The sequence below is a fragment of the Oryza sativa genome, chromosome 1, assembly GCF_034140825.1.
Source record: "Oryza sativa Japonica Group chromosome 1, ASM3414082v1".
Classification (NCBI taxonomy): Eukaryota; Viridiplantae; Streptophyta; class Magnoliopsida; order Poales; family Poaceae; genus Oryza; species Oryza sativa.
This window is the reverse complement of record NC_089035.1, coordinates 14,409,822-14,481,910: the sequence shown is the minus strand read 5'-3', so window position 1 is coordinate 14,481,910 and position 72,089 is coordinate 14,409,822. Positions and strand designations below refer to the sequence as shown.

The 72,089-nt window shown below is 39.0% G+C and overlaps 2 protein-coding genes across 5 annotated transcripts; one reads left to right on the top strand and one right to left on the bottom strand.

The window, feature by feature from the left end:
* Positions 1-4,826: 4,826 nt before the first annotated feature.
* On the bottom strand, positions 4,827-21,763 carry LOC4326289 (uncharacterized). The gene is made up of 2 exons (XM_015766933.3): positions 6,251-21,763; positions 4,827-6,139 (listed from the first exon to the last, which is right to left on the bottom strand). Exons 1-2 carry the CDS (start codon positions 21,611-21,613, stop codon positions 5,030-5,032), a joined length of 16,473 nt encoding a protein of 5,490 aa, XP_015622419.1. The 5' UTR covers positions 21,614-21,763; the 3' UTR covers positions 4,827-5,029.
* A 16,089-nt stretch (positions 21,764-37,852) lies between these two features.
* Positions 37,853-44,452, top strand: LOC4326288 (thiamine pyrophosphokinase 2-like). Of its 4 annotated transcripts, none has more exons than NM_001401644.1 (7): positions 37,853-37,999; positions 38,909-39,096; positions 39,184-39,280; positions 40,872-40,944; positions 41,798-41,899; positions 42,048-42,297; positions 43,634-44,452. In NM_001401644.1, the coding sequence occupies exons 2-7, from the start codon at positions 38,937-38,939 to the stop codon at positions 43,753-43,755; spliced, it is 804 nt and encodes a 267-aa protein (NP_001388573.1). In that variant the 5' UTR covers positions 37,853-37,999; positions 38,909-38,936; the 3' UTR covers positions 43,756-44,452. The 4 variants fall into 4 exon arrangements, with proteins under 4 accessions (NP_001388573.1, XP_015621865.1, XP_025881169.1 ...); XM_015766379.3 differs by having other exon boundaries at positions 37,880-37,999; positions 39,179-39,280; positions 43,634-44,169; XM_026025384.2 differs by having other exon boundaries at positions 37,998-38,119; positions 43,634-44,169.
* The last annotated feature ends 27,637 nt before the right edge of the window (positions 44,453-72,089 follow it).

Here is a 72,089-nt window from a genome sequence, read left to right as displayed (position 1 = left end):
TTGTGTTGCATGCATCGCTTAATTTTCTATCTTAATTACTACCACCAATAAACTAAACAGTTATATGCATATATTCATCAATTGCATTTCTTGACTCGACCTTTCCTTTCACCTACCCTTTCACCTCACTATTTATATGCCTCTCCACAATGGCATGTCTTAGCCATCGTATAGGATAAAAACATATTCTTTGTGAAACCAGTGGATGCAATGGATGTGATCCCTTCAAATTACTAATGGTTTTCTTGATGTATTATGCTGTCAATGCCATGCTACAGTCATTCCTTCATGGTTTGGTTTGTGGTGTGTTCCTTTCCTCGGCCTACAATTTAAATTATTTTTTTTATTTTACTCATAAATATTCACGTTACTATTTTCTTTCTTTCACATGTGTTCTTTGTTTATTGGTTTTTGCTCACCGTGATCTGAAGTTCTTCAGTTTTTCTATTGCTTATATGGACATTGATCCTGTTGATATTGCTTCATGGCAATGAGCAACTAAGCTCCCTATACGACCACTATTTTTTCTATGATATTCATTCATACGGCAATGATTCTTTAAGTTTATTATCGGGTACTAATTAAAGTTTACTTGCTATTTCATAGCAAGCCTATATCTATGTTAGCATCGGAATGATGCATGTCAGCCTAAGTTCATTAGCATGGATGAATGAACAATCTTCCTTCCAATGACCTGACTCAGTTGAAGCAAGCATCAGAAAATGCGTAACTCCATCTTGCTATTAATTATTGAATTTTTTGTAAGTTTTTTAATAGTTGCAAGGTGTATTTAAATCACAACAATCAAGTGTACTTGACGCTTGAAGTAATGTATAAATTTAGAATAGTGCAAATGTAGGTATACAACTGGCTAGATATATGTTACGCCTAAAGTTTTCTTTTATCATATAAAAGTGTCGCAGCAACGCGCGGGGTATTCACTAGTTGTTCATGTGGTCGTGGGTTTGAATCCCCTAATGAGAATATATTACAAGGTGCAGGCCGCGCAGGCTACCCTGCTGCTGGTCTTTATCGGGCCCAATTGTTATCTTAATCGGGTTCATGTTGGCGCTCTTCACAGATGAAGTTTATGCCCGATTGAGATATGATTGTCACAGATAGGTGTCATCCGTGACGGACTTGAGTTTTATGACCATATCTCAATCGGGCGTTTTTTCGGTCCGATTAAGATGACTTCCTTGTGACGGCCCGCTAATTCTAGGCATATTAGAGGCCGTTACAGATGAGAGGATCTGTACTAGTGACACCCCTTACTGCTGGTTCATAAATATCACGGAAGGCAAGTTCGTGAACGATTCAACCACTCAAAATTTACGTAATTTACTGGTAGACATAGTAAAAACATGTCACGGCTGAAATACACTTAAAAAACTGATAATTTGGCTCAATTAGAGAGAGAAATTCTTCAGAAAGATAAGAATGCCCTTAGGGTCAAAAGTTTTTGACCTAAGACTAGAGTGAAGATGAAATATGATGTATACCAGTGATGTACTTGGGGTGATGGTAAACTAGAGTTGAATATTTTTTAAAAAATTTTACTCTAACGCCATTTTTGAAGCACATGGTCCTAGGGATATTCTCATATTTCCTAATAATTTATCAATCCAATTGAGCCAAAAGTATTACCAGTCTTTACAATGACTTTTAGCTGCGATACGTTTTTTCAATGTCTATCAGCAAATTACACAAATTTTAGGTGTCATGTAGCAAAATTTGCCGACATGTATTGACCACTTAAGTATTGAATAAATTCGGGCAAAAGGTAAAATATCATATAAAGCTAAAATATATGGAATGAGCTGTAATTGGCAATAGATATACACCAATAGAAAAGGTGGGCAATAGTGTCGACGGGCTGTACTTTCTTGAAGGTATGAGTTTTTTGATAGTATTCTTTAGCCAATAATCTCCCAAAAAGAAGCATTCTCCGTTTCCAAGAGAAATAGTTGTACTTACTCGGAAGAATGTGATGTCTATTGCATTGCATGAGGTTTTCATCTCAGCCCAAGGTTTTGTATCGTCTTCCCATTTGAACCACAGCCACCTCAATCTTAAACATCTTGCAATCTTCATGAAGGTTTCTAGATTTGAAATCTTGCACTCGACCATTATGGGCCCTTCAATCTTGATCCAAGAGATGGAACGGAGCAAAGGCAATTTTTTACAGAGCCGCTCGCATCCTCCCTGCAAAATTCACAGATTACCCACTTACTTCTGACCATCTTCTCTCGTCTAGTCCAGGCCTTCCTCAGATTGATTCCCCAAATCTCGTCCCTCCTCATTGTGTGGCAACTCGAATCATATCAGCAAACTTGACAACGCTTGATGATGCCCTCCCTGTGCATGGTCCTCCCTCAAACTGAACATTAAATTGATCCTTCTCTTGATGTGGACTAGGGTTCCCGATCTTCCGAAAGGTTCTGATAAACAGTCAATTTGGGCGGAGTCGCGACACAAATTGATTCGGCTTCTGAACGAACACGCTCTGAGCCCCGCAATCGCAGCACCACGTCTCCTCTGGTTATCAACCATGTCGAAACGCGGTTGACCTCGCCGAGAAGGCTAATCCCTATTTGGTAATCGAAGAACACAAACAAGAACAAAGAAAAATACAACCAAATTGTAGATGAATGATTAAGCTCACAAGTTGGGGTCTTACAAACCGATCTAGCGGCAAAACTATTCTTAGCAGAATAATCTAAGCAAAACCCCACTTTAGACAATGACGGCTACTGAATAAATATGATTAGGGACATCCTAGTGTTGCCCTAGGGCGCACACCCCTTGGGCTAAACCCACGACACAATTACAGGGCCCAAAACCCAAATTAGATTCGGACTGGATGAGGCATATGGTTTGTTGTGCAGACTCCATAAGCTTTCCAACAAGTACTCATGGGCCCCGAAATTCCTTCTAGATCAGTGGCTAGGTCTGTTTGAAGTTAATGGTGTCAGGAGGCCCGAATCCAAATCCAAAACGTGTAGAACTTTATCTCTTGTCTTCTATGGACCAAAAGTGATGTGGTGAGGTAGTAGTAGACTTGGAAAAGGTCTTGTTTTGGTCCCCAATCAACTTCTTTGATCATCCATGCATTCGTTATGCTCGGTTTCTTTTCTTTCGCCCAAGCAAGTACCTCTGCAAACGAAAACACATTAAACTCGTTGTGTAGCAACGATTGTTCAAATATATAACAAGTATCCCGGTCAAAAAAAATATATAACAAGTAAATCTAATATAACACATATGCACCTTTGGTTGATTAATACATAAGGTAGTCATGGTTATATCCAAGCTAGTTGTGTCCTCATCATCTCCCTAGTCCGCCTCTCGCAGTTGTGGATTTGGTGGCGCTCGTTGCGGCAGCGGAGGAGACTCTGGTGATGCACTTCCGTCCACAAGCATGAGGAAGCACACTATCAAAGCTACCGAAGTGTGGGTATTCATTCAATCCATGATACAAGAAGTATCCAAGATTATTCAGTACAAATTACCTTGATGTACATAGTGTTTCTGGTTCCAATCTCACAAGCATGGCATGGTTTCAGACTTTAAAAGCTGAAACTGCGATCTAGGATTCTTGGAGTGCTATGTACATTTATGTAATATATACACAAGCATCCATTTCGCTATTTTTCTTTTGTTTTTTCCCTCGATTTGACATGACCAACTTCATCTTGGTATGGCAACCTCCTCACCATGTTCTTGTCCGATCAGAACAGTCTTTAAACACTCATTGTGATTATGGTATGCAGTAATCTTGATTTGTTGTGCACAGCACATCAGCGCGTGAAGTTTGTTGAGGTGATTTGAGTCACCATCCTCATGAGTAGGCGATTTGGGGATTATCTTTACTCCTTTAAAAGTTCCTTGTGGTGCTGCCACCACCACCACCCACTGATATTGGGGCCCCACATAACTAGTAATTTGAGAAAGCCCTCAACGAGAGAAGAGGAGAAGAGGTTATCTGCGAATTTTGCATGAAGGATGTGGGTGGCTCTGTGAAAAAATGTCTTGCTTCCATCCCATCTCTTTGATCAAGATTGAAATGCCTATAATGATCAAGTGTAGGAGTGTATCACAGTGTGCGTATAGGATACATTGCCATAAAAAAGACATAAAATTTACACGTGGGTATTTTCCATGATTTGCTTTTGTTGCAATTTGATGCTCACTATTGATCGGTTGGATTTCACATTGTTGAACTTCCTGAAATTGAAATTCTTGAAAGAAGTTCAAATAAACAATACAAAATAATAGCTGTAATGCATTTTTTTGGCCCAAGTATGTATCATGCTGTTAGCTAAATTCAAACAACCAACTTCAGAATTACGAATACTTTCTAAATTTGAAAAATTGGAAATAAGAAATAAATAAGTACCATGTTCATAAGACATGGATATCTTATTTCTTGTTTCGAACACTGTAACTAAAGAAGAATCAAACTATGGTAGAGCTGAGGGTCGCTAATTAAGTCTAAAGGCTATACAATTATGTAGCAAGATTTTTAGAAAATATTGTACTCATAAAAAGACGTAATTTCTTGGAAAACCATGGGAAGACCCACTTGACCACTTGAACTACGACAAATTCCATAAAACAGTAGGTAGTTTTCTCTCAAGATATAGGCAGCTATCCATCAACTATATAAATTTGATAAAAGAGAAGTAATGGTTTCACAAGATACTTAAACAGATAACAAGGTATAAACTGAATCCTTCAACTCTGCAAATTATCAAAAATTAGCTAATTGAGAAATCAGAGTAATTATTTGACAGTGTGAAACATCTCACATAACTCAATAGTGATAGATGACAACTTTAAGAAAAGCTTATATTACAACAAAAGCACTACAATTTTACATTGGCAGCACAATATAAACTGCAGAACTCCACACATCCTCCGAAGAAAATAAATAAAAGTAGGGTTGAGTAAATAGGAAAATATGCTAAGATGGAAAGAAGTAATAACAAAGAAAGAAAATAGTTTTCCCTCATGACCACCTAATAAGCTAATTATGCTCCGCGGAATGGACAAAGCTCTTATACATGGAGGTTGCCAATGGAACAAGCCCCAAGAGTGCTATCTGAACCATCTTTGAGGTGCTCATCTTTAGATTGATTTGTCCATTACGCAGAGTGTTTAGGCCAATGTGAAGTGCCATCTTAGAATGCCTTCTGAGTAAGTATTGTGACTGCAAGTTAATGCCCAAAGCAATTGCACTATGCAATTTAATCAGAGATAAACCGAAGAACAACATTAACCGATTAATTGGATAATATTTTATTTTCAGGCGTGACTCCATGTTAACGCCATATGCAGTGTTTCCTTTAGCTTGCATTGTACCTATGCTTACCAGTAGTGCTAGACTTTCTCCAACAGAAATGTAGTCCTCAATCTTCACACCAGTAAGCATAGTGTCACCCAAGAACATTACTGAAAGTCCACCAACAGTCTTGTGCTTAGTATCCTTGGTTGTAGTCTCACCCCAAATACAATATGCAAGTTTCTTCCAAGCATTTTGTATGTTATATCCCAGACAATGTGATGCATCGTCCACATGCTTTGATCTGAATGAAGAGTTAAAATGGATTCTAGATTTCTTCATGTCCTTAGAGAATTCAACTAAAGTAGCTTCAAAGCATTTTGTAGGCTTATGAAGCACAAGAGTTTTTTCAAGACTAGCACCATCAAAATTGTACTCGTGATCCCATGTATGAGCACCTAAAACATGCTTTCTAGTAATAATTGATGTTGGCTCCAGTAAATTATATTGATGTGTAGGAGGATCATCAAAGTCAAATGATGGTTCAATTACCATATTAAGTATTGGAGACATCCTATTCTTTTGAAGAGGATTTAGATCATTGTCGCAAGGCATACTACCTTGGGTCACTCCGTTAAATTGCATCCCTTGGATAAGCTTGACATGGTAGGCACACTCATCCTTGTTCTTATCCTTCATCAACTCATCGAATTGTGCTTTCATCAAAGGCCACAAAGTAGGTAGCTGACCATATTCATATTCATCATCACATACCTCAGAGTAGTCATCAACTTCAATAGAAGAATCCTCTTTAAGGCCTTTATGATGAATTGATGCCTTTGGTTGATACTTTGGCTGTAATAAAGATGATGATATGAATGAGTATCAAAAAAATGGAAAAAAACGGGTGTGTTGTTTGTGAGGAAAATGTTAGAGTTTCACAAAGCAGTTAACTTGAATTAATACCTTTGTAGAGTAGCACAAGATCAACAAATATTTCCTCCAATTTTGGATAGTGGGAAGCACCTTCTTGCCTTGACAGTTCCTTTTGCAGTACAGGTAGTTTTCAACAAAAGAAAATGCATTGATTAGGCACATATCGCCTGTTGCTTGTTGGATGGATTGTTGTACAATATGAGATCTTTGTGCTATAAATGTTTCATAAGTCATGGGATCGCCGTTAGAGTTGTCAGGAGGTATAGAATTAGCATGAGTAAAAGTAACAACAGTGTTGACCCATATTGATGTTCCCAAGATAGTAGTAATAGTCTTTAGAAGAGGGATATCGTCAAAATGATTACTCCAACTATCCAAGCGGTCCACATATAAAATAATGTCTGGGGGGCATTTTTTGGTATAACTGTTGACTGTAGAAAGAATCTTCTTATTCCATCCTTGGTCCATCACATTGGTCCTGAGTCCAGGGGTATCTATAATGTTTACCTTTATGCCATCCACTACACTTGAAACAAGTCTCACATTAGTAGTAGCACCATCAAAAGCATTAATTTTGTTTTTTTCTTCTCCCATGATGGAATTTATAACTGTACTTTTACCAACCCCAATCTTTCCTAGGACAAGTATATTGCATGAGAAGCTCAAATCCTTTTGATTGTCATGATATTGTTGAGAGGACTTATGATGATGATGATCAAGATTAAAATCCATAGTGTTTGCTCCCATTCTAGACAAAAGGTTTAGAAACTTCTCTGTAATCAACTCAAGTTTCTGATGCAATTTCTTATCTTTCTTCGTCACAGTCATATCAGTAAAATTATATTCCATCTTAGTATCATTGTAACTGGAGATGCATGTACGAGATGAAGAGTTAGATTCAGAACTCCTAAAATACTTGGGGCACATATTTCCTCCATGAGATCCACTAGCTACATGCTGTAGATCTGTCACCAATATAGAAGAGTCTATGCCCTCCTCATCACCGGTTATTGCTTCCTTAATAATATATATCAAAGTATTTGAGCTATCCATGACATGTGTTGGACTATTATGGGAGCTTCCATTTGTATCTTCTTCCATTGTATTAGCACAATTGTCACATATTTCACAATTGTGGGTGACCATTTCTATATCATTTCTAACTATATTCCCTTCTATATTGGCGTCTAGCTCTATTTTCTTATCTCCTTCCATTGCTTGTTCACTTGACAACACCACATCTTCATTAATTGGCTTTTGGGAGATTTCGGAAACGATCTTCTTGCCGAGAGAAAGCTTCACATCTTTTTGTAGTTTATTTGGCATCACGACCGATATATTTTCAGTGTTGGTTTTATTCTCATCATCCAACTTAGCAGCTGTGGACTCCCTTATATGAAAAGTATCATCTCGTAGGTTTACTGCCTCAACTTCAACATCACTTGAAGTTGATGACTCTTCGTGCACATTAGTTTCTAGTATCATACAATCACTTTCCAAATAGTTTCTTGTCAATTTCATTCCATCATTCTCTCCACATTGAAAAGATTCAATCGACCTTAACTCAGGATCACTCACCACAACTGAATTCGCAACTTCAAGCTCATTTCTCTCAGCCTCCATTGTCACTAAATTCTTATCTTTCACTAACAATTGTATATCTCCTCCAATTTTGTTTGTGTGCTCAAAAGTATTCCTACCTTTCTTATTTTTCAGTATGATATTTTTGTCATTTTCCACATGCTCTTCTACTTCGTCATTCAGCTTTTCAAATTCTGTAAAAACCTTTTCTGGCACACTGGACTTTTCAGGCACAAAGTTAGTTTTCTCTTCCACATGTTGAACAATTTGAATAGTCTCCTCAAATTCAATTTTGTTGCCACCTTCTTTCACTAGGCATACAACCTCATTTTCACATGAATCAACAACATGTCCAACTTCCATCTCTTCCTCATCTTCTAACATAGTGTTTTTCTCAGTTTCCAATGTTTCCAAAGTTACATTTTTCACCGACGACTCCACATCTGCAAGAATCAACTTATCGTCTTCTTCAATGATGGTTTCATTGTCATGTTCCGACTTACTAGCTCTGAGCTCCCCTACATGGAACGTTTCATCTTCTAAGTCAACTGTCTCAACCTCAACATCCATTTGTGTTGATGGCTCATTATACTCTTTAGCTTCTATTATCATCCAATCACTTTTCGAAAAATCTCTCGCCAATTTCACTCCTTCACTTTGTTCACAGTCAAGAGTTTCAATAGAGATTAGCTCAGCATCACTCACCGAAAATGACTCTATAACTTCAAGCACACTTCTCTCTTCCTCAAATGTCACTAAATTCTCATCTATCACTAGTAAATTTACCTCCCCACCAATTGAGTCAGTGTACTCACAAGTATTATTCTCTTTCTGATCTTTCAGTGTGTTACTTTTGCCATTTTCCTCCTGTTCTTCTACTTCATCATTTAGCTTTTCAAACCCAGTATGAATCTTCTCTGGCTTGTTGGACTTTTCCGACATAAAGTTTGTGTTATGCTCTGTCGTCTCCACTTGCAAACTTATAGTGTTTCCCTCTTTCATCCCGCAATCCGCCTTATCATTTTTGTCATCGTCTACACTTTCTATGCTTGCAACACTTCCCTCAAGGTTCTTTCCCCGAGATGCATCTCTTTGCAGCTTGTCCTCATGCATGGTCAAACAATCACTATTCAAATCTTCAATTCCAAATTCTGCTTCATCCATATGTTCGAATTGAAAATTTTGAATGGCCTTTTGGTCTACATCGCTCCTTACATCTGAGTCGGCCTCCTCAAATTCAATTTTGTTGACTTCTTTCACTATGAATCCAGTCTCATTCTCATGCGATTGAACATGTTCAACTTCCATATGTTCCTTATCTTCTGACAAAATGTCTTTCTCAGCTTCTAATGTTTCCAAACTAACATTTTTCACCGGTGACTCCACCTCCGCAAGAACCATCATATCATCTTCTTCCATCTTGGTTTTATTCTCGCCTACCAACTTAGCATCTCTGGGCTCTCCTACATAGACCGTATCATCTTGTAAGTCAACTACCTCAACATCAACATCTGTTGGAATGGATGGCTCAATGTGTACATTAGCTTCTACTATCAAGTGATCACTTTCCGAATAATTTTCTGTTGATTTCGCTCCATCACTATCCTCACATTGAAGAGTTTCAATTGACCTTAACTCAGCATCACTTATCAAAACTGACTTAATAATTTCAAGCGTTCTTCCCTCTGCCTCTAATGTCACTAAATTCTCATCTATCACCAACAATTCAACCTCTGCACGGATTAAGTCAGTGTGCTCAGAAGTATTCTTCTCTCTCTCATCTTCTAACATAATGTTTTCCTCAGTTTTCAATGTTTCCAAACTTACATTTTTCATTGGTGACTCCACATCCGCAAGAACCATCTCATCATCAATTTTCACCGGTGACTCCACCTCCGCAAAAACCATCTTATCTTCTTCTTCGGTGTTGTTTTCATTATGATCTTCCGATTTAGTAGCTTTGGGCTCCCCAATATAGAATGTCTCATCTTGTAGGTCAACTACCTCACCCTCAACATCCTTTGGGGCTAACGGCTCATTGCACACATTAGTTTCAACTATGATGCAACCACTTTCCAAATAATCTCCCGTCGATTTCACTCCATTACTCTCTTCACATTGAAGAGTTTCAATTGACCTTAAGTCAGCATCACTCACCAAAACCGATTGCATAACTTCATGCACACTTTCCTCAGTGTGACCAACGGTAAATCTATCTTCCTTTTCTTTTGGTATGTTACTTTTATCATTTTTCTCCTCTTCTACTTCATCATTCAACTTCTTAAATTCTATATAAACTTTTTCTAGCTTGTTGAACTTTTTAGACGTAAAGTTAGTTTCCTTATCCACATATTCGCAATGGAGAATTTGAATGTCCTTTTGGTCAGCATTGCTTCTTATGTCTGACTCAACATTCTTAAATTCAATTCCGTTGGCATCTTCTTTCTCTATGAGTCCTGCCTCATTTCCACTCGGTTCAACATGTCCAACTTTATTGTCTTCCTTATCTTCTGACATAATGATTTCTCCTGTTTCAATTGTTTTTAAACTTACATTTTCCATCGGTATCCCCTCCTCTGTAAAAACCGTATTTTCATCAACGATGGTTTCATTCTCATCTTCCAACTTAGTAGCTATGGGCTCTCTTTTATAGAATTTATCATGTTGTAGGTCGACAGTCTCAACTTCAACATTCGTGGGAGTTGATGCCTCATTTTTCAAAGTTGCTTCCACTTGCAAGCAATCACTTTCCAAATAATCTCTCGTCATTTTAACCCCATCACTCTCTTCGCATTTAAGAGTTTCAATTGACCCTAACTCATCATCACTTACCGAAACTGAATCCATAACTTCAAGCGCACTTCCCTCTGTCAATAATGTCACTAAATTATTATCTTTTTCCAGCCATTCCACCTCTCCTCTGATTGAGTTCGTGTGCTCAAACGTATTATTATCTTTACCATGTTCTAGTGTATTACTTCTATTGTTTCCCTCCTGTTCTTTTGCTTCATCATTTAGCTTCTCAAATCCTGTATAAACTTTTTCTGGCACACTGGACTTTTTAGAAATAAGGTTAGTTTTCTCTTCCATCGTCTCTACTTGCAAACTTGTAGTGTTTCCTTCTTTCATCCCACAATCCGCCATATCCTTTTTCTCATTGTCTGCAGCTTCTAGGCTTGCACCACATTCTTCAATGTTCGTTCCTAGGGATGCATCTCTTTGCACCATGTCTACATGAACGAACAAACTGTCACTTTTCGGATCATTAGTGCCAAATTCTGACTCGTCCGTATGTTCATATTGAAGAATTTGAATGTCTTTTTTGTCAGCATTGCTCTTTATATTTGAGTCGGCCTCCAATAATTTTATTTTGTTGGTATCTTCCTTCACGAGGAACCCTACCTCAATTCCACTAGATTCATTAAGATGCCCAACTTCCATCTCTTCCTCATCTTTTGTCGTAATATTCTCCCTAGTTTCCAGTGTTTCTGAACTTAAATTGTTCACTGGTGGCTCCACCTCCACAACAACAATTTTATCGTTTTCTTCCGTATTGGTTTTATTCCCTTCCTCCAATTTCGATGTTTTGGGCTCTCCTATATAGAACGTTTCATCTTGTATATCAGCAGTCTCAACCTCAACATCTATTGGAGTTGACGACTCATTGTTCACATTAGCATTTTCTATCATGCAATCACTTTCCGAATAATCTTCCATCAATTCCACTCCATCACTCTCTTCACATTGAAGAGGTTCTATTAACCTTAACTTAACACCACTTACCAAAATTGAATCCATAACTTCAAGCGCACTTCCCTCTGTTACCAATGTCACTAAATTCTCACCTTTCACACGCAATTCCACCTCTTCTCCGGCTGAGTCTTTGAGCTCAAAAGTATTATGGTGTTTCTCATCTTTTAGTGTGTTACTTTTGTCATTTTCCTCCTGCTCTTCTCCTTCATCATTAAGGTTTTCAAATCCTGTATAATCCTTTTCTGGCACAGTACACTTTTTAGGCATAAAGTTAGTTTTCACCTCCATCATGTCTACTTGTAAACTCACAACGTTTCCTTCTTTCATCCCGTGATCTGCCATATCAATTTTTTCATCGTTTGCACTGTCTAGGCTTGCACCACTTTCCTCAACATTATTTCTCCCGGATGAATCTCTTTGCAGCTTGCCTAAATGCACGGACAAACAATCACTTTTTGACTCATCAGTGCCAAATTCTGTTTCATCAATATGTTCCAATTGAAGAATTTGAATGCTCATTTTGTCAGCATTGCTCTTTTTATCCGAGTTGATCTCCTCTAACTCAATATTTTGGGCATCTTCTTTCACAAGGAATCCTAGATCATTTTCATTGGATTCATCAAAATGTTCAACTTCCATCTCTTTCACATATTCTGACATAGTATTTTCCTCTGTTCCAAATGTTTCTAAACTTACGTTTTTCACAAATGACTCTAGCTCCACAAGATCCGTCTTATCTTCGTTTTTCACCGGCGACTCCACCTCCACAAGGACCATCTTATCGTCTTCTTTAGTGTTGGTTTCATTCTTTTCTTCCAGTTTTGCAGCTTTGGTCTCTCCTATATAGAATGTCTCATCTCGTAGGTCAACTGCCTCAACCTCCACATTCCTTGGAGATGAAAGCTCATAGTGCACATCAGATGGTACTATCATGCAATCACTTTCTAAATAATCTTTTGTCGATTTGACCCCATCACTCTCTTCACATCGAAAAGTTTTAATTGACCTTAACTCAGCATAACTCACCGAAACTGAATCCATAACTTCAAGCGCACTTTCCTCTGCCCCTAATGTCACTAAATTCCCATCTTCCACCAACAAGTCTACCTCTCCTCCGATGAACCCCACCTCATTTCCACTAGATTCAATAAGATGATCAACTTCTATCTCTTCTTCATCTTCTAATATAACATTTTTCCTAGTTTGCATTGTTTCCAAACTTATATTTTTCAACGGTGAGTCAACCTCCACACCAACCATCTTATTGTTTTCTTTAGTATTGGTTTCATTCTCGTCTTCCAATTTAGCAACTTTGGGGTGTCCAATATAGAATGTCTCATCTTGTAGGTCAGTAGCTTCAACCTCCACATCTATTGGAGTTGACGGCTCATTATGCACATTAGCATCTACTATTACGCAATCAATTTTTGAGTAATCTCCCGTCAATTCCACTCCATCACTCTCTTCATATTGAAGAGGTTCAACAAACCTTAACTCAGTATCACTCATCAAAACTGAATCCAGAAAATCAAGCGCGCTTCCCTCTGCTCCCAATGTCACTAAATTCTCATCTTTCACAAGCAATTCCATCTCTCCTCCGATCGAGTTTGTGTGATCAAACGTATAATGGTCTTTCACATCTTTTAGTGTGTTAGTTTTTTCTTTTGCCTCCTCCTCTCCTCCTTCATCATTCATCTGTTCAAATATTGTATAAATGTTTTCTGGCACACTGGACTTTTCATGCATAAAGTTAGTTTTCTCCATCATCTCTACTTGCATACTCATAGTATTTCCTTCTTTCATCCAGCAACCTACCACAACATTTTTTGCATTGTCTGCACCTTCTAGGCTTGCAACACTTTCCTCAATGTTCTCTGTCAGGGATGCATCTATTTGCACACTGCCAGAATTCAGATCCAAACAGTCACTTTTTGAATCTACAGTAACAAATTCTGCTTCATCCATTTCTATGCGTTGAAGATTTTGAATGGCCTTTTGCCCAGATTTTTTCTTTATATCCGAGCCGGCTTGCGCTAATTCAGTTATGTTGGCATCTTCTTTCACCGGAAACACCTCATCTCCACTGGATTTACCAAGATTTCCAACTTCCATCTCTTTCTCGTCTTCTAATGTAATGTTTTCCGCAACTTCCAAACTCAAATTTTTTACCGATGACTCCACCTTCACAATAACCATCTTATCGTTTTCTTCAGTAACGGTTTGCTTCTCATCTTCCAGTTTAGCAGAATTGGGATCTCCTATGTAGCTCGTCTCATCTGGTAGGTCAACTTCCTCAACCTCGACATATGTTGGAGTTGAAGATTCATCCTGCACATTAGCTTGTTCCATCATACAATCACTTTCAAAATAATCTTCTGTCGATTTAGATCCGTCACTCTCTTCACATTGAACAGTTTCAATTGAACTTAACTCAACATCACTCACCAAAACTGAATCCGTAACTTCAAGCGTACTTCCCTCAGCGGTGCCAAGTTCGGCTTCCTCCATATGTTCCCATAGAAGAATTTTAATTGGCTTTTGGTCATCGTTGCACTGTATACCTGAATCGGCCTCTTGTAATTCAATTTTATTAGTATCTTCTTTGTCTAGAAACCCTGTATCATTTCCACTGGATTCACCAAGATGTCCAACATCTATCTCTTCCTCATCTTCTGAAGTAACATGTTCCCTAGTTTCCAATGTTTCCAAACTTGTATGTTTCTCTGGTGAGTCAACTACCACACCAACCATCTTATTGTTTTCTTTAGTATTGGGTTCATTCTGGTCTTCCAATTTAGCTGCTTTAGGCTCTCCTATACATAGCATCTGATCTTGTAGGTTAGTAACCTCAACCTCAACATCTATTGGAGTTGATGGCTTATTGTCCACATTAGCTTCTTCTGTCACGCAATTACTTTCCAAATAATTTCCTGTCGATTTCACTCCTTCACTCTGTTCACATTGAGGAGTTTCCATTAACCTTAACGCATCATCACTCACTAAAGCTGAATCTAGAATATTGAGTGCACTTCCCTCTACCTCCAAAGTCACTAAAGTCACATCTTTCATCAGCAATCCCACCTCTCCTCTGATTGAGTATGCGTGCTCAAAAGTATTATGGTCTTTCTCTTCTTTAAGTGTGCTAGTTTTGTCATTTTCCTCCTGCTCTTCTTCTACGTCATTGAGCTTTTCAGATCTTTTCAGATCTTTTTCTGAAACACTATACTTTTCAAGCATAAAGTTAGTTTTCTCCTCCATCGTCTCACCTTGGGAACTCATATTGTTTCCTTCTTTCATCCTGAAATCTACCACATCATTTTTTGAATTGTCTGCACCTTCTAGGCATGCACCACTTTCCTCAATGTTCTTTGTCATGGATGCATCTACTTCCACATTGCCTGCATGCACGGCCAAACAGTCACTTTTCGAATCAACGGCAACAAGTTCTGCTTCATCAATTTTTATGCATTGAAGATTTTGAATGGCCTTTTGCTCAGAATTGTTATTTATATCCAAGTTGGCATGCACTAATTCACTTTTTTTGGTAAGTTCTTTCACCGAGAACACCTCATCTCCACTGGATTTATCAAGATGTCCAACTCCCATCTGTTTCTCGTCTTCTAATGTAATGTTTTCCGTAGTTTCCAAACATAATTTGTTTACCGATGACTCTACCTCCACAGCAACCATCTTATTGATTTCTTCACTAATAGTTTCCTTCTCATCTTCCAGTTTAGCATCTTTGAACTCTCCTATATAGGACGTCTCATCTTGTAGGTCAACTTCCTCATCCTCAACATCTGTTGGAGTTGATGGCTCATCTTGCACATTAGCTTCTACTATCACGCAATCACATTCTAAATAATCTCTCGTTAATTTAGCTCGGTCACTCTCTTCACATTGAAGAGTTTCAATTGAACTTAACTCAACATCACTCCCCAAAACTGAATTCATAACTTCGAGCGCACTTCTCTCAGTGGTGCCAAGTTTGGCTTCCTCCATATGTTCCCATTGAAGTTTTTTAATTGGCTTTTGGTCATCATTGCACATTATACTTGAATCAGCCTCCACTAATTCAATTTTGTGAGTATCTTCTTTCTCTAGAAACTGGAAATCATTTCCACTGGATGCACCAAGATGCCCAACATCCATCTCTTTCTCTTCTAAAGTAATATATTCCCTAGTTTCCATTGATCCCAAACGTACATTTTTCAGCGGTGACTCCACCTCCACAACAACCATCTTATCATTTTCTTCAGTATTGGGTTCACTATGGTCTTCCAATTTAGATGCTTTGGGCTCTCCTCTATAGAGCGTCTCATCTTGTAGGTCAGTAACCTCAACCTCAAAATTTGTTGGAGTTGACGACTTATTCTGCACATTAGCTTCTAATATAGTGCAATAACTTTCCAAATAATCGCCCGTCGATTTCATTGCATCAATCTCTTCACATTGAGGAGGTTCCATTAACCTTAACTTGGCATGACTAACTAAAATTGTATCCATAACTTCAAGCACACTTCCCTCTGCCTCCAAAGTCACTAAATTCTCATGTTTCACCAGCAGTTCCACCCCTTCTCCAATTGAGTATGTGTGCTCAAAAGTGTTATGGTCTTTTTCTTCTTTAAGTGTATTAGTTTTCTCATTTTTCTCTTCTTCTTCTCTTTTATCATTCAACTTTTCAAATCTTGTACAATCCTTTTCTAGTCCACTAGACTGTACTTGTATAAAGTTAGTATTCTCCTCCATCATCCCTACTTGCAAACTCATAGTGTTTCTTTCTTTCATCCCGCAATCTGCTATATCATTTTTTTCATCGTCTGCACTATCTAGGCTTGCACTACTTTCCTGAACGTTGTTTGTCAGGGATGCTTCTCTTTGAACATTATCTTCATGCACGGCCAAATAATTACTTTTCGAATCAACAGTGCCAAATTTTGCTTCATCCATATATTCGCATTGAAGAATTTGAAAGGCCTTTTTGTCAACATTGCTCTTTATATCTGAGTCAGCCTCCTCTAACTTAATTTTCTTGGCATCTTCTTCCACAAGTAATCCCACATCATTTTCATCGGATTGACCAACATGTCCAACTTTCATCTCTTTCTCATATTCTAACATAACATTTTTCTCACTTTCCAATAATTCCAAACTTAGATTTTTCACTAGTGACTCCATCTCCACAGTTACCATCTTATTGTTTTCATCTGCCAATTTAGCTTCTTTGGGCTCTTCTATATAAAAGGTCTCATCTTGTAGGTCAGCAGCCTCAACCACATCATCTGTTGAAGTTGACGGCTCATTGCGCACATTAGCTTCTAATATCAAGCAATGACTTTCCGAAAAATCTCCCGTCGATTTCATTGCATCAATCTCTTCACATTGAGGAGGTTCCATTAACCTTAACTCAGCATCACTCACTAAAACTGTATCCATAACTTCAAGCTCACTTCCCTCTGTCTCCAATGTCACTAATTTTTCATCTTTCACATGCAATTCCACATTTCCTTCAATTATGTATGTGTGCTCAAAAGTATTATGGTTATTCTCATCTTTTAGTGGATTAAGTTTGATATTTTTCACCTGCTCCTCTCTTTTGTCATTAAGCGTTTCAAATCCTGTATTATCATTTTCTTGCACACTAGAATTTTCAAGCATAAAGTTAGTTTTCTCCTTCATTGTCACTACTTGCAAACTCATAGTGTTTCCTACTTCCATCCTGCAATCTGCCATATTATTTTTTTCATCATCTGCGCCTTCTAGGCTTGCACTACTTTCCTCAATGTTCTTTGTCAGGGATGCATCTCTTTGCACATTGTCTGCATGCATAGCCAAACAGTCACTTTTCAAATCATCAGTAACAAATTCTGCTTCATCCATATTTATACATTGAATATTTTGAATGGCCCTTTGGTCAGCATTGTTCTTTATATCTAAGTTGGTTTGTGCTAATTCAGTTATTTTAGCATCTTCTTTCACTAGGAACTCCATCTCATTTCCTCTAGATTTATTAAGATGTCCAACTTCCATCTCTTTCTCGTCTTCTAATTTAATATTTTCCCCAGTTTCCAAATTTAAATGTTTTACTGGTGACTCCACCTCCACAACAATTATCTTATCCTTTTCTTCAGTATTGGTTTCCATCTCATCTTCTAGTTTAGCAACTTTGGGCTCTTTTATATAGAATGTCTCATCTTGTAGGTTGACTTCCTCAACCTTAACATCTGTTGGAGTTGATGGCTCATCCTCCAAATAATCTCCTGTCGATTTAGCTCCGTCACTCTCTTCACATTGAAGAGTTTCATTTGAACTTAACTCAACATCACTAACCAAAACTAAATCCATAACTTCAAGAGCACTTGCCTTTGCCTCCAATGTCACCAAACTCTCGTCTTTCACAAGCAATTTCACATCTCCTCCGACTGAGTCGGTGTGCTCTAAAGTGTTCTCGTCTTTCTTATCATTTAGTGTGCTACTTTTGTCGTTTTCCTCTTGCTCTTCTATTTTGTCATTTTCTTTTTCAAATCTTGTATAAAACTTTTTAGGATCACTGAACTTTTCAGACATAAAGTTAATTTCTTCTTCCATTGTTTCTACTTGCAAAATTAAATTATTTCCTTCTTTCACCCCCCAATTTGCCACATCATTTTTTCCACCGTCTACACCTTCTAGGCTTGCACCACTTTCCTCAACATTCATTCCCCGGGATGCATCTCTTTGCACCTTGTCTGCATACATGGTCAAAAGGTCACTTTTTGAATCAGCAGTGCTATATTCTGCTTCCTCCATATGTTCCCATTGAAGAATTTTAATTGGCTTTTGGTCATCATAGCCCTCCATAACTGAATCAGCCACCTCTAAATCAATCTTGTTGGTATCTTCTTTCTCCGGAAACCTGATATCATTTTCGCTGGATTCACAAAGATGTCCAGCTTTTATTTCGTTCTCATCTTCTGAAGTAATATTTTCCGTAGTTTCCAATGATTCCAAACTAACATTTTTCATCGGTGTCTCCACCTCCCCAACAACCATCTTATCATTTTTTTCAGTATTGGGTTCATCCTCATCTTCCAATTTAGTTGCTTTGGGCTCTCCTATATAGAACGTCTCATCTTGTAGGTCTACAGTCTCAACCCCGACATCTGTTGGAGTTGACGGCTCATTGTGCAGATTACCTTCTAATATCATGTAATCACTTTCCGAATAATCTCCCGCCGATTTCACTGCATCAGTCACTTCACAGTGAGGATGTTCTATTAACCTTAGCTCAGCATCACTCACTGCAATTATATCCATAACTTCAGGCACACTTCGCTCTGCTTCCAACATCACTAAATTCTCATCTTTCACCAACAATTCCACCTCTCCTCCTATTGAGTATGTGTGCTCAAAAGTGTTATGGTCTTTCTCATCTTTTAGTGTAACGATTTTGTCATTTTGCTCCTCCTCTTCTCCTTCGTCATTGAGCTTTTCAAATTCTGTATAATTCTTTCCTGGCACACTAGACTTTTCAGGCGTAAAATTAGTTTTCTCCTCCATCGTCTCTACATGCAAGCTCATAGTGTTTGCTTCTTTCATCCCGCAATATGCCATATCATTTTTTTCATCATCTGCACCATCTAGGCTTGCACTACTTTCCTCAATGTTCTTTCTTAGAGATGCATCTCTTTGCACATTGTCTGCATTCACGGCCAAATAGTTACTTTTCGAATCATCGGCACCAAATTCTGCTTCATCCATATGTTCAAATTGAAGAATTTGAATGGGTTTTTTGTCAACATTGCTCTTTGTTTCTGAGTCAGCCTCCTCTAATTCAATTTTGTTGACAACTTCTTTTACCATTAATCCCACCTCAATTTCACTGCATTCATTAACATGTCCAACTTCCATCTCTTTCTCATCTTCTGACAAAATGTCTCTCTCAGTTTCTAATGTTTCCAAACAAACATTTTTCACTGGTGACTCCACCTCCACAAGAACCGTCTTATTGTCATTTTTTATCGGTGACTCAACCTCCTCAAGAACCATCTTATCATCCTCTTCAATGTTGGTTTCGTTCACATCTTCCAATTTAACAGCTTTGGGCTCTCCTATATAGAATGTCTCATCATCTTGTAGGTCAACTTCCTCAACATCAACATTCGTTGGAGTTGATAGCTCATTGTGCACATTTGCTTGTACTATCATGCAATCACTTTTCAAAAAATCATCCATTGATTTGACCCCATCACCCTCTTCACCTTGAAGAGTTTCAATTGACCTTAACTCAGCATACCTCAGTGAAACTGAATGCATAACTTCAAGCACACTTCCCTCTGCCTCTAATGTCACTAAATTCTTATCTTTATCCGGCAATTGCACCTCTCCTTTGATAGAATCTGTGTGCTCAAAAGTATTATGGTCTTTCTCATCTTTTAGTGTATTAATTTTGTCATTTTCCTCCTGCTCTTCTTTTTTGTTATTTAACTTTTCACATCCTGTATAAACCTTTTCTAGCTCACTGAACTTTTCTGGCATAAAGTTAGTTTTATCCTCAATCGTCTCTACTTGCAAACTTATAGAGTTTTCTTCTTTCATCCCCCAATCCACTATATGATTTTTGTCATCGTCTGCAGCTGCTAGGTTTGCACCACTTTCCTCAAAGTTCTTTCCCAGAGATGCATCTCTTAGCACCTTGTCTGTATGCACAGCCGAACAATCGCTTTCCAAATCATCTCTCGTCAATTTCACTCGGTCACTCTCTTCACATCGAATAGCTTCAGTTGTTCTTAACTCAATATCACTCACTGCAACTAACCCTGTAACTTTAAGCTCACTTTCCTCCACCTCCAATGCCACTAAATCCTTATCTTTCACTTGCAATTCCTCCTCACCTCCATTTGAGTTTGTCTGCTCCAAATTGTTTTGATCTTTCTTATCTTGCATCATGTTGCTTTTATCCTGTAGCACAAGTATTTCCTTTTGCTTGTCCTCCTCTACTTCACCATTCAAATTTTTAAATTCTATAGAAAACTTTTCTGGCTCAAAGTACTTTTGAGGCACAATGTAAGTTTTATCCTCTATCATTCCATGATCTTCAAAGACATTTTTGTTATCATCTTTAGCTTCATGAATTACAACACTTACCCCATTGTCATTTACTGTTGATGTCGCTTTTATCATGTCATCTTCTTCCATTGCAAAACAATCACTAATGCAATCTTCTTTGCATAATTTCATATCATCACTTTCTTTGAATTTGACAATCCGTATTGCCTTTAGGTCAGCATTGCTCTTCATATCTGGTTCTAGCAACTCAGTTTCATTTGTATTGGCCTCTGCTTGCACTAGGGACTCCACCCTGTTTTCACTTACATTTTTCAGCAATGACTCCAGCTTAGCATGTGCCAACTTATCATCTTCTACAAAATTAGTTCCTTCATCATCCAACAAGCTAGCACTAGGCTCTACTACATATAATGCATCATGTTCCTTATCGTTACCTGGGACTACCAATTCAACATGATCAAGATGTCGCTCATGGTACTTGTCAGCTACAAATTCGGTTTTATCCTGAAATTTTTCGACCTGTGAGCATCTAATATTTTGTTCTTCCAGTCCCAAAACATCCAGCTCCAATTTAAGGCCACTTATGTCTTGTAATCCGACCACCTCAACTTCAATATCCTTTGGAGATGATTGCTCTTTCTGTATTTTAGCTTCTACTATTGTCATGCCATCGCTTTCCACATAAGTTCTCAGTAATTTCAATTGATCACTCTCTTCACATTGAATAGATTGAATTGAACTTAAGGCTAAATCACTCACCTCAATTGACCCCGCTGTTATTGGATTCTCTGCTGAGTATTCTAGCTCCTCTTGATGAAACTCATTTCCTTCTCCAGCTTTCGTATGTTTACCTTCTTCCAACTTGGTGATTTTGGCCTCTGGCATCGACAACACATTCTGCTCCTCATGTTTTTCCTTCTCAGGTTCCACATACACCATGTCAGGTGCATAATTTTCAATGTCCATAATACCATCAACTACTGGCACATCAGTTACCAATAGTTGAGCCATGGATCATGCTAAAAATATAGATCTAATTGCTATAGTAACTATCTAGGATTGAACTTGTACAAAGGAAAGGAAATACAATATTTGGATCCACCTTAACTACTATGAGAATAAAAGTTTCTTGATGTACGCTTTTGGCTTGTAACCTTGGTTGATCTTATGAAATAGGATGGCATTCTATTTAAATAGGCCTCTTGATGCTTGGTGGCTTTTCGTGTTGTATTTAATATGATTTCTTGCCTTGTGATCTTCTGTTTTGGTGTTGTTATATATTGTTTGTATATGCCTTTGTAGTTGTGCACGTAACCCTTTGGCTAATGGTTTTTTTGTTTCTGTGGGTGTTTTTTTTTCTTTTCTTTTGGATCTAGTGGAGTTACATGTGTTATCTGATGTGGCAAAATTGTCTTATAAGGTAGCGTCTACTTCTTAAATTGATTGAAATTCTATTTGGAGAAGAATTAACACTCACTTTTTTGTCTTAAAATGCCTAAAAGTTATGCAATACTTGCAAGAAATAAAATATGACGTGGATAGAGGTTTGAGAGGGTTTTTAATGTATATGGATTGATTTAGTTGATTGGTTCTTGCTTGTCAAATTTCTGAGAATATCAAAGAGTCTATTCAATGAAGGTGATATTTTTATCGGATAGGTATTTCTTGACTATTTCTGCTAGTAAAAAAGCAAAGGCAAAGATTTGAAAGTTAGGGTCACATAATGCATAGTAGACAAATTAGAACTAACTAGTTGTGAACCTATGCGTTGCACAAGCTATTACTGTTGATATTATAAACATTAAATTTTAACCATATATTGAATACATTGTTATTTTCTAAATTATAGTGATTTATAGACTAAAATAAGAGTTCATACCAGTTACAAATTGTTAATTATTAGTTATTAATTTAAGAGTTAAATTAATACGATACTAAATTGAGTTAATTATATTAACTTCCATTTGTATGTTTTTTTTTTCTAAAATGAACTCTTGGTATAATATGTGGTCATGAACTTTCTTAGACTCCTATGTCCGAATAGATATTGTTTTACAAGAGAAACTAATTTTGATTGAGAAAAGTAGCACTCGAGCTAGAGTTGAAATCGGATACTGTAGTATTGACAGGAACCCAAATCATCGGTACACTACTAGTAACATGATTTTTTTGCCCTGAAAAAATTCGTGGAAAAATGCTAAATTGTGGCAATAGATACCATTTTAAAATCGTTACTAACCATGCTAATAAAAATAGTGGTAATAGGTTATTGCATTAGCTTTTATTTAGTAGTAACAAATTTCGATATTGCCACAAAATCGATGTGACAAAAAAACATATCGCAATACTTAACATTGTTGCAACAAATAATTATTTTTTTGAAAGAAAAAACATGAGAGGAGGCCCCCCACTGTTATATAAGACTTTATTAATAAAATAAATAAGGTACAAGATAAAAAGAAAAAAAACAATAATCTAATATAGCTCATGACTACATTCTTATCCTTCTCATTCAACCTAAACAACAAAAGGAGTTCACCCTTAAGGAGTTGTCTCCAAGAAGACAAATAAGGGTAAATATTATCAAATATAAACCATTCCTTTGCTTCCAAATATTCCATGCCCCAAATAGAAAATTTTCCATAAAGCACTGACCATGGTATCTATCTCTGGCTTCCATTATCATGCTATCCAGCGCCAAAGAGGTGTCCCAAACAATACCCAATATATTCCAACAGCTCATTGAGAAGGGCATCGAAAAAAGAGGTTCCCTGTGATTCGATACCCTTGGAATACTCTAAGATGAAGTGCTACAGTGATATCCGTGCGGTTGCGGATTTATCTCTGACCGTATCAGATACCAACAGGGGATGTGGGGGAGAGATCGAGCAGGAGAGATGTGGCTGGCCAGTTGGGCTCATACGGGAGAGGGGGAGATGGAGACTTGAGAGGGAGATAAGAGACAGGAGAGGATAAGAAGAGAGCAAAGAGGCCGAGGAGATAAGAACGAGAACGACCCTGTTCGTCTCGGCTCCTTCCCAGATTGTCGCTTGTATTAAAAAAACAAAACTTTTATCCTGTATAAAGGTGCCGGTTTATAGAGCACCCGAAAATTATACCATCCGGTGCCATTTGTGATCACCACAGATTTTGGATGAGTGGGATCAATACATGCATAAACAGTTGTTGACGGCTGTTAAATGCCAATTCTATGTCGCCAATACCTGCATAAAACATAATAAATGATACATCCAACATATATAGTGGTAGGGTTTAATTCTAATATGTTCCACAAGTGCTAGTTTATATTTGGATGCATGTAATAAACCGCTTAAGTTGGGGTGAAATCCATACTTAAGTGAAGGAATACTTTTATCCATCCAAGAGTGGGCTTTAAACTTTATCGAACCATCAGAAAATAGGCCCATCTCTCCTGGAAATGGATAAGGTAGGCTGAGGGAGAGACACAAGCCAAGTTATGGGCTTGTTGGGCTAGACCAGGGTTGGTTTGACCGAAACCCAATCTCAGCCGTTCAGGCTGGGGTTTGGTACAGACGTCCCAGATCATCTCCTGATAGCGGTTGCAGGGTGATTCAGACATTTCGCATGCTCTACAATCGTCATACCTGCCTGTAAAAGGAGCTCCTCATTTCACTTTACACACACTCCAAGCTTGAGCTGAACGATAAAAGGCTCTATTGTACTTTATTGTATACTAGAATTAAGGAGAGAGTAGAGTAGAGGAAGTCGGAGGAATTACGGAGTTGTCGGTAATCCTCTTCTTATTTCTTTTACTCTGTTAATTACTCTACTTTAATTGAAATATTATTATGAGTAATTAATATTTATTCAGTGAGATTTATCTCTTGGTTAGTTCCTAATTAGTGTGCGGGATCATTGATCACTATATAGTGGTTGCTTTAGTGTTTAGCTAACGCTAAAGTAGTTATTAACTGCGTAGACGTGGTGTCTGGGTAGTTAATTTTCGGTGGTTGCTTCGTATCCCACAGTAGGTTTGAGGTGGGTGTAGAACTGGTGACAGCCCTCAATTACACTGAAGTCCTCTCTGTCTGGGTACGCAGTAGAGCGACATCTAGGAGCAGTGGGCTGGCCAGTGCCCAAAGTATCGCGTTAGGATTAAATTGAGCTTTCCGTAGACATTGTCTCTCACTAGTAAATCCTCTCTACCCTTTGCCTATCTTTGCTTCATGTCCTTGGACGATCCTGGTGAAGAGCTGACACACACATTCCCTGTGGAAATTGATACTTTGGAATACTCCCAGGTAAAGTGCTACATCGGTATCTTCCGTGCGCTTGCGGATTCTATCTGTGACGTTAAGAAATACCAACAATAGCCACTCAAACCTTAATGTGTCCATGATCACAACATAACACCATTCAACATAAAATCTGCAATGCCGAATAATGAGCAAAGGAGATATTGCTAGAACTTAGCGTGCCAGTCAACGTCAGCCTGAGACGTGCTTGTCGAGCCACACGAAGGCGGCGACCAAATGTGTTGCATATCCCAAGAAACTAGACTCAAATCGCTTAAGCTCTACAACATCTCAATTCCTCAGAAATCATACTCATGCTCGGCTAGCCCTAGGAAGTTGCTAGCTTTACACTTTCATCTATGCCATGATATACAAAAATTTAGGCAAGAACTTAATTTAAATTTATATTAGCCCAACTGGCCAAATAAATAAAGATTCGCGGAAGCTTGTCTTCACATAACTCATAACCAAGCTGAATAGGGGTAGAACCTTATTAGAATCCAATCCTGAACAAGCAATGGTCCAGAATCCTCAATCTGAAACAATTCTATCAACTGCAAAACAAGATTTATACTCGCTTACTTCCGTAAAGAGTTTGTTTTCCTGAATTTAACAAGATTTATTTCATTATTTTTAGAGCTAGCATGAATTTTTACAAGTTATAAGACATTTGTAAAATATACTCGCTATACAAAATTTTAGTAGCATCCATATTGTAATACGAGGTAAAACCCCGCGAGTTGATGCAGGAGTTTACTATGAGAACATTGAGTAAAAATAATGCGTAAGATAGCTTAAACAACATAAGCTTATATAAACATAAGTTTACAAAAGTAGACGTGATTTAAATTTAAATAGTGTGTATAGTGATAATTCGAATATAAAAGTAAAATGATGTGGCTTTTTGAGAGAAAAAAGAGAAGAAAGATAATTTATACCATATATCTAAGGGCTAAAAAAACAAGGATGATATGACTTAATGAGAGAAGCAGAGAAAAGAGATAATTTGAACCATAGATTAATCATCTAAGGACTAGAAAAATTGATGTGATACGACTTAATGAGAGAAAAGAAAAATAACATGAACTAAGCGAGGATGAACTATAGGATATTATAAAAAAATGATGGAGAGATATATTGCAATATTATGTGAATTATGTTGGATGATTTAACATTCTTACATTTTAAATCTCTAAAATTTAATAAATTATTAAATTACAGATAATATAACATGCTTGCATGATGGTTAAATGTACTAATGGATGATAATGTGTAATAATAACTTATTTCATAATTTTTAGAAATAGCATGAATTTATTATGAATTTTTACAAGTTATAAGACATTTGTAAAATATACTCGCCATACAAAATTTTAGTAGCATTCATATTATAATACTAGGTGAAACCCCGCGCATTGCTGCAGGAGTTTACTATAAGAACAATGAGTAAAAATAATGTGTAAGATAGCTTAAACAACATAAGCTTATATAAACATAAGTTTACATAAGTGGATGTGATTTAAATTTAAATAGTATGTATAATGATCATTCAAATGTAAAAGTAAAATGATGTGGCTTGTTGAGAGAACAAAAGAAGAAAGATAAATTAGAACATATATCTAAGGGCTAAAAAAACTGGGATGTTATGACTTAATGAGAGAAGAAAAGAAAAGAGATAATTTGAACCATAGATTAATCATCTAAGGACTAAAATAAATTGATGTGATATGACTTAATGAGAGAAAAGAAAAATAACATGAACTAAGTGGGGATGAACTATAGGATATTATAGAAAATGATGGAGAGATATATTGAAATATTATGTGAATTATGTGGGATGATTTAACATGCTTATATTTTAAATCTCTAAAATTTAATAAATTATTAAATTATAGATAATATAGCATGCTTGCATAATGCTTAAATGTAATAGTTGTTAGTGAATGATGATGTGGCACCTTTACATATTAAGCTTTAGGAATTAGTAGGCTATAACTTTATAGTAAGAGAGGATTTGTCACCTTTTGATTTATAGAAACTAAGATCATTAAATGAATTTTATTTCATTTGGAGTTGGAACTAATTTCCCTATGAATTTTATAAGTTCTCAAATCAATTATTATCATTTACATCTTACCTATAAGTGAATGTATTTTATATATTAGTTATTCCAGATCTTAGTTCATCTAAATAAATTTCATAGTTAGCAGCTTACTTCAGTAAAGAGTTTGTTTTCCAGAATTCAACAAATTTATTTCATAATTTTTAGAGCTATCATGAATTTATTATGAATTTTCACAAGTTAAAAGACATTTGTAAAATATACTCGCTATACAAAATTTTAGTAGCATGTATATTATAATATGTGGCACCTTTTGATTTATAGAAACTAATATCATTAAATTCGGATTCAAATAAATCTGGATTCATTTCATTTGGAGTTGGAACTAATTTCTATGAATTTTATAGGTTCTCAAATCAATTATTATCATTTACATCTTACCTATAAGTGAATGTATTTTATATATTAGTTATTCCAGACCTTAGTTCATGTAAATAAATTTCATAATTGTGTGATCCTAAAATATTTTAATTCAACTCATTTGAAGCTAAAATGAAATTTCTACAACTTAAACAAGTTAGAGCATGTTTTATGTTAATTATTATATATATGAAATTTTAGGGATTTTTATTGTATTGTAAGTGCATATTTTTAACTTACAACATTAAGTAGCGTAATTTTGTGAATCTACTGGAATTTGGTTCATCTAAAAAGGAGCTAAGACAGATTTTCTATGTAATTTACAAATTTGCTCATTTTTCAGTTCAACAGAAAAGTCTATGTCTTTTTTCTTTACTTTTCCAGAAATTTTAATATGCAAGGCCCATTGTCAGTGACTGGTGTTTTTGCAGAAAAGTCCTTGGGGTTCCTGGGAATGGATCCCACGGTCCTCATCACTTCGTGATAGGAATTTTTTTAAGATTAGGTTTTGGTCCCATATGTAAGTGACTGAAGTTTTACGGTATGAACCCTAAGGTTTTTATCATTTATAGGACAAAGTCCATCGGGTTGCTGCAGGTTGAAGACGATGACTTTTACGGTATGAACCCTAAGTGAATGGCCGTAGCATGCCTTCCTACGTGCAGTAGCCGGTGTTAGCGAATAAAAACGATTTTTGTGGATCCCGCAACAACCCATCGGATCCATTGTGGTTTATGAATTCGTCTTTCGCTGCCACCTTGCACCATCCAATTTCCCCTCGTCACACCGGAGCTGCAAGCCATCGACGCCGCAAGCTGCAACTTTAAGTTCGTCTCCCCCCCCCCCCCCCACCCAACCTCCTCCCCATGTTCTTGTCGTCCGCGGGGTGTACGACCCGCTACCTGACGGCGGCGGCAAGGTGAATTCAGATCAGGTGCAGTTAGACTTATAACTGCAAGTTAACAACTGTAGGTAAATATGGCTATCCGTTTTTCTGATTAATGGTTTAGTTTTATTGCTGCAGCAATCGCATGAACAGTACTCTGTGCTACAGTTTTTTTTTTTGCTACAGTGCCATGAACAGTGCTACGAACGATCTGTACTGCCCAGTTTGCATCTAATAATGCACACTGCTATGTTGCAGTCACTATTGTAACTGCAGCTTATTCGAATCCCAGCAAGGTACGCAGCTACCGTAGTCCCTATCAATACCCGCCAGGTTGAAGATGTCATCGCCAATGGATCTGCAAACTGCGCAAAACAGCAGAGTTCCTGCCGAGAGCTGTCGAGCATGGGGTGCGTAGAAGCCAAGCCTGATCACCATCCATGAGTGTGCGGCATCAGCGTTGAAGGTGCCATGTTCGTGCTTCTAATCCCATCGCTGATGAGAGCAACATGCAACTTATTAATTTGACTTGTTATCTCTTCCTCTTTTTCTTTTCTTTTCTTCTCTGTTGAATGCTTATTATGATGATGCAGCTGAAAGGCTGTTAGTTACTATGGCTGTAAATTTTGTGACTTGCTAATTTTTTACAAGTAAACGGAGTAACCATCAGAACACAAACGACCACAGGGATCGAGCATACTTCGGATCATATGCAATTGCATGTGTATAGAATTAATTATTTGATCGATAAGATGTAGTCAACATAATAGCCAATCTATTGTATAAATGAGCTTTAGTACTAGCTGTAAAATGACATGGTGTTGATGCGAAAAACACACACTGGCCTAGGAGATCTGCTTATAGCTCCGGTGCAGGTCCAAAGGTTGATGAGATGCAGGCGTGCCAGTCAGTTTGATTCTGCAACTGACAAGATATACAAATAGCAGATCAATAAGTTGATCGGCTGACAAGCCGATAGAGTAGCTCCAGCCGATGCAGATACCAGCCGATAGCAATAGGGTTTCAAGCTATCGGCCATATGTCCAATATAGATAATGATATAAAAGCAGTCGGCTGATGATGATGCAATATAATCAAGTAGAAACCAATCGGCTAACAATATGATATGATAGAACAAGTACTGATCCGATGGTTAAATCATACATCGGCTAGAGGTCCGATGTCATAAAATCCACAAGATTAGATAGATCGATGAAACCTTCGTTATCATTGGCTAGATCTAACTTATATGTATATGCAATCCTTATAAGCCGATGCAACGTCCATAACTTATTGGCTAGCACCCCGATAAAACATTAGCATGAACCTATCGACTTAACAAGACTTATATTATCAACAACAATCTAGTAGGTCGAACCTAACCGATGCAACACAAGATTGTATATGATAATCTAATACTCGATGAGCCGGTAGATCTGTCTAATGTGATGGATATAACAAATCTATTTATAAACAACATTGTGATTGTAGAGATATATCGGCTAAGACAGAAGATCAGACCTAACTGAGATAGTCCCAACTAAACCGATGCGTCTCTAAACACAATGCAATTGGAGATAGAATTGAGATATCAAGTAGGCAAATATATCAACCAATCTAGAGCGATCCAAGAGATCGAAGCGATGCAGCCTTAAACAACACTAATGTAGCCGATAGATTCACCAGGGCCGACAGAACGTAGGACTTACCCCTTCGCCGGAGATCGAACTGAACCGACGCAGCCCAGCGTCAGGTGCCAAATTCCGCCGGTTGAGAAGTGAAACCTCAGAAGAGAGGGTGGCGATGCGCCGAGTTGTATTGATCGAGAAATATTTTTACATTGACCCTGGGTGTACATATTTATACCCATGGGTAGATACTAGTCCTTGTAGGACAAGAAAGAAACTTTCCTAAAGATAAAAGGAAAACATAGGTGGTGTTTGAATCTCCTAGAGATAAATATAAAGATGAAGATTAAGTTTTTTATGCAAAACGAGGTGGTATGAACATATGATTGATTGAGTTTTAATTATTACAAACTTGAAAATTAGATTAATATGATATTTTAGAGCAACTTTCATATAGAAAGTTGCCACATGAAATGTACCGTTTAGCAGTTTGAAAAGCGTGCCAAAAAATCTTAATCTTCATCCAACTCTTGTTGGAGAAAAGAACGGGACCTATGTAAAGTCCTTATCGAACACTAAACATACTTTCCTAAAGGTAAAAGGAAACTGACAAATATTTCCTAATTAATAGATAAATTGCCATGCCGCATCCTCCTTGAACTCGGTCTCTTCTGGATAAGCTTCCTTGAATAGATTAATTTCCTTAACTGAATTCTCCAAGAATCCGACTGCTGGCGACTTGATAACTCCCATCGGCCGATTCCAAGACTCTGAAGCCGATACTGACTCTAGGCCAATGATGACTTCGGGCTTACCAAATTTTGGCGCTAACACATGGAGACAGGTGTAGCCGGCCGCCGGCTACAGTGTTAAACTTGCTCTTATGTGAGCTCTATGGCTAGTCATGACTATTCCAATGTCTTAAGATAAATTATTGATGTTTCTCTCGTGACATACTAGTTTTTTTCGCAATACAGTTGAGAGGATAAGAAATATAGTGTAAAGTCCTTCTAATGTCACTTAATGCCCCTTGTGTTTGATGTGCACATGTTTAGGGAGCTTTTTAATCCTATATTTTGTACTTTGTGCATAAATTTCACCGTTACTAGATAATATCCCACGCGTTGATCTAGCACCTATGCATGAAAAATAAGATGCAGAACAATAGTATCAAACATAGACCCAAGAAACAATATGAACAGTAACTATAAGAATTATAGATCCATTAAATACTATATGTGGTTTTCTAGATCCAAAAGCGTTGTACTACTCTTAGAAAACATTGGTGTAAGTGTGGCAGTAGAAATGTAGAATGTCAGCAATAAAATGAAAAGACATCGATAGGAGAGCTTATATGGGAAAATGCAGAATATAAACCAATAATTCCGCTATCCTCGAAGCTCTGGAGGACAAAACATAGGCAGACAGCTGTCAATCAACAATGCAACATATATTAGCCAAGGTGAAATAAACTTTGAAATAAGACTCTAACCTGAAGTCTGGTACTACGGCAAAGAAGACTCTAAAATCCTGCGAAATACAAACACGTACAGGGAGAAATACATAGAGACTTTGTGCCAAGATATAATAAAGGAATGATGTATAAGAAAATCACCTTACATTTTCTATTCTGATTCAAGACTTGTGTATGGCCATTCTATGTATGTTGTTCAGCAACACAACATAACTGATCGATGCGGCCGGTGAGACACCAGCCAAGCTTGTCCCATGAGGATTAAAATTTTACTAGCAACTACCAATATATTTAGAAACTGAGATATATAAAGAACATGGAGAAAGCAATTTTACGGTCCTTAAGGAGATACCAAAAATTTAGTGTAAAATTTGGTACTTCATTGTAATCAGGTACCAAGAGATACCAAATTTACAATAGAAAAAATGATACCTCATGGTATCTCCTCAAAAAGGGTAAAATTGCTCTTTATGAAAAAGGTAATGAATGAATCCAGCGCACCAGGAAATAAGGATACATACGGCTGCAACCTTGGTAATGGCCTACATCATCTAAATGAATAAAAAAGCAATAACTAAGACATCATCTACCTGTTCTGCATATGCTTCTTTGTTTTATCTTTCAGTTCTTGTCAAGTATTTCTTCAGCTCCACCACGAACAACTTGACAGCGGAAAAAAAATTCCACCATTTCTGCTTCCAAAGTCCCAAGGACACCTGCAGATCGCTTCAGGTAGTTCAAGACATATCAAGATTGAAGCACAATTGAGTTTGCTTGTGCAAGCACTTCCTTGAAGCACTCTTGATCTAGGCCGCACGTTCAGTTGCCGCGAATCCAGTCGTGAAGAATTTGCAGGATTGCGGAGTGGCTTGCGGATAGCAACTGAATAAAATTCGGGTGATTGACTAAGGAATTCATTTGTGAGTTGCTTGGAGAAGTGGTATATACCGAATTTTGTCTTTGCAAATTGAAAACCCAATGGAGCAGGAAGACTGTAGATAACGCATCAGCGGATCCCCGTCTTTATATATGGAAGCCAATGGGACGAGAATAAAGCTAACAGAAGACAGACCGTTCCTTGGTGGGCGTCAGTGGTTTCTGTACCCAGAGGAGGCGAGCGGCGGAGGGAGAGGAAGCAATGTGGCTACTCAGTGCCCGGGGAAGTGAAGCGGTGTGACGGCACATGGAGCTCCCTAGCTGCCATGGAAAGGAACCGGCGCACACACAGGGGGCTACGATATCCGACGGAAACTGGGAGAGAGGTGATGACGCAGCATGCGGAAGTGCTGGTCCCTGGCGGCCCGGAGTAATGGCGCAGGGAGGATCGAGGTCGAAGGAGTTGGAATGCAGGCAATGGTGCGAGTGGGGAAGATGGGCTAAGTCTTAAGTGAGATGGACCAACTTGATGGTATCTGAGAGCTCGACAAAGGTAATGAGATGGCTAAGGATATTTTCTATTCTTCTATCAATCATGGTCAATGTTTTAAATAGCGGGCTAAAGCATTTAGCAGTTAGCTTCTCAAACATCTATAGCGGGCTAAATGGAGCTATAGCGACTAAATTGTACATGAGAGCAAATAGCTAGAATCCTTCTCAAACAGCTATAACGGGAGATTTAAAACCCTGATCATGGTGCATGGTGGGGTGATCGTTTGCTAGGATTTGTTGCTAGCTTTGCTGTACTATCAAAAAGGGTCTGTGATGTGTGCAAAAGGATGATCATGAACTAATTAAGTCTCTAGAGCATGTCGCATTTGCTTCGGCTTTGCACTTTGTGGTTTAGCTTCTAAGGTCAGTCAAATCGCAGTGCTAAGGCCAGTCTGACCGTGGCGAGAGAGTTCGGGCCACAACCAACTTTGTAGCGTTGGCCACCGTCGTCCGAGGCTGCACCCAAGTGTTGTGTGCATTTCGGTCTGTCCGCGCATGTGTCCGGATAGACCAGGCTTGGAGGCTGCACCCAAGTGTTGTGTGTGAGCCAGTCTGACTGCATATGTGTCCAGTTTGACCAAGCTTGGGGGCAATCTGATTAGATGTTGTCTTGTAGCCTTGGCCTCGTTGGCTGAGGGAAGCTGAGAGTCATTAGTTGTTGGTTGTCATATTGCGATGGTGACCGGACCTAGTTGGGGGCGGTTTTATCGGGAACCCCTAGAGTGATTTAAATAGTACTCCAATCACAAGTTTTTAGCTAGTGGAGTGCAATATGGTCTTATTGATCTTTGAACCTTGCACCCAATCTAACACTCTTGAGCGCCTAGGTTCTTTTAAGATGTATTTGCTTCATTGGTAGAGCTAGTTGGAGCTTCACCATTCTCAATCAATCATCACCGATTTGTTGTTCTTGGAGGTTGCCTCCTCCTAGACGGCTTAGAGGATATGACCTAGTGACCTCTGCAAAGAAGTTTGTGAAAGAGGCCCAGTTGAGATTGTGAGTGGTTTGGAGATCACTACCATAAGAGTGGAAAAAAGAACTACCCTAGTAATCAAGACTTGGATAGACCACTTCGCTCGAGACTAGATCCCATCTTGCACATCCCTTGACAAGGGGATTCGGAGGCTTGATGGTTTGACTAGTGAAGTTGGGCTCGCCTCAACAGTGAATAAGAAAGCAACAGAGTTTCTGAACCTCAGGAGAAAATTACTTGTCTCTTGTGTCATTTACTTGCTGTATTTATATTTGTGAGATTTAGATTCACAGAGACTATTTGAACCCATATTGCTCTAGGACTGCAAAACTAGTTGCTTAGGTTAGTCTTGTCCTTCATCAAGCATAGAAACTTACAATAGTATTTTAAGTAAATTACAGTAGTAGTACATGAACTTATCACGTGGGTGTAATATATTATATAAACTTATAAAACATTCATTTTGGTACACAAGCTTATCTGATGGGTTTGAACGAAGGCCAAAATAGCACTACTAGGTTAATTTTGCTGATTTAAGTGTTGGCTAAAATGCTAAGTAGACACATATAGGAGAAGGATATAATGTAAACAAATATTTGTTAAGGAAAAGATAGAATAAGAGCTAATGATAGCAAAAGGAACCCATATCGCTCTAGGATTGCAAAACTAGTTGCTTAGGTTAGTCTTGTCTTTCATCAAGCATAGAAACTTACAATAGTATTTTAAGTAAATTACATTAGTAGTACACGAACTTATCACGTGGGTGTAATATACTATAAGAACTTATAGAACATTCATTTTGGTACACAAATTTGTCTGGTGGGTTTGAACGAAGGCCAAAATAGCGCTATTAGGTTAATTTTGTTTGAGTTAAGTGTTGGCTAGAATGCTAAGTAGACACGTATAGGAGAAGGATATAATGTAAACAAATATTTGTTGAGGAAACGATAGAATAAGACGTAATGATAGCAAAAGGAAGAAAAAGAACAAATCAATAATATTTCAATGGTAGAAACAAATAGTTAGCTTTACCATAGCATTTTCGCTCAAACCTCCCATTGTAACAACCCATTTCAAGAATCGCGCAATCCAACATATCTGATGGGTAGGTCCACTTACACTTTCGTCATTATTTTGTGTAAAAGATTTAACCCGAGAACGATATAGTTAGAGAGACAATATCTTATAAGTTAGTTCCACTCTAGCTCAATTAGCAAGGGATACTAATCAAGTGCACACAGTACTCATGTGTACTAATGCACCACATGGATCATATCCTAATTAGACTACATCCATACAAGTTCGTTAACCAAAGCAGGTGTTTTGAAGGTTCACGCATTAAATCACACCCACCTAATAAGTTCGTGTTCACCAATCCAATATAGTCTATTTTTTTATTATGTGTTATTTTTTTATTAATTTATATTCGAGCGTTTGCTTTTAAATATATATATATATATATATATATATATATATATATATATATATATATATATATATATATATATATATATATATATATATATATATATATATATATATATATATATATATATATATATATATATATATATATATATATATATATATATATATATATATATATATATATATATATATATATATATATATATATATATAAAAGTTGTACCGTAAAATTATTTTTTAATCTCTGGCAAGTCCTTTCGATTTAAGTATGTACGAAACTTGTGCCGAAGCCCAATATAGACAATCAACCTGCGTTATTTGTGTTACGAAAGAAAATGGTAAGAAATAATATTATTTTTATGCAAACGACTCCGATCGATACGGTAAAAAAAATTTCATTTTTAAGAATTTAGCTATCTAGTGATCTACTTTAGTGAGGCTCATAAATATTATTTCCTCCGTTTCACAATGTAAGATTTTCTAGCATTGCCCATATTCATTTAGATGTTAATAAATCTAGACATATGTGTATTTAGATTCGTTAACATCTATATATATGTGGACAATGCTAGAAAGTTTTATACTGTGAAACGGAGGGAGTAGAAAGAAAAATATTTTTATATAGGTAGAAATAAAAATGATCGGATACTATATTTATATTTATATTTATAAAGAGATGATGTCAGTACGGTCTATAATTTCGGTACTACGTCCCTCTCAAAATATAGCTACTTTTATCACAATACTTTGTTTCAAAATAAAACTATTTTTTCACCTACCTCCTTCTCTCAACTAATCACAACTATTCTCTTTCAGCTATTTTCTCTTCTCAACCAATCATACACATCCTCCAATAACTTTTACCTACTTTCTTAGTACTTATGTTAACCTACTTCATCCGTCCCGGAATATAAAAAGTTTTAGGGTTGGACACGGTTATTAAGAAAGTGGGTAGAAGTAAGTGGTGGAGTGTTGTGATTGAATAAGTAGTGGAGGTATGTGGGAAAAGTGAATGGTGGAGGATTATGATTGGTTGGAAATAGAATGTTGGTGAAGAAGTTGTTATATTTTTGAATAAATCCTAAGGGCTAAAAGTTGTTATATTTTGGGACGGAGGAAGTACAAAATATTTACATTTTTGCATGAATGTACTTTCTTTGTCCTATAAAAAATGAATCTCTTTCAAAGATCAATACCCTACATTATATAATGTGGCTCGAAAGAAGCCGTCTACTGTGGCAGAGGTCATGAACACAACGCCGCTAAATATCTCTTTTAGGAGAGCTATTGTTGGCCAAAAGCTAATCAAGTGGAACGATTTGATCCTCAGGCTAGCTAATATAACTCTGTCAAATGAAAAGAACTGCTTTGTATGGTCGCTCCATAAGAATGGTCAATTTTCCGTCAAATCTATGTATGCCGCGATCATGAACTATAATATTTGGATCAAAAAGAGAATTCTGTGGGACTTGAAAATTCCACTAAAGATCAAGGTCTTTTATGTGGTTTCTTCAAAAGAAAGTAATTCTAACGAAAGATAACCTGGCTAAAAGAAAATAGGGGAGACAAACATTGTTCTTTCTGCTATGCACAAGAGACAATCCAACATCTTTTCTTTGAGTGTCATGTCGCTCAGTTTGTTTGGAGATGTTTGTTTTTTGCTTTTAATATCCCCCCACCCCGTAACGCCAAAAACATTTTCGGTAATTGGCTTAGAGGGGTATCTATGTCCATTAAGAAGATGATTCTAATTGGATTCTAATTGGAGCTAGTAATGTCTGTTGGTCAATTTGACGTTGCCGTAATGATAAAGTTTTTAATGGTAAACAATTATCTAATCCTATGCAGGTTATCTTCATGTCTTCCTACTAGCTCCACTTTTGGTATACGATGCTACCACAGGAGGAGCAGGATACTATGCGCAATGGTGCTACACTCTTGGAATCGGTAGCCAAGGGTCTCTTATTCCACTATGGGTGGCATAGTTCCATTAGAATTGCTAGCTAAAAAAATTTTATGTGGTTTAACGCTAGTCAATAATAAAGAGGAGTCAGGGATTTGTCCCATCACCTTATTTCTCATTTTGATTTACTTTTATCTTATTTTTTTATTACTATTAAACTTATGGCTATGTGTCTTATGACAGAAGCCGAGATGTAATCCATTTCTATTATTAAAAAATAAAAAACAAATCTAGAACTGGATGTGATATATCATAGTATTATGAAGGCTAGATGTGATGTGTTATATTCTGTTCTAGATTGATTTTTTATGAGACTAATGACTACTCCCTCAGTCCAAAAATTGAATTTAGAACTGTGATATATGCTAGATGGTATGTCCAGATTCGTTATTTCATATTATTAGATTAGTTTTTAATTAGACGGAGGTAGTAGCTACTACTACCATCCTCACCGCTAATGTGGCTGACGAGGCTCTTTTGCTTTATTCTGTGGTGTGACTGGTGTCCGTCGCTGGGAGCTCCTGGTGGGGCCCACTAGTCAGAGCGGGGTCAATGAACGAGCACCGCACATCATCATCATCCGGTGGATCTCAATTAGAAAAAGCCAAAGTGCGGTTCGTGACAGCGACGGTGTACTGCGGGACACAGGGCCTTCCTTGTGCATTTATTACGCCTATATTTTGTTCTTTTTTTTTTCCTTTTCTATTTCTGGACTTTGCCCTTTCCCTTCTTCCGACGGACGAGCGGCGAGCTAGGCTTTGGCTCTGCCTCTGGTTCTGGCCATTCCCTTCCTCCCGCCGCACGCATCCTCTGATCCTCCCTCCCTCCCTCCCTCCTCGATCCACGCGCGGTCCGAGGTGAGTTCGCTCCTGCGCCTGTCTCTACTTGTCGCGTTAGGGTTCGTTTGGCGGTGATCGGGTCTGAGGATGGAGAGATTCCAGTTCTTGGGAATGGGCTCGACTCTTTGCGTTGGGGAGGTCCGTCCGTCTGACTAGTATCGTGAATCGGTTTGATTAAGGAGTTTTTTTTTTCTTTGGGGGGGGGGGGTGGGGGGAGGGAGAAAATGGTGTGTAGAATACTAGAATTCGATTGGAGGGACGGAATTTTGCAGGATTCTGTTATTGTTCTCCGTTGGCCGCGTGCTCGCTGTTGGTTCCTGAAAAGGAGATAATTGAGTAATGTGATCAGGCCATTTTGAGTAAATTTCCCTAATGCTTTAGTCCCTCTTTTATTTTTTTTCTTCCATTAATTAAGATATTAAGAAAGTAAGAATAGCATGATTTACGGAATCCCGGCAGTGGCAGAATCCAGTTTATTGCAACCTGGAGTGGAATTTCACTGAACATTTTGGTTCATCATGTTGGGTGTGTTGTTACTGCCGTACCGGCTCCCATTGGTTCAATATTGTTCGTCATCCCAAAGTAGTAGGATGAGAAATAGTGTACCGTTTTCCCGCTTATATGTTAGTATGCTACAATAAATAACCTCCAAATTCTGTAGGGAAGAAAATAATATTCTTCTTCCATACAGCCTGAAAATAATATTCGGCTTCCAGAACCTGTTAAATTACGCTGCAGCCTGAAAATGCAACAGAACAGGTCATTATTTGCTGACCTGTTGATGGAACAATTGGTAGTTAGAACTGAACACATGGACAACAGATTTCCTGTTGCCTGTATACTTAATGTATGAATGCATTGCATAGTTCGATATTCTCGCTACAAATAGATTTTTTGTTCTTAAAATAATTCTTGTTTATGCACTAGCTTGGTACATCACCTTCTTGAGGTTAAGATGTTGGGGCGCGCAATACGCAGTATGGAGGTTATGGTGCATTCTTCAACCTTCCTTCTTCCAAAGTTGCATCAGCCTGCCAACTCTCCAGCAAAGAAGTATGCTCTAGTTGTTCTTAATCAGAACCTTCCACGATTCGTGCCCCGCCTGTGGACTCATGGTAGCTGTCCCTGCTCATTTGTTCTTTTGACATTCTGTATCAGTCATGTATCTTTAAACCTCTGCGTGTGATTTTGATATAGAGCAGCAAAGCTAAGAATCTGTGCTGATGGAGGTGCCAATCGTATATTCGATGAGATGTTTCAGATGACTAATGATCCAGACTATGAAAGCACCCGAAAAAGGTAGAGTAACAACTTTCTCATTTCATTTGGATTTTGTTGTTTATTAAATTTAAATTATTCCTTGCAGATATTGATTAATGATAAGTGATAGCTGTTGCTACCTCTGATCACAAAAATATGCACTTATTATGCTTGATGTCAAACTATATTAGTTTTGACCAAATATGTTATCTATATCATATAATTTGGTTATATCAAAACGATGCAGTATTTTTTTAATGAAAGTTGATAAAATTTAGTGGTCAAGGTGGCATTTCGTAGACTTCAAAAAAAAAACAAATTATTTACTTATTTTATGAACAGGGGTAGTAACACTTAAACAGAAAGTGCTCAAAATAAGCATTTTTTACGATATTATTTGTAATGTACTCCTCTTTAGGTTCTTTTATGGGACGTTAGGCACATAAATAGGGTACTACTCCCTTTGTCCCATATTATAGCAATCTAGGACACTTCATAGTAGCATGTTCAAATTTGTTGTACTATGTAGTGTCACATCCGGTCCTAGGTTGTTATATTATGTCCTAGGTTGTTATATTAAGGGACGGGGAGTATTTGGTGGGTTGTACATGAAAAAAAAAAGAAGTGTAGTTTGGATTATTTTTGGTAAGATATTGGGTTGTGTTAGGATCTGGATGGCATAAGTCCTAAGCCAACATTGTAATGCCAGTTGAGCTCATTGAATAACTGTGTGTTGTAAAACTGTAAACAGCCAAATATGAAACATGTACATTAAAAAAAATAAATGAGACCACAGATAAAATTTAATACACTAATATGTTGAATGCCCAAAGGGCTCACCTGTTCGTCCATTCACGTGGTTTGGATTGAAGTACTAGACCTTATTTTCGTAATTTCTAACCTCAAGACTCTATTCCTTGTTAGAGATATCAATCAGTAGTGGAGTTCCATTTGACATGCTCTGTGATCTAAATGCTCAACTTGTTCCTAAAACAGTTACAAAAATTAACAGCACCTATGGGCATATACAGGCCAAGGTTCAAATGACTTGATCATATGTGTGATTTGTGATTAAAGGAAACTGAAATTTTTCAGACTACTTCAGTGATTGCAGAATCGTTCCATCTCTTAATTAAAGTGAAGTTCTACAAACACGGTTTATATTAGATTCTTGGTCACTAACACTACTTTGGTAATTAGATTTCACTAAACAACTCGGATATGCTCCCTCTATTCTGTATGAGAAGTTCGTATCTGCACTTTTCTAGTAGAGGTAATACCATAATAGTAATTGTACTCTTAGATGTGTTCTTCATATGGAATGCATTTAGGTACTAGTGATTGCTTGGCATGTGCCTATTTATTTTTCGGTAACTGTTCACTGGTCACACAGAGAACAACCCACCTCGACAGTTTGTATGTTCTCCAAAAGCCCTCAATAGTACTATATATTTTATGAAATATGTATAATGTATATCTGAATGGCATTTTAAGGTCAGTTTTCTAAGACCAAGCTAGCTATAAATGTTCATGCTCTACTCTCCCCTAAGGATGAATACTTGCGTACTGTTAGAACTAATATAATTGAGTAAAATTTTCCTGACTCTTACAATTGGCTGCTGATATCCAGGTATATTCCAGAAATAATTGAGGGAGATATGGATTCTATAAGGCCAGAAGTGAAACAGTTCTACTCTAGCCAGGTCTTTTTTCATTGCTTTCCTTTTTTGCACTTTTTTACAATGTTTCACGCAATCTAGACATCCTAGGAGATTGCTGCAATGCAGTTATTATGTGAAAAAAATCTAGTTTGTTAAAGGCATAAGCAATCTTAGTCATAAGAATGAAACTGCAATAGCACTGAAAGCATTTTTCTTTATTACTTAAAAGCGTAGCCGTCTGTCCGTCCTCCCCCACGTCACACGTGCAGCACGCCCCTCCCAAAAAAGCAGAAAAAACAGGGCCCCGTAGAAAACCGAAGTATGCTACAGGCCCATAGGCCCATAGAAAACTAACACGTTAAACCATTGGCCCATCTTCTAGATCCCATTGCAACGCACAGGCATGTCCATAGTGTGTTGGAAAGTAAGAGTATAATAACAAAAGATGGCCTCTTGCATTTGGCAGTAGACCTTGCAGTGTACTGCATTTCATGAAAGATGAAGTCCAGTTGACAAGCGTGTGGTAATTATTGATATGTACACCTCTATCCAAGAGCAAGGGGAATCTCTGCTTAGTGCAGCAAACACCTATAATCAGTATGGATGCTGAGATCCTGAACAAAACAAAGTTGCAACTATTTTCATGGTTATTACGAACCAGTTGATTTTAATCAGAATTATGTCACATTATCTCAGTAAGTCAAAACTAAGTTAGGTATAATATACATGACCAACATGCAGAATACTCGAGCAAACATGTCCACCCCCCAACCCCCCCCCCACCCCCTGCCCAGGGTCCCGGGCGCCTTGCATATTTTCTGCTCTGTTTCTCTGAGTTGTAAACATGATCAGGAACTCAGGATATCATTGTTTTGCTGAATTGCACTCTATGCAGGGATCTAAAATTTCTGATAAATCACATAACCAAGAGACAACAGATTTGCACAAGTGTATTTCTCGGATCCATCGTTGTACACCTGATCATGAAAAAACAAATGTGAGTAGCAGACTTCCTTTTAAACTTGGTACTTTTGTTATAGCAATCTCCGACCTGTTTATGTCTTACAATGTCAAAACTCAATATCTGCTCAAATTTCAGATATACCGATTATTATTATGAAAATTAAGCTCCTCAACTACTGCAGCTTTGTGTTCTTGTGACTGGAGCACTTGGTGGAAGGTTTGATCATGAGGCTGCTAATATCAACATTCTGTATTTGTTCTCGGACATGAGGATTGTTCTTCTATCAGATGACTGCTTGATTCGGCTTCTTCCCAAAACACACAAGCATGAGATCTATATTGAGTCATCTGTTGAAGGGCCACATTGTGGACTTTTTCCTGTTGGAGCACCATCTGGAAGCACTACAACCACTGGCCTGAAGTGGAACTTGAGTACATTTCTTTCCCAAGTTGCTTATTCATGCAGTTTTCATGTTAAACTATATGCATCAGTTCTTTCCAACAGAAGGATACTGAAGATACTAAAGCACATTTGAATTGAACTTGTCATAATTTTTTTTCCATGAAGAAACAGCAGTTAACTACATTTTGTTTAGTACTCCCTCCGTTTCAGGTTATAAGACGTTTTGACTTTGGTCAAAGTCAAACTACTCTAAGTTTAACTAATTTTGTAGAAAAAAAATAGTAATATTTTAAACCCAAGACAAATATATTATGAAAAATTATTCAATTATAGATTTAATGAAACTATACTGGTGTTGTAAATATTACTATATTTTTCTACAGAAATAGTCAAACTTAGATTAGTTTGACTTTGACCAAAGTCAAAACGTCTTATAACCTGAAACGGAGGGAGTATTTTGCAGAATATTGTAACATTTTCTACCTTTTCTGGAAATCAACCCTGAGCGTTTAAAAGTCTGAGTAAAATGTTTGGTTTTGTAGCTGATGTTTGTTTCCAAACTTTCGCATGAGTTCACAATTTTCAATATAACCCACTGAAATCTGAGAAGACAATGTTTCGGATCAGTCCAATAACACTTGGTCAGTCATACATCATAGTTGATGGGAAATGCTTGGACCAGTCTAATGACGTTTCTCTGCTGGATAGAGCTAATAATAACTTGCGATGCGCTGGACTTCTGATAAAGTAATTTCCTTAGGGCCACCTGATGTAGGTTATGAGGACAGATCAGTTGAAATGTCATCAGGCTGGGGTGAACCTGGACTATGAAATGAAACATTGACATTTAATCAGGCTAAGTCCCACTACCAGTGGCTTGTTGGCTAACCTATTACCAAAGCCTTAGCAACAATGGTTATGTTGACAGCACTAGCCACAAGTGCTCAGATCTACTGTAGATATTTCTACCATCTTAATTTGGTCCTAATTCATCCCATCAAACTACATGCCTCTATGTACACATGAAAATCACTCCCAACAATCACTATTCAGCATGGTACCATCAAGCACATTTACTGATTTACCTATGTTGACAGAAACATCTTGTACAGAAGTAGTACCATTATTCAGTGTACCTGTGTATATTTAGGACCAGTCATCTCATATGTACATGATTAGCAGTTGGTGTCAGATGCAAGAAAAAATGAATAGTTGATTGCAATCATAGAAGTTAACAAGAAAATTAAATGTCACAAGAATCGTTTATTTGAAACTATAAGAACATTACTTATAAAATTACAGTGATATGGAGGTGTTTCTCCATTTCTATTGGAAGCCTGAGGCGTTGTTTACATTATCTTCCAGGTGAAGCGAAGATGAGATTTGGGAGTATGATAAGCACATCCAACATTGTTCACGCAGAAAAGGTTACTGTACAATCCGATGCAGATCTTCTCTGGACAATTTCCCTCCGAAATCTGACCTGAAGAGCCACCTCCACTTTGCACCCTTCGCCAGTTTTCCCCTTCTCTGGCATATCTTGGTGTTGTGTGTAATCAGCCTAGATCCTGTACAGCTGTTTATGAGTTCAAAGGCAGTTCTGCTTCTGCATCGGCCAAATAATTTTCCCTGCTTCATGATAAAGCAATTCATGATGCTCATGAGGTTAGAAACTTTTAAGGAGGAGCTGCCAGTGGATTGCATGAACACCACAGGCAGATGTATGATGTAATTCCTTTATTGGTTTGTTTCTGTGGGATCGGATGAGCATATGATCCCTGCAATACCTCTCTTCCGATTGGCACTGCGTACTCTGCACATATAACTTGCTGAAGAGAAGGATTCTTGCATTTATGCCCGCCTAAGACGGGGGAAAAGAAATATGTTTGCCTTCTCTTCTAGCCGGATTTTTTATTTCTTGTTTTCAGACATTAGTATGTTTTGCATTGTCTCGTCTATCCATATTACAGATTACATCAAGTGTGTAAAAAAGACGGATCAGAGATGAACTGATTTTTGTCAGGTCTGGACAGCATGCAGAATAGTCCACTCCGTTCATTCCAGCTACCGGTGGCGGAGCCAGAAATTTTTTTAGCCTGGGCAAGCCTAACAAGAGATAAAAACTATATATAGAAAATTGTACAGTTTATCATAGACAAAAGTAAAGTTGATTGTTGCCAAGTTACAATTTATCAATGAAATGTTGATTGTTTATTGTCAATGAGTTAGACTATGGGGCTACTATACATCAGGAAAGCAAGATTAGGGATGTGGTACAACTCTTTGCTTAGGCTTTATATTTAGCGATATGATGATTTTGCCCTTGCTTTGCTTGTTTGTTGGCTAGTCATCTAATTAACCTTCATTGAAACCAGGAAGCAAGGTAATTATGTAAGCAATTAATGAGTAAATGTTGTTTAGAGCAGTACAATAGTAGGCTATAAGCTAGCAGCGGGCTACAGATTTGTAACCAACTATATCACGGACTCCAAGACACGCTGTGTGTATGATAAGTAGGATCAGGTATTAATAGTGTAGTACATAACTATTGTATGAATGAGCTATTAGGTTGACTATAGATGAATTAGAGCTAGTAGTTGGCTATACTATTAAACTTGCTCTTATGCTGTGGAGGAATGTGTGTTGCGATGCATGGAGCCCGGGCAGCTGCCCATGCTGGCTGGGCCCTGCCTCCGCCACTGTCAGCTATGATACCAACCATGGCCACCCAGTCTCGAGACTCCCTCATTTTTCCTTTATATGACTATCTAATGTCCATATAAACTAAATAAAAATTGAGGGAGTACGACTCAAGTACATAGAACAAGAAGTTTGTCTTACATAGAAAAAGGGTTCCTGCGTCAAAATGGATATCTTAAATCTTTTATTTCGAGAGTGTAGCTATGAAAGTGAACGACGATGTTGGATGTTTCCTTCAAACAAAGAAAGGTGTTACACCCAATTCGGCACCACCATACAACACCATATAGGGAACGGTGCAAACCACTTCCTGCAAGACCGCAAAACCGGTACAAGTCCTAGAACATAGCACCGGTACACAGTTATAAATCGTTGCAATCGTTAATTAAAATAGTGAACTTATTTACCTTAAGTTGCAGCTCGAGGAGGTCCGAGAATGCAACCAACAACACCGAAGCAACAGAAGCATGGAAACCAACGAACTAATTCCTAATATCATAGGAAATGGTTGGAACCAAGAAGAAACTCTAATCTTCACTTCGCTTCAACTTCACCTTCCAGACAGGGGGAACTATATATATAGAAAGAAAGGGTGAGTACTTACGTTCTCAACAAATCACGGAACATAGGTGTTTAGTGCAAGCTTGAAAGAGGGCCAAGGCTGTTTTGCAAATCCTTTATTTGAAACTATTTTGAAATCGCTAAGTGATTTTTTTTTCTTATTATGTTTGGATAAAAAGAGACTTGTGTCTCAATCTGACCTAAGAGATGACAACTCATTGGTAGTGCACCGACTTCCTAGGTTGGTTTGTCGTTCTTGGCTCCTATACCCATTTCACTTGGTTAACTAGCTTCCCAAGCCTTTTTTTTTCCATCACTCGGACTGCCAGAGTCTCACTGCCCTATAACATGGCAAACTGCTTCCACTCGGGAAGCCTAGTCTATGATCCCTCAGGCATCTCGAATCATACAGATCCATTTCTAACCACTCAGGTCAGCCATGACGCGCGTAGGCAAGAACGGGCGAGCGGGGTGGCGAAAATTGAATCGGTGGCAAGGTTTTCGGCGTGCTGAGAACGAGAGTGAGGCAGCAAGACACTCCTCTCTCTCTCTCTCTCGGCACGTGCCGACGCATGCGCGGCTGCATGGTGAACTGGTCATGGGCCGCGGTAAGAGGAGGGGCAGGCTGGGCTGCGTAGTCAGCTGGCGAGAGAGGAAGGGAGGAGACGGTACAGCTGGATCGGACCGAGATGAGGAAAGGAAGAAAAGATGGCCCAGGATATTCCTTGATATTTTTCAGGAATTTATTTGTAAGGAAGGAGATAGATTTGATTGGGATTTGAGTCTGAACTTGAACTGAGATTTGATTCAAGCTTGATTTTTGAAGCTAGAAATATGGGGAGGAATCAAGGAGGGAAACAAAGTGAGAATTTGATATTTTGAAGTTGTGTGGAATATAGAGGGATTGAATTTGGAATTTGATTATTGAGACTTGATTTTGGAATAGAAATTTTGAGGAGTCGATATTGGATATCAAGGAGGGAACAAGGAGAGATTTAAATTGAGATCTATGGAATGACAGACTCACAACCAAAGAATGAAATTGTTAACGACAAAATTTGGCATAGTCATCGGATAATGCAAGTCAATAAGAGTAACTGACACTGTTGGTTGAGTTCGATTCGGTTGGAACAGGTTGTTTAGGTAAGCCTTAGATTTTTTTTTGGAATTAGCTGTCGTATTACGACATATTTTTAAGTTTTGCTTTTTCTTTTTAGAAGATAAGATTTCAGCCGATCGAATCGTGTTCAAGTCAAACTAAACTAGGTGAAAGGTATAAATATAAGTGCTCGCAAGCCTTGTAATTTATCAACAAATCAATATACAACTTTCGGTGTATCGCCAACCTTTTTGGCGAGTTCTTAGTTATTGACCAAGGCTACATCAGTTTGATCTCCAGCAAGAAAGTATGTTTTGTCAATTTCATTTCTGCCAGCTTAGTTAGGAGTTTCTCGGGTTGCTCCGATATTCTAATTAAGTTGCTACAACCATTGCCTATCTAATATATTGGCTCTTTCTTTGATTATTTTTTATCTTAGGTAGATTTGATATATTTATCACTCTGTACAAAATATATCAGCTCAATTAGATCTACTAATTATCATCAATATTATGATGTCTCGGTTTAGTCCGATCCATTAGGTTATGATCAATCAAGTAGGTTTCATCAAGTCTCAAGTCTGATAGGTTCTTTTCAATGTTTCAACGGAGTTCCAGCGAATGAGTTATCATATTATAATTTCAAACCGTTACATTGGCTTATACTAAAACTTGTATACAAACTAGTTAGATCGATCTTCATTAACTTCAATCTTATACTGCCTCGGTTTAGTCTGGTTCATCAAAATTGTTTCTAATAAAGAATGATTTATCAATGATTATACAATGTGTGTTCTAGCCAATGATAGCAAAAACTTTGTTATTTATTTAATAATTTAATTTACATCAGATCCATAGTCGTTGATCCAAGCCCTACCAGCATTGGTTGGCCAAACTACATTACATCGGCCCATTGGCCGATCATCCTTCTGATTTATTTTTTTCTATCTATCTTGTTAGTTGCAGGATTAAACTAACTGGCACGCTCTGAACCCAAAATTTAGAACTTGCACTAGAGTCAAGCAAATCTCTCAGGCCTTCGCATGTTGGATAAGATTTTTGAGTCAACAAAAAATTTCTCAGATAGATTTGTATTCATATAGTTTTTAACATCTCACGAAAAGCAGGGCATTACAAAAGGTCTTCGACAAGAAAATCCCTATAAATAATAGGAAGCTGCATAACCTAGACGGGAAGGAAGTGTTATAACAATTTGAGAAACGGCTAGCCAGTCGGAAGGCAAGCTTCTATCACTTGGGAGATACTTACGCTCATTAATTCAGTTCTCAAAAGCCTATCGATGTACATGATGTCTTTCTTTGCAATGCCTAAGAGAGTAGTCAGCAAAATTTGTTACTTTAAGCCTAGATTTTATGGACAAGGAGATGGTCATAAATGAAAATATCGACTGACAAGATGGGACATTTTGTGTCGTCCTAAAGATACAGCGGGTTTGGGTATCCGTAATTTACATCTTAAAAATATAGCCCTTCCAACCAAATGGCTTTTTAAAGTTACTTACAATTGATGGACTATGGCAACAATATTGTGTAACAAATATTTGGGATAATAACGTCTATGTCAAGTCCAATGGAAACATGCGGATTCACGCATTTGGGCCAATCTTATGAAACCCAAATCTAATTTTCTTAAGTTTGGTTCTTCTACAGTGAAAGACGGCCAAGTTGGGTAATGCAACTTTGCGATAACTGTACCCTTGTCTCTACACCGTTGTAAGACATAAAAAGGCGATCATCTCAAATATTTTCCAAACAACCCCTTTTGACTTTACTTGGCTTCGGGATATTATTGGCTCTAAGTTAGTAGCGTGGAATCATCTCTTTCTGCTCATCATTAATATAGTTTTGTCTCATGAGCAAGATGAAGTTAAATGGAATTTAACAACCATTTGGAGATTCTCGATCAAATCTCATTGGTTGCTAAATTCCATTTAAATTCATATTTGTGTTCCCAATATTAACAAAAATATATCTAAGTTAAAAGTCTCGCTCAAAGTGAAAATTTTTCTGTGGTTTTTACATCGAAGAGTTGTGTTAACAAAAAGATAACCTGGCTAAAGGGAATTAGAAAGGGAACATAATATGTTGCTTTTGTCCCAAGGAAAAATAATAAAATATTTGTTTTTTTAGTTTTTAGTGCTAGTTAGCCTAGGGTTTGGTCTCTAATCCAGATTGTATCAAACAGTTGTTCGCCAAGTAATATGTCACATATGCTAGGGCAATGAAATTTTGACCCTAACTCAAGAGCTTACATCTCTTATTCTACTACTAGGGGTGGAAACAACTTGTTGGTCAATTTGGCTACCAAGGAATAATGTAGTTTTTGAAAGGAAAATTGTTTCTTCTCCTTTGTAGGTTACTTTCTTGATTACACATTGGCTCAAGTAATGGTTATTTTAAAAACCCGGTTTACAAGGTTTTTATGTTGTGTTTTGTCTACAATTGGAGCAAGTAGTCAAGGAGTTTTTTTTACCCTGATAGATGGCCCTTATTGTTCATTTGGCTTCGTCTTCTTAGTTTATGTGGGTGTATTGGTTATGTGCATTGTCGTGTTGCAGAGGCCAGGAGTATTATCAGAACAATGTATTTACTTGAGTTCAATGAAACTTCTATTGTTTAAAAAAAACAAAGAGAAGGTTCTTACATAGAAGACGGTTTAATTAAAATTGCTCATTGGTCCTAGTGTTGAGTGGTTTTGCTCATTTGTCAAAGCCCCAGGAGATGACAACCCGATCTAAGAGCCACCTGTCATACATATATATATGGAAGAGGGAAAAAAAAGAGCAAATGCCATTCACTTATGTCATGTGAGGCAAAAGAGCAAATCTTCCCATGCTTTCTTTGCTTCTAGAAGAAACATGTGCTAAACTTGCCACCATGGCTGGTTAGCCTATCACAGTACGTGGTACAGGTTGTCATGCCAGTCATGCCTTTCGTCAGCTGAGGATCAATCAAGGAACATCACAAGCTAGGGAATAGGGATTACATTAATGGTGGTGACTAGTCCTCCTCTAATGCAGGAAACTAGTTCATTGAGATTATGTGTTCTTGCTATTCAGGGTTTCGACCGAATTTTTTTTAACATAATGGAATTCATGTCTTCCTTTTCTTGAAAGACTCTAGAGCGTATTGTTATAAAGTTTGCAGGACGAAAAATTGCGAAATACATAATCACAGCTTGATTTTTTTTAAAAAAAAACTACTTGAAATATCACCTCAAATATTGAAAACTTCCGCCAATAGTTGGTAAGAATCTACATGAACATTGGTTTTTTTCCAAAAGCAAAAGCAGAATCTCCAAAATCCATGGCTGATCATTGTGTCGATTGAATTTCACACATATCATCATCGGCAACTGACTTCGAACCAAAGCGAAAGATAATGTCGGAGAGTAGCCGAGCTTAAAAAATCGTTCGCCAAATCTTGTCACTGCCTATTCATAGAAGCCAATACAACAAAAACACAACCACCAGGACCGCACCAACGTGCATGGAACCTCCAATGTGATGCATGCAAGAAGGTCATGACAACTAAGATGTCGTCGTCACCATTCTTATCATCCGAAACTAGATTTTCACCCAAAAAATCCACCTTGAAGCAACAAGGTGAGGGAGGGGGCATCAATGACATCGCCTTTAGAAAGGTATGCGGTGCCCACAGGTGTCATCGATGTTGGTGGGGTTGACGGGCGCGTCCATAGATTAGCAATGATCTAACCTTCTCCTTAGTGTCCATTTGCAGCAACAACCTTCCCAAGGACAACGTTGACGTGTGACACAAGTCTAAATCCAGATAGCACACTAGGAGTGTGCACTGGGAAGACACAATCCTACCTCTCCAATCTCTTGTGCTGACACCAAGCCTGCTTCATGCCAGCTCGAGTCGCCATTATTCAACCAATAGTTTGCATCAATGCTGATTCACTTAGCCGCTATCTTCATCTCCCTAACCTTAGCCGCCTCACCAGCTCATGGCCAGCAGCTACACCTCATCAGTCTCCTCTGCTCGGAATCAATCTGATTCCAGCAAAGACAACCCCGCCACCGCCTTCCTTGCGTCCCCGTGCAACGGTGCACAACAACTTGTCATTGAGGATATCTATGTTTGATTGCTTCAGAGTGGGATAAAAAAACTATAGAATTACATTTATCATCAACCTGAAGTGATAACTCGAGGTTTTTTTGTTCCTCTAAACAAATATGTAAGGGCATGCACATTGTGGTGACCTGGTGAGTGCCTTCAGCGGTCCACGTTGTTGCCGCAGTGACACATAGGATGAAGTCTTGGCCTTGTAGAGCTACACGTGCTGACATGCACGATGCATTGGGTGACGGTTATGTGCCCCACACAACCCCCCTCCCCCCCCCCTCTTAATGTCAAGCTAACCATGGCAGTGAGATTCGGAGCACAAAGATGAGTAGGAAGACTGGCGAGAAAGACAATGATGACGGCAAGGACCTCAACCCTCGCCCATCCTGATCTGCACCCCACCTTGATTCATGTCGCCAGGAGTTTGTTGCCCATGTCCCGCATCGCCTTGATCCACACTGTTGGGAACTTGCCGCTCCAGATCTGCCACCAGGTCCGATGCTTGGAGCGAGGAGGACAACCACGGGTAAGCTTGCGACTGGAACATGCATGCTCTACCCATGACTTGGGAATACGAGGAAGAAGGGGGGCTGCATGATCCACCCCACCCACGCCATAAATGTTGGGTACCGAATGCTCACGAACTTGTTAACAGTATTCACCGGTGATATGGGTGTGTCAGAATATTTTCTACCATTAGTAAGTTATGATGAGGATAAGTTGTTATTCTTGTGAGGAATAATAGTACCAAATGTGAAAGGTGCATTGTCGGGTACTCAGGTCTTATTGCCAATGATAGAAATGGTCTTCCTTCAAATTGGCACCTCAGTTTCCTATTATAAGACCTTTTTTTATTTTTTTATAAGTCAAATTACCTTAAGTTTAACCATATTTATAAAAGACCGTGATACTCCCTCCGTTTCATATTATAAGTTATTTAACTTTTTTTCTAGTCAAACTTCTTTAAATTTGACCAAATTTATAGAAAAATATATTAGTATTTTTAAAAAAACCAAACATATTATAAAAATATATTTAATGTTAGATTTAATGCTATCTAGAAACTTGGTCAAACTTAACAAAGTTTAACTAAAAAAAATCAAACGACTTATAATATGAAACGGAGGGAATATTATCTAAAACACCAAATTTGTTTTATTACATACAACATTGAATTTATTTTGACAGTATATTTGCTACACATTAAAAATGTTACTATGTATTTTTTATAAATAGTTCTGAAAATGTTTCATAATTTGAAATGGAGGAAGTAGAAACTAGATAAAATTTCAGGTGTACTGCGTGCTTCTAGAGCAGTACCGCTCTCGTCGTCGCCAAATTAAATTGCATGCGAAGAAGTACGTACATTAATTTTGTCATTGATATCCCTAGCCACACCTAACATGACAAACATCCAACGGTTACGCTTCGACCATTATTAAGGCTCACCAAACTGAAGAAATGTCCGATACTGGGATTGATCAGTTCGTGTTATATATGAAAGTTCTCTAGGAGGAACTGGATGATGGAAATATTTTGTTTGCGACACACATATGAATGGTGTGCGCACGATCAGAAATATTATATTGAACCTTTTTGTTGAACTTTTAGAATTTTGACGGCTAACAAATGTTAAAAATAAACCTAGTGTGCATATAAATTGTTACAAGTAAGTTGCTTCTAAAAACTTTCATAATCTCATAAACTTATCATACTATAAACAAAATTATGGTTAATGTTGCCAATTAACTCAAAGATCGAAAAGAAAAGTAGTAATGTATTTTCTAGATGAGGGGGGTACAAGAGATGGATATAGAACATTTGCATTATTAATTTTTTTAGATAATGATTTGCATTATTAATTATAGAGCTAAATCGTTTCACCGCCAGTATTATAAGCCTGCTAGAGAGGCCCAACCCATGTTACTATATAAATATAGAAACTTATGCATCTAATTTAAACGTGTACACACACACACACACACACACACACACACACACACACACACACACACACACATATATATATATATATATATATATATATATATATATATATATATATATATATATATATATATATATATATATATATATATATATATATATATATATATATATATATATATATATATATATATATATATATATATATATATAAATTGCTATATACTATTATGAGATAGATGTAATAAGAACGGTTCATCGTCTACGTTACAGCCTCAAATGCAAAGATCGAATTGGCAGGAGATCGATCACATGCGGTTGGAAATGGTGAGAAATAGTCTGTGCCGACCGGCGACTGCCATGAGGACCAACCAGGCAGCCGGCCAGCCACTACACATCTGGTCACCTGTCTAGGGAGATTAATCAAAAGATTACGATCGATCGATGGCTGCCTGCATTTCCCCGAAATAAATGGATGTTGGAATTCAGTGTAGACTGCGACTCATCCAGCTACCGTCGTTGTTGGCTAAACTCTCAAACATAAATAATATGTTATACAAATGTTGTCTTATCTCGTCACCTGCTAGCTACTCCCTTCGTCTCCAGAAAACCAACCTCGTATTAGAACATCATATTACAATGAATCTGCACATACTCTTATGTCCAGCATTGTTGTACTCACATCCTAGTACAATGTTGGTTTTTTTAATGGATTGAGTATTTTGTTTGTTTTAAAATCTTTTTTTAATATATATAGCTATATTTTAACTTTAAATTTGTTCTAAAATTAGCTATTGTCCACCTATATACCCTATCATCCACCAATCTATACAATATATGTCCGATTTAATTTTCTTGCATCTACTTATATCTCCAGTTTAATTTATGTATCTACTTTCTATTCTCAGCCAATCATAACATTTCAAATTTTAATTTTATCAATTTTCTTAATTCTCGTGAAATCTTTTGGAATACATTTATTTTATAATAAAGGGAGTAGTAAATCCTTCAATGCAAGAGGCGGTTACATATCGACCTTTAACTTCTATAGTTCAGTGATGCTAATTTTTGTAACTTTGTGTTTCTATGTATATATTGCTTGTCATACATATGGAGTATGTTTGTAGTTTTCCTCTTGGAGGTTATGAAGCCTCACTGTTATTTTTCTCAAAAGCTTATCTTTCTTCATTGGAATTATATATATTTTCCAGCTGGGTACATTGATTGCCCCCAACTATATATCGGCCTGCTGATTACTGAAAAAAACATGTGTCCTGCAAACGTATATAGTACATTTCTAGGCTGAAATAACACATGTGCAGGCATAAATTGCGTAGACCTGGACAGCCCAACCCCAATGTACGTTGTCAGATGAAGTACAATAATACTGCCTATGCTCCCGACATTCATATACCACGTCAGATTTTGGGATCAGCTGGAGATTACAATGGAGGAGACGATGATGAAGGGTCGGCAACTAAGAGCAATTAAGTTTACTGGTAGAAACGATGATCTACTCTAATTTTAGACAAATCATTACTCCCTCTATCCATGAATATAAGAGATTATACCTAATATAGCACAAATTAAGTGTAAAAACTGCATCTGAGCCATCTTGTAACGTGAAAAGGCACAAATTGGCAGATGAATGAGGTGTAAAAAGTACATGTTTATGAATAAAATAGATGAGTTGGCAGGTTAGGAAGTGGGGAGCAGTACTACACGTACTTTTCTCTTGATATTTTTTTTCCGGTGGGAATGGATGGGAGACTCAACTTCTAATTGTTGTTATCCTTTTTACCTTGGGATACCAGAAAACCCTTATATTTCCGGACAAACTAACGAGCTACAATTCTTATATTTATGGACTGAGAGAGTATCTACTAGCTAGTTAATTAGAGATGGTATGCATAGCACACATTATATCTGTATATTTGCCTAACACAATAATGTATTTGTTTGCTCTTAATCCATTTGGTCTTTTTCTTTTCTCTTTTAAAGCTTCCGTAAAAATCACCTTTTATATGAGGAGAGGCTCTTCTCTCTCGTCCATTCTCCTCCCTTACCATGTGAATTTATAAGGTGCTCTAATCCATCTTATTATACTTACTCTAAATACACATCAGCTATACATGTGCTTCGACGTTTCATGGGCCGGCCCCTCATCGCTTGACACCTTGCCTCCCTACTTAACTCGAACCTAGCAATAGGGAAGAAGAGCTTGACGGAAGGGACGGAAGGGGCTGACTTGAGCGATGACGACATGCTCGAGGTAGTCGTACAACCAGGGGCTTAGTAGCCACCCCACATAATATGATATTACTTTTGTCCAAAAATATAAGGAATTTTACCGTGCCTACGTAACGTACTACATGAGAAAATTTTCTTGTATTCTACGTATCCTGAGTTGAGAATAATATTAATTATCTATTACATTTATGATATCTATTTGACCGTCAGCCGATATTCTTCTCTCTTCTTACTTTCATATGGTAAAAAATTATTTACAATATTCTCCTTATACGTATGCCGATATATATCACACCATTGGCATTATATTATTCATACCCTTACGTGCTTCCTAATTAACCTGTCCCGGGTTTGTCCAAGAAGTCACAATGCATGCATTTGCTGCGCCTGAATTATTGGCCCGTGCAGTCCATGACAAGCGGGGCCGACATGCCAGACAAGAGGAAGACGATGAAAAAAAGTGCCGATCTAGTTAAGCCAAAACCCGAAAAAGATCGGTGACGTGGACAAGCAGGGCCGTACTTATTACTCTCGCGTAATCGTCAGAGCTGACGCCATCGCCGGCCACCCGTCGCCATTGTCCCGGACAGGAAGCTAACCATTGCATGATGCACATGTAGTGTAGCAGTGCCCATCCAATGTAGTAATCGCCATTAAGATTTCACTGACAGCGACCAATATTTGTGTATCCATCAACCCCCGTCGTGGCTACCATATATGTACTCCCTCCATTTCACAGTATAAATCATTTTAGTATTTTCCACATTCATATTAATATTAATAAATCTAGACATAAATATCTATCTAGATTCAATAACATCAATATGAATGTGAAAAATACTAAAATGACTTACATTGTAAAACGGAGGAATTACGTTAATATATGGTCTCTAATTAGGATCATCGGCCTGGATTCTATTTGAGTAATCATGATTAAACCGATGATTAGATAACGGAACAGCGATTGCTCATCATCTCAACGTACTTGTGGTCGCTTGTGCCCCTTTTTTCCTCTCCATGGATCTTTTGCTACTGTAGTTTGAGGTTGATCTCTGATCCAGCTTGAAATCAAGATACAGCATAGCAACCATCTTAAAGATCAGCGCGACGAAGTCACTGGGGAGCACGGCCAGGGGCGGCCCTGGCACACCCCAATCATGCTAGGAACCACCTAAAACAATAATTTGGGGAGTTTATTTTTGTTATTTGCATTAATTAATTATTAAGAATATATAGCTTTTGTCACAAAATTACGCCGCACACGCGTACATTATGTGTAATTTGCAGCGGCATATGAAAACAAGCTGCTGCAAAGGAGGTAGAGGCCGTTGAATGAACACCTGGGAGCTAGCTAGGGATCCTATCAGGGCGAACATGTACCGGTTAATTCTAGACTCAACAAACCAACTAAAATGTCCTCTAACACCATAGATACAAGAGATGACAAGCAATTAATGAATTAAAGGATGGGATAAAAAAGGAGGGAGTTGTAAAATATAAAGGGTATGGATAATAAATTAATTTTGACAATTGATTAGTGGTTGTTTCAGTCGGCCTTAGCCCCTTATATTTATGGGTGGGGTCGGGCCTTGTCCACTTTCAACTAGGTCTAAAAATCAATTATGACTTGAAAAATTCTAGTCTCAAATAAGGAGATACAAGAAATATCTAAGGTCCGACCCTATACTTAAGGTTGATCCGGCCTCATGCCATAGGTCTGTCCGCTATTATGTTAGAGCTCGATCTGGCTTGTAGGACGGTCAGGCTGTATGCCTATGGTACGTTTGGTCTTATATAAAGGTTCGGGCTTGTTAAATGTGACCAAAATTTGTTATCCTTTAACCCTAGTGTCAAATTTAGCTATCAACAATAGCAAATAAGATTTGTTCCGCTATTGATCAGATAATTATATTTCACTTTAGCTGCTTACCAATAATCGCAACTTGGTAGTTCTAGTTTGAGTGAGACATGCTCTTCATCGTTTGGCACATGAGATACGTCCCTCTAGCAACTAATGCGATGAAGGTGCAGCTTCATCTCGACATCACCGTCTCATTGAGTTTCCAGGATTCCAACCACACTAGGGACAGACCTACCCATTGGACAGGGTGGGTTAGCTGGTCTAGCTATCCATCTATATGGTGCAAAGATTATTCCTTTACTTTAAAAAGATGGGTACTATTTTGATATCATTTTTTGTCTTAATTTATTAATTGTACAAATTTTTTTTACGCGGTTGCAATATAAATATTGTATGTGTTACGTTAGGTTGTCTTTATCGGACGAGCATTTGTTAAAATAATAGACTAGACCCAATTAAATCCAAATAAATTCCAATGGCCCATATTTAATGCTATGGGTAATAATACCACTTTAGAAATTTAAGTGAAGATGTCTCAACTTAAATATGGAGCTAGTGGAGAGTCTCCGTTGACCGGTTGAGATGGTGGGTAGACAGCCACATGTACGCGCACCCGCCGGGCCAGGGCTGCTCTCTCTCTGTCTCTCTCGTAAATTTTGCAACGGACGAGAATTGAATCCAGCGCAATTGACACAATTTCAATACGGTTACGGGTAGATGAGAATTGAATCCAGCGCAATTGACACAAATTCAATACGGTTACGGGTAGGGGTGGACAGGAAGCTCCTGGCTCGTTAGCTCGCTCGGCTCATGACAGGCTCGGCTCGGCTCGTTTGATTTTCCTAACGAGCAGAGCTGGCATTTTAGCTCGTTAGGGATAACAAGCTGGCTCGCGAGCCTTAACGAGCCAGGACTTCATCAGACAACCGCAAAGGCCTAGCCCAATACAATAGCAAAGGCCTAAGCCCAAGACAACAGCAAAAGCAAAACACTAGTCCTGGCTCGATCACTCCTAGTCCTAGCGGCGACCGCACCACACGAGAGTCGAGGCCGCACATCCACATCGGCATCAGCATCGCTCCACCGCATGAGACCGCGCCGACACTGTCGCCAGGCGCTCGCGCCGCCGCCGCCGCTGCCGTCGCACATCCCCAGCCGCCGCCGCCGCCAGCTGCACTTCCCCAGCAGGCGCTAGGGCCCCCGCCGCTAGGGCCGCCGTCGCCAGGCGCTCGCACCACCGTCAGCCGCACTTCCCCAGCCAGCGCTAGGGCCACCACCGCCGCCCACCGTTAGGGCCGCCACCGAAGAAGGCGCAGGTCGCACTCACAGGCCCCCTCCTACGGAGCTTGATGCCTTGTTGGATTGGCTCGCGAGCCTAACGAGCTGGCTCGAGCTTTCAAACGAGCCGAGCCGAGCTAGGTTTCTAGCTCGTTAGGATAACGAGCCGAGCCAAGCCGGCTCGCTATCCACCCCTAGTTACGGGCGTGATTACTCCTATAACGGACGAATCAATCTTGACGTAAATCGGATTGATTCCGTTGTTACTACAGTAACGATTCTCCCTCCCGTACGCTATAAAATGCCACCAACTCTCTCTCTCTCTCTCGTAAATTTTTCAATGGACACGAATTGAATCTAGCTCTAGCGCAATTGATACAATTTCAATACGGGCGTGATTACTCCTATAACGGGCAAATCAATCTCAACTTAAATCGGATTGATACCGTTATTACTACAGTAGCGATTCTCCCTCCCGTACGCTATAAAAGACTACCACCGAGGCAGACGAAAACACAATTCTCTAGTCTCTGCTCTCCTCCTCTCGCACTCAGATCTTCCTCTGTTCTTGCGCTAGCTATTGCTTCCCCGGTTCTGTCCACCTGCGCGCACGGGTGACAGGATGAGCAGGCCTCCAGAACTCCGTCCGCTTGCGTACCTACACGGGTAGGCGGGCGATCAAGTTTTCTGGGAGCATCTCGGTGCGACTGCTTCCTCTGCATCCATCTGTTCTTCTGCAACGCGATGGCTTTCTCTGGCAATGGCCCACCAGGAGCTGGAGGGAACGGTCCTGCACCAGGAGCTAGAGGGAACGGCGGCGCTCCAGGAGACAACACCAACGGAGGCAATACAAATACCTCAACCTCCACTGCACTGTTTTCTAGGTATATGGTTTTATCTCTAATTGATGTTCTTCCTGTTATTTACATATTGATTATGCTATCCTTCGGATTACAATCCTATGTGAATGTTGATGATGCTTATGCTTATGTTATAAAAAGCATGCCCATATTTCGTTTAGCGCCATCACTAGATTACTTACTATTGTGAATGTCATGTTTATTATCTTATCTCGCTGTTTTGGATTAAAATATATCGAATTATGATCATATTTCCAACAGCATCATCATCCCATCTTTATTTAAAGCTGTGTTCGCCATCTAACCACACTATACATAGAGGGATGATGGGACGATATCAAGACCGAGGCTGCTACTATGTAGGAGTAGTCGAGCCGCTGAGTGGTTCATTGAGACAAAATGTGAATTTGTGATTCACTTGTTTTCATTCCTTGTTCTTGTATTTGATTGTCATGACACGATACCAATTGTATGCGTCCACATTACATATTGTCCAGTAAGTTCTTCCCAATGTATTAGGCTCATTGTCGGATCTCTCAGATTTCAGAATTATTTCTGATCTCTACATAACTACTACATCCGTTTCAGATTATAAGACTTTTTAGCATTGCCCACATTCATATATATGTTTTCAGATTATAAGACTTTTTAGCATTGCCCACATTCATATATATGTTATACATATGTCTAGATTCATTAACATATATATGAATGTGGGCAATGCTAGAAAGCATACGTCTAGATTCATTAACATATATATGAATGTGGCCGAAGTCTTATAATATGAAACGGAGGAAGTAAGATATAATTAGATGGTTCATAAACACACATCTAAAAGTTTTAATGGATACATACACCATCAATTTAAAGATTAATCGTGACCAATATTTTCGGGTAAAACATTTCCTGACCGTTAATTTGGTTCAAATGTTCACGCACCATGGCTGCTGACCTCTGTCGGTACTCTAAAGATACTCCTCGGTACTTTGGCAACATCATGCGTGCATCAACTTTGATTTTATTATTGCACCGGGAAACTTGTGTCCAGTTTAGGCTGTGTTTAGTTACAAAGTTTTTTTTCAAACTTTCAATTTTTTTATCATATCAAAACTTTCCTACACACATAAACTTCCAACTTTTCAGTCACATCATTCCAATTTCAACCAAACTTCCATAACCACTTACTCCAAATGACATCCATCGACACTCGCGTTACGTACTGAAGTTTTAGTCAGCTAATAATCTGTAAGTCCATGATTTCTTCAATATTCCCTCCAACTCTAAATACAAGTCATTTTACAAATTATAGATGCCTTTTCACCTTATCTTCATTATTCGTTAGAATCAAATAGATGATGCCACTCTAACAAATAAATATTTTTGTCTCGAACAAGGGGACCCGTGTCACCTATGTGCGGCTGCTCGATGGCAAACCCTAGCCGATACCGTCGCCACCACCTTGTTTTTCACCTTATCTTCGCTATTTGTTAGTATCAAATCGATGATGCCACTCTAACAAATAATTTTTTTTCTCGAATGAGGGGAGCCCAACCGTCGCCGCGTCCCTTCTTCCTTCTTCCTTGCCCATGCAGACAGGCTACTATCATACTATATGTCTTCATAACGGATTGGATTGTCTGTCTTCAAATTTAAATATAAGTATTTCTATATTATTTAGTTAAGATTAAAGTTTGAGAAAAAACTATGCAACCCCTAATTAAATAAGGGATGGTTGGAAGTGAAAGGATGGTAAGGTTAGAGATATGATGATGATGAGGAATTTGAATGAGCATCGATGAAGAAGTAGCTAGTATTCTACAGATGATAAATGCTTACATCGTGTTTAAAATTTGAACCTACAGATGCTTAGTATTAGTATTATGAAATGGAGGGAGTACATTGATACTGACGTTAATAAAATGTTGTCTGGCTGACTGGCTCACGTGTGTCTGCTGGGACTAAAATATTTATTCATATCTCTGCAGGATTAATACGATCGGTGATTTGGAGATGTTTCTTTGAGCTCAACTAGATTTACTTTAAATTATTGGGGAAAAAAGGCATGGTTCATGAGAATCCAGCTCGATCGATCGATTACAGGGTTCACCTGCTCTGTTGCAAATATACAGAAGGGTTTGGTTTCAACTACGATTCTGTTTCTTGTTTAGTCTGGTGATCTTCTCTGTCCCCATCTCAAAAATACCAAAAAAAATTCCTGTTCTCTCCGAATACTGAGATCGTGTTAATTAACAAAATATATATATATGATTATAGCAGATATGTTTGGTTAAACAAGAACTAGTATATCCCTAGCTTCTTTCTCACGTGCACACGTTATTTATAGCAGGCATCAACATCGTCACTTTAATAGCTAGGATAAGAATCATCAGACATTTGTTTTTAAAAAAATCGACAGGCAGCTAAACAATCCTAATTAAGTACAGTAACTAAGAGGACAAGAAAAAACAAGAGATCTACTAACTCTCAACACTCAACTGAATCAGTGTGCAGTTAACCTTCATCGGTTTTTTACAGTCATCAGTTATGCATCATGTCCACATCGTGATATATAATTGTATATATTTAAATTCAGCTAGCTCAGACATATACAAATATCCAACTCTATTCAACACACTCTCTCTCTCTCTCTCTCTATTTCAATATTTGTCACCTTTGACCAGTGAAATTTTCAAATCAATAAGTTTTGAATGGTTAATTAGATCGATCATGATGTACGGAAGTTTTATGACTGTATTTACACTGGTGGAGAAATCGATTGTAGTCCTGATTCGTAACCCCCCTTTAGTCCCGGTTGTCCAACCGGGACTACGAATCCGGGACTAAAGATAGAGATCTTTAGTCCCGGGTGAAATAACCGGGACTAAAGATCGATCTTTAGTCCCGGTTGGTAACACAAACCGGGACCAACCGGGACTAAAGATCGGTCAGCCACGTGGCCGGCTGATCCATCTTTAGTCCCAGTTGGTGTTACCAACCGGGACTAAAGATCTATGTACCATTTTTTTTTATTTGCATGGCCCTGTTTGCTGCATGGTTGATTTTATATATATATATATATATATATATATATATATATATATATATATATATATATATATATATATATATATATATATATATATATATATATATATATATGTATGTATGTATAAATACATATATTACACACATATTTATAATTTAAAGCACTTAACATTTAACCTTTTATGTACATATATGTTACCAAAATATATCTTAACACTAAAGTAAATGTACGTACATATATAAATATATATATATACATGCATGTATAGTACAATTCATTTGCTCGCTAGCTATAGCTACGACTTCGACGCCTGCGTTACGTCAGAAGAGGAAGGACCGACGTTACGAATTGTCGATCCGTCGTAGTAGAATTCACCATCGGGATTAAGGACTTCTTCGTTGATGAACCTCATCAGTTGTTCTTGAACAGCCGTGATAAAATCCTTGTGTGGGAGTTTTTCCCTCATGTGAATACGCTATCATTCGAAAAATAATGACATATCAATATATGAAATTAATAAACAACTTAACAAATCGATACGCAATGAAATTTTGAATGGTTTATGTATACGTACATCGAGCTCTCGTGTGGTGTATATTTGGTTTGATAGGCAGTGGGCAAACTCGCATACGTAGTAGCCGCATAAGTTAGTTCCCTTGTCCTGCTTTGCATACTACATGAGAAATGATGAGAGATTTAATATACTCTTTATATTAACTGTAACTAGAGATTCAATTCAATATAATTTTGGATCATGCATGTACTCACTGGAAAATGAAACATCCGTCTAAGTTTTTCTTTCCAAGTCCCGCGGACCAATTGACGGAACCGATCCCAAGCCCTACATGTGCAGTTGCAAGCTATGATTAATTAAATATTACCCGAGATCAACATAATAGCAACATAGTCCCGCGACTTTGGAATAGATGGCATTATATTACATGTCTATCAGTTGGAAGACCTTGTCAAAAACCTTCTCCTCTTTATTCATTGAGTCGTATACAGTGACTCTGCATGCGTCCAAGTCGAAAAAGAACAGGACCCAGTGAAATCTGGAATATGCGTGAGATGATATAAATATCAGAATGTACATGTGATATGTATGGGAATGAAATTTGTTCGAACGACAATAAAAACTCACTCTGTGTTGTACGGCAATACTATGAACGTCTTGTAATGCTGCTGCGTTAGGAGATGGACGAGATTGTCCTCTGTGTCTTTCTCATACTTGTCGAGCATTTCGGTATTGATTTTCCGAGGGTCGATGAACCCAGTATTGTAAACCCTCCGCCGTCGGGCCCTTTGAATCTCCATTCTACAACAATGAAAGGAAATTATTATTGCTTACATATATGCCAGGAGCTAATTATTGAACGAAACAAATCGAACTCAAAGATACTTACAAAATCCATGCGCTCAGAAGAGAGACGTCGAGGGCGTCCCGATGGTACAGATCGAAGACATCGTTGAAATGGATCCATAGAACATCTTCTCCTTGCAAGAAGTCGGGGTTTCTGATCCTCGCTCCGAACATCTCTCTACCATTGGCGCTCATTTCCATGTACCGTTCATGGAATTTGTACATTTGTGTCGGTAGGGACTGCAGCTGCTCAGGCCTGACAAGCGGTTTACTGAGTTCAAACTTGTATGCCACTTCCGCCTTCAGGATTGGTGCGCCTCCAACCAACTGAGCCATGGTTAGACCGGTGTCCGAAATGAAATCCGTTATGCCAAAGTCTTCGCCGGTCACTTAGTGTGGTTGTTCTCCAAGCTGAGGAACTGGTTTGGACTTCTTGTAATAGGCTTTCCTAAGTGTTCGGTCATAATCCGATAGCTTTAAGGCCTCCTTGTTTGCGGTGGACATTCCCTTGAAGAAATTCTTCACGCTCGGGTCAATAGGTATCTTCTTTTCAGGACTCCGAGGCTTGAGTTGCCTCTTCACTTCTCCTGCCACATAAGCGTCAAGCTCCTCTTGACTACAACCGTACGGCGGCTCCTTGTTTTTGGTGGTCTCAACTTTGGCCTTCTTCGTTGCCCTTGTGCTGGCAGGAGGTGGAGCTTGGCGAGACCTTGTCTTGGGAGGTGCAGGCGGACACGGTGGAGGAGGAGGCGGAGGAGCTGGAGGAGCCGGAGGAGATGGTGCAGGAGGAGGTGGCGGAGGAGCCGGAGGAGATGGTGCAGGAGGAGACGGCGGAGCCGGAGGAGATGGTGCACGAGACGCCGCTTGTCGCCCAGGGAGGATGATGTACCGCTTGCGCCATAGTATAATAGCGTGGCTTGTGTCTCGTAGATGCGTCTCACCGTCTCCTCCTGGATAGTCCAACTCGAGGTCCTCGTACACGGCTTCCACCAGCTCAACTTCGACCCTCGAGTATCCCGCTGGAATCGGCCTGCAGTGGTAAGTCCCTGAAATGTCCGTTGGGATGGCCATTCCCGACGCCACCTTCACGTGATGAGAGGTTATCTATTAGTAATCAACCTAAGCAGCAACTTGTGGAACGTACGAGTCAAAAATCATATATTACATCGAGCATACCTTGATTGATAAGTTCTTGAAGGGAATATGCAGCTCACATGGTGTCCGATGCGTGATCTCATCAACGGGGCAGGTGGTTTCGTCCTTGGTTTGCATGGCGTCCATGCTATGTGATACTACCTGCCCCGTTGAGGCGTAGCTACTACGATTGCCTGATGGGCTGACCATTGGAGGAGGTATGTACGGCTGGGGATCGTTTGACCGATGTGCTGCCATGCGTTCATCCACCTTCCGGGCCACCTCCTCTTGCATGCTGAGCTCGTAGCTCGATACCCTGTACTCAAGATCTGCAATCTTCGCCTCGGTATCTCTCTTGCTCCTCATCCGACTCCTATACGTGTGGATGTCCTCCTTGAATCCCATCTTCCAGGGAATCACGCCTTTCCCTCGTGTTCGTCCTGGATACTCGGGAGTCTGTAGGGCGAGTGACAGCTCGTCCTTCTCTCTGTCGGCTCGGAACGTGCCCTGAGAAGAGGCTTCCACTGCGTTCGTTAGTCGATTCGCAGCCTCGCGTATCTGATCGCTGAAGACCAAGGAGCCATCAACTGGGTTGAGTATTCCACCGTGAGCATAATACCAGAACTTCGATCGATCAGGCCACTTAGCGGTGGCCGGTTCGATACCCCTCTCAAGCAAGCTTGCCTCCATCTCCTCCCACTTCGGCATCGCGACGCTATAGCCGCCTGACCCCAAGTGGTGATGGTACTTCTTCTTGGCGGCATTTTCTTTGTTTCTTTCCATCATCGCCTGCCCTTGTTGACCTGTCTTGTAAGCAACGAACTCGTCCCAGTGATCCCTTAGCTTCGGGAATACGTTGAAGTTCGGTGTCTGCCCCTTCAGGATGTATTTCCAGTACAGATCTCCCTTGAAGATCTGGAACTGTTCTGCCATTTTCTTAAGAGTCCACTGTTTCACTATCTTCTTTGTACCCGCAGGGAGCGTGAACGTCTCGAGCATTGTGGTCCACGGCATCTCTTTCTCTGATTCCGGGACAAAGCTGTCATCATCCCCGCGTGCCCTTGTTCTACGCCAGTACACCTTGCTGACAGGCACGTTATCCCTCACAACCCAACCGCTGTGGTGTACAAAATTCTTGGCTGCTTGTGCCGGGGCACTAGGTCGGCCGTCTGCGTCCACCTCAGTTATGATGTGCCGACCCTCTATCTTCTTCGCGGCACCTCGTTGTCCGTGTGCCCTCTTCTGTCCAGCGGAGGGATGACTTCCACTAGCCTCCTCCTCGTTCCCCTCCGCATCCCTCTCCACGTTCCCCTCCTCGTTCCCCTCTGCATCCCTCTCTGCATTCCCCTCCTCGTTCAAGTACTGGTTTGGATCCTCGTTCCCCTCTTCTTCGTTCCAGTACTGGCTACTTCCCGGTGCGATTGTATCGTACAGTATCTGTTCCTCATCGCGATCAGCCATCTGTTCATAGAAGAAATATTTGCTAAGCGTAATATTAACACTCTACTAATCTTGTATTAAAACTCAAATAATCATATATGCTAAGTCTAAGTGTCGTGTATTTGTACGGTAGATAATCATATATGCTAAGTCTAATTAAGTTTCGAATATTACATCTCTAATAATCTTATATTAAATATCTAACAATCAAATATGTTTCGAATATTACATCTCTAATAATCTTATATTAAATCTCTAACAATCAAATATGTTTCGAATATTACATCTCTAATAATCTTATATTAAATCTCTAACACTCACATATGCTAAGTCTAATTAAGTTTCGTATATTAAACCTCTAATAATCTTATATTAAATCTCTAACTATCTCTAACACTCAAATATGCTAAGTCTAATAATCTAATAATCTCTAACACTCACATATGCTAACTCTAATAATCTAATAATCTTATATTAGAAATCTAACAATCTTATATTATATACCTAACAATCAGATCTTTACATCACTTGCCTGCGCGAATTCCTTCGAGGGCTAGCTACCACTTTGGCCTGAGGGACGACGACGACGACGTCTTCTCTGCAACATGCAAAAAAAAATGTATTAGTCTAAATGCAAAGGAACATATAATGTATTTCACGTTTCCAAGTATATATAATCATATATATATGCTAAGTTCAACAATAGTTTAATTATCTCGTTCATACACATTTCGCTCGCGTTCGTTCTCACACTTTTAGTTCAAGTGCATTCACGTTCGTTAACGTTTCAATCACGTTCGTTCGCGTTTCATTCACGTTCGTTCGAGTTCGTTCACTAACACTCACGTTCGTTCACGTTTCGGTCACGTTCGTTCGCGTTCGTTCACGTTCGTTCACGTTTCGTTCGCGTTCGTTCACGTTTCTTTAACGTTTTGTTCGCGTTCGTTAAGCGTTCGCTCGCATTCGTTCACGTTCGTTCGCGTTCGTTCGCGTTTGGTACCGTTCGTTTCGCGTTCGTTAAGCGTTCGTTCGCGGCGGCGGCGTCTCGCGGCGGTGGGGGCGCGGTCCGGCGTCGTGGGCCGGCCCGGCGGCGTGGGGGCGGCGGCGGCGTGGCGGCGTGGGGGTCCGGCGGCATGGGGGCCCGGCGGCGTGGGGGCGCGGCGGCGGCGGGCCACGGCGGCGGCATGGGGGCCCGGCGTCGGTGTCGAGAGAGAGAGAGAGAGACAGAGAGCTACATCGAGATAGAGAGAGAGAGGGCAGGGGCTCTCACCCAAGAGACGCGGCGGCGGCGTCTGCGGCGGAGGCGGCGAGGACCGGCAGGCGACGGTGAGAGACGACGGCGGCGTCGGCGCGGGGTTGCCCTAGGCAGTGGCGGCGAAGCAGAAGCCGATGCTCGATCTCGATGGAAAAACGTCTAAGTGTTGGTGGAGAAGACGAGGGCGCACCGGGAATATATATACCCCGGATCTTTAATCCCGGTTGTTGTTAGGAACCGGGAGTAAAGATATCTTTACTCCCGGTTCTTCTCACCAACCGGGAGTAAAGATATTTTCCCGCTATTTCCAAATTCTTTTTTAAACCCGGTTAGGGTTAAGAACCGGGACTAAAGTTTTAAATCATGCATGTGGGACTAAAGTTAATAGCATGATTTAAAACTTTTAAAAATTCTAATAATCATATATAATTAGCATATGCATGATATTAAATTGTTAAAAATTGTAACTAACATATGTAAATCCCACATGCATGATTTAAAACTTTTAAAAATTCTAATAATCGTATATAATTAGCATATGCATGATATTAAATTGTTAAAAATTGTAACTAACATATGTAAATCCCACATGCATGATTTAAAACTTTTAAAAATTCTAATAATCGTATATAATTAGTATATGCATGATATTAAATTGTTAAAAATTGTAATTAATCATATGTAACTAACATATGTAAATCCCACATGCATGATTTAAAACTTTTAAAAATTCTAATAATCATATATAATTAACATATGCATGATATTAAATTGTTAAAAATTATAACTAACATATGTATATATCACATGCATGATTTAAAACTTTTAAAAATTCTAATAATCGTATATAATTAGTATATGCATGACATTAAATTGTTAAAAATTGTAATTAATCATATATAACTAGCATATTCAATACATCCAAAATAGTTTACAACAATTACGGCAATAGATCGGCGGTGACGGTTGTCCGCACGTACTTTCTCCTCACTGTTGTTCCTTCCTTGTGATCGCTACGTGAGTAAGGGGTGTTTTCGTTTGATAGGAGGATGCTAGGGTCAACCGTCACCGTGAAAGGGGGTTGCCCATCAAACTGATCGTAATCCTCGTCAGTCTTGTCCTCTACTCCGATGATTTTTCTTTTGCCTGGGAGAACCACGTGGCGCTTCGGCTCGTCAGGCCCTTTGCCCTTCTTTCCTTTGCTAGACATGTCCTTCATGTAAAAAACTTGCGTTACATCATTGGCAAGGACAAAAGGTTCGTCTAAGTATCCAACCTTGTTAAGGTCAACCGTTGTCATCCCACTATCATCAATCGTTACGCCTCCACCAGTCAACCTAACCCATTGGCACCGGAACAGAGGGACCTTGAGAGGTCCATAGTCAAGTTCCCATATCTCCTTGATGGAACCGTAATACGTGCCAGTTGTACCATCGTGTCCCATGGCATCGATACGAACAGCACTGTTCTGGTTCGTGCTCTTCATGTCTTGGGCTCTTGTGTAGAATGTGTACCCATTGATCTCATATCCCTGGAATGTCGCGATCGAGCCAGATGGACCCCTCGCCAGGAAGGCCAGTTGCTGGTTAATCGTCTCGTTACCCATGAGATGTTGTCGCAGCCATGCGGGGAAAGTATCAATGTGATGCCGTGTAATCCATGCATCGGACTTACCGATGTTTCTGGCGCGAACTAGAGCCAAGTGCTCCTCGATGTAAGGAGCCACCAATGAAGATTGTTGTAAAACCGTGAAATGGGCTTTACGGAATAAATTGTTGTCTACCGTCATTATTGCTTTCCTTCCGAGAGTCCCCTTTCCCCGTAGTCTCCCTTCATGGCGTGATTCAGGTACCCCGATTGGGTGAAGGTCTTCAATAAATTCTACGCAGAATTCAATGACCTCCTCTGTTCCATACCCCTTGGCGATGCTTGCCTCTGGACGAGCATGGTTACGAACATACTTCTTCAGAACGCCCATGTACCTCTCGAAAGGAAACATGTTGTGTAGGAACACAGGCCCGAGAATACCGATCTCTTTCACTAGGTGACAAAGCAGATGCGTCATTATATTGAAAAATGAAGGTGGAAATATCAACTCAAAGCTGACAAGACATTGCACCACATCATTCTGAAGGGCTTCTAACCTATCCGGATCGATGACCTTCTGCGAAATTGCGTTCATGAAAGAACATAGCTTTGTTATTGTTGCCCGGACATTGTCTAGGAGGATACCCCTTATTATAACTGGTAGCAGTTGTGTCATCAACACGTGACAGTCATGAGACTTTAGGTTTGTGAACTTCTTCTCCTTCGTGCTTATTATTCGCTTTATATTCGTGGAGTATCCAGATGGTACCTTGATGCTCTCCAAGCATTGAAACATACTTTCCTTCTCTGCCTTGCTAAGAGTGTAGCTGGCTGGACTCAAGTAATGGATGCCTTTCTCCTTTGGTTCCGGGTGAAGGTCGCCGCGTTATTCCATATGCTTCAGATCATTACGTGCTTCTAGTGTATCTCTCGACTTTCCATATACACCTAGGAAGCCAAGAAGGTTTACGCAAAGGTTCTTAGTGAGGTGCATCACGTCGATTGCGTGGCGGACGTCCAAGAATTCCCAATAGGGTAACTTCCAAAATATGGAGTTTTTTTTTCCACATCGCCGCGTGACCATCTTCGCTCTCTATAGGCTGGCTGCCAGGCCCCTTTCCAAACACTACTTTAAGATCTTTAACCATAGCAAACACTGTTTTCCCGCTGCGATGTTTAGGCTTCGTACGGTGGTCCGCCGTATGTTCAAAGTGCTTGCCTTTCTTCCGTACCGGGTGGTTTGCTGCAAGGAATCGACGATGACCCATATACACAACCTTCCTACAGTGCTTAAGATACGTACTTTCTGTTTCATCCATACAGTGAGTGCAAGCCTTGTACCCCTTGTTGGTAAGTGCAGGCCAATCGTTGATGGTTACGAACAGCAGCGCTCGTAGGTTAAACTCCTCCTGTTTGTCCTCGTCCCACACGGGGACACCTTCCTTCTTCCACAACAGTTTAAGATCTTCGACCAGTGGTCTTAGGAACACATCGGTGTCGTTACCAGGTTGCTTGGGGCCTTGAATAATAATCGGCATCATTATGTATTTCCTCTTCATGCATAGCCAAGGGGGGAGGTTGTAGATACACATCGTAACGGGCCAAGTGCTATGGCCGCTGCTCATCTCTCCAAAAGGATTCATGCCATCCGTACTTAAACCAAACCGTATGTTTCGTGCGTCCTTTCCAAAGTCTTTAAATTTTCTGTCAATGTTTCGCCACTGCGAACCATCTGCGGGGTGTCTCAGCATCCCGTCCTGTTGACGTTCTTCAGCCTGCCTACGCATCATTCTAGCATTCCCCTTGTTCCTGAACAAACGCCTTAGCCGTGGTATTATAGGGAAATACCACATCACCTTAGCAGGAATTCTCTTCTTCGTTAGCTGCCCGTCAACCTCACCTGGATCATCTCGTCTAATCTTGTATCGTAGTGCTTTACAAACAGGGCATGCTTCTACGTTCTCGTACTCCTCACCGTGATATAGGATACAATCATTCGGACATGCGTGAATCTTCTGAACTTCCAGTCCTAGAGGACAGACTATTTTCTTAGCCTCGTACGTTGTCTCGGGCAATTTGTTTCCCTCCGGAAGAATGTTCTTGACGAGTTTCAATAAATCGCCTAATGCCTTGTCACTAACACCATTTTTTGCCTTCCATTGCAAGAACTCCAGAGTGGTATCCAACTTTTTGTGCCCCTGCTCGCAACCTGGGTACAACGACGTTATGTGGTCCTCTAACATCTTGTCCAATTTATGGGCCCCCTTTTCACTTTCGCAGTCCTCCTTGGCATCCTGCAACATCTGACCAAGATCATCCGCAACGTCGTTATAATCAGCATCTTTGTCCTCCTCGCCCGTTTGATTTCCTTCAAATCCAGCGTACTGAGCAAAGTCTGGAATATTGTCGTCTTCCACTTCATCTTCTTCCATTTCAACCCCTTGCTCTCCGTGGGATGTCCAACAATTATAGCTTGGCATGAACCCCGACTCAAACAAGTGGAAATGAATAGTCCTGGATGCAGAATACTCCTTCTGATTTTTACACTTATTGCATGGACAACAAATAAAACCCTTCTGCTTGTTAGCTTCGGCCACTCTCAAAAAATAATGCACGCCGTCAATAAACTTTTCGGACCGCCGGTCAGCGTACATCCATTGCCGATCCATCTACATGAAATGAAAAAAAAATCGTACACAAATAATCATTCGTACAATAATGACAGTCATACAATAATGATAAAATAATCACAAACTCTTTCAACAGTCATACAATAATGACATATCATTATTCATACAAAAATTATAAAATATTCCACCAAATAATTCTTATTTATTATTTTTTAAGTTTTCAATTCTTTTAATTTTCAATTTAGTTTGTTTTCTTTTATTTAAGATTAACTTTCACTATATTAACTTTCACTATATTTTCCTGTCAACAAAATTTCTATATATTCTTTCTTTTCCCACACAAATTTTCTCTCTCATCAACTTACAATAAAATTTTTGAGACAAAAAAGTGTGCAAAACATAGCTCCAAATGTAATATGACCAAAAAAAACATTAGAGGATGAAGTTGCTAACCTTTTAGGCACCTCCTATTTGTATATAATCACCAAAGTAAATTCAATATAAATTTTGGCATGACCTCACCTCTTTTTTGAAGAAATTTTGAAGCTTGCTCGGGCTGGAGGAGGAAGAAGACATATATAAAGGGGTGGGACTGTAGTCCCGGTTGGTGTTACCAACCGGGACTAAAGATCACCGGGATCTTTAGTCCCGGTTGGTAACACCAACCGGGACTAAAGTTACGATCTTTAGTCCCGGTTGGTAAAC

What these genes read in the sequence shown, in the direction of transcription:
- LOC4326288 (NM_001401644.1), top strand. Translation starts at nt 38,937, where the DNA reads ATGTTGGGGCGCGCAATACGCAGTATGGAGGTTATGGTGCATTCTTCA. An exon ending in GCCCCGCCTGTGGACTCATG is followed by an intron (nt 39,097 to 39,183) that starts GTAGCTGTCCCT and finishes GATATAGAGCAG; the next exon opens with CAAAGCTAAGAATCTGTGCT. An exon ending in TATGAAAGCACCCGAAAAAG is followed by an intron (nt 39,281 to 40,871) that starts GTAGAGTAACAA and finishes GCTGATATCCAG; the next exon opens with GTATATTCCAGAAATAATTG.
- LOC4326289 (XM_015766933.3), bottom strand. Translation starts at nt 21,613, where the DNA reads ATGGCTCAACTATTGGTAACTGATGTGCCAGTAGTTGATGGTATTATG. An exon ending in TCTTGTGCTACTCTACAAAG is followed by an intron (nt 6,140 to 6,250) that starts GTATTAATTCAA and finishes TCTTTATTACAG; the next exon opens with CCAAAGTATCAACCAAAGGC.